General features: G+C 51.2%; 1 protein-coding gene across 1 annotated transcript; it reads left to right on the forward strand.

Annotated features, from left to right (window-relative positions):
• The first annotated feature begins 21,266 nt into the window (after nt 1-21,266).
• On the forward strand, nt 21,267-60,564 carry LOC140397025 (uncharacterized). Its single transcript, XM_072486069.1, has 9 exons — nt 21,267-21,404; nt 32,797-32,869; nt 34,871-34,937; nt 38,064-39,613; nt 41,101-41,308; nt 45,320-45,478; nt 47,599-47,671; nt 55,379-55,511; nt 60,149-60,564. Exons 1-9 carry the CDS (start codon nt 21,281-21,283, stop codon nt 60,366-60,368), a joined length of 2,607 nt encoding a protein of 868 aa, XP_072342170.1. The 5' UTR covers nt 21,267-21,280; the 3' UTR covers nt 60,369-60,564.
• Nucleotides 60,565-71,656: the final 11,092 nt, after the last annotated feature.

Genomic DNA, 71,656 nt, shown 5'->3' on the forward strand with positions numbered 1-71,656 from the left:
GTGCAGAAGAGATTTACCAGAATGTTGCCTGGTATGGAGGGCATTAGCTATGAGGAGAGGTTGAATAAACTCGGTTTGTTCTCACTGGAATGACGGAGGTGGAGGGGGGACCTGATAGGGGTCTACACAATTATGAGGGGCATAGACAGAGTGGATAGTCAGAGGCTTTTCCCCGGGGTAGAGGGGTCAATTACTAGGGGGCATAGGTTTAAGGTGCGAAGGGCAAGGTTTCGAGGAGATGTACGAGGCAAGTGTTTTACACTGAGGGTAGTGGGTGCCTGGAACTCGCTGCCGGAGGAGGTGGTGGAAGCAGGGACGATAGTGACATTTAAGGGGCATCTTGACAAATACATGAATAGGGTGGGAATAGAGGGATACGGACCCAGGAAGTGTAGAAGATTGTAGTTTAGTCGGGCAGTATGGTCGTCACGCGCTTGGAGGGCCGAAGGGCCTGTTCCTGTGCTGTACTTTTCTTTGTCCTTTGTTTGTTAGCGGTATTCAAAATCATGAAAAGGTTTCGAGAGATTAAAGAAGGAGCAACTGTTTCCAGTCGTTGATTTGGTTGACTCCGAGTCCAATCAGTGAGTGAGCTGTCACAATTTGGAATGCACGTGTGAAAAGGGTGCTGGAGGCAAATCAAATACTGTCCCTCAAAAGGAAGTCGGACAACTATTTGAGGAGGGCAAATTAAAAGGGGTCCGGAGAATGATTGGGGGCGAATCGGGTAGTTCGTTCATGGGGCTGGCACCATGATGATGGGCTGAATGGCCTCCTTTTTAAAAATTATTTGGCCGTCCGTTGACTTCGCTGGTTGGCCCAGAATTTTTATTACCTACCCCTAATGTGGCAGCACGGTAGCCTTGTGGGTAGCACAATTGCTTCACAGCTCCAGGGTCCCAGGTTCGATTCCGGCTTGGGTCACTGTCTGTGCGGAGTCTGCACGTCCTCCCCGTGTGTGCGTGGGTTTCCTCCGGGTGCTCCGGTTTCCTCCCACAGTCCAAAGATGAGCAGGTTAGGTGGACTGGCCGTGTTAAATTGCCCTTAGTGTCCAAAATTGCCCTTAGTGCTGGGTGGGGTTACTGGGTTATGGGGATAGGGTGGAGGTGTGAACCTTGGGTAGGGTGCTCTTTCCAAGAGCCGGTGCAGACTCGATGGGCCGAATGGCCTCCTTCTGCACTGTAAATTCTATGACTATAAACCTCTAAGCCGCGCCTCAGAGCTCCCACACACTGCCAGCTATTCAACCATGACAGCCACATCACCCAACCCGTTCCTGACCAGGATAGCATGGAGACACGATGGGCATATCGTGGGCCACAGGGCAAAAGAGGCTGCAGCCAGGGCAGGGAGTAAGGATGGTGCAGGTGCCAGCTCAACGCAGGCCAAACATACGCAACGTTTGATGCATTGGAAAGCCTGCCAGAAAGGAGGGGGGGTGAAACTCAAGACGCATGGAGGAAGCTGGCACCAAAATGGCATTGGGCTTTGGGCAGGGCGGAAATCAGTCCGGCGCGGGCCTAGCCCCTCAAGGTGAGGGCTCGGCCCCTCAAGGTGCGGAGAATTCCGCACCTTTGGGGCGGCGCGATGCCGGACTGACTCGCGCCGTTTTTGGCGCCGGTCGGCGGACATCGCGCCGATTGCGGAGAATCCCGCCCCAGATTTTCATTTTGAAAAGGTGACTGTTCTCATGCTCCAGTTTGAGTCTTTGGGAGGGCGCAGTGCAGTCACGGGCATGAGTGGGTGGCACGGTAGCAATGTCGCTTCACAGCTCCAGGGTCCCAGGTTCGATTCCCCGCTGGGTCACTGTCCGTGCGGAGTCTGCACATCCTCCCCGTGTCTGCGTGGGTTTCCTCCGGGTGCTCCGGTTTCCTCCCACAGTCCAAAGACGTGCAGGTTAGGTGGATTGGCCGTGATCAATTGCCCTTAGTGTCCAAAGGGGTTAGGTGGGGTTGCTGGATTACGGGTGTGGGGCGGAGTGGGGTGCTCTTTCCGAGGGCTAGCACAGGCTCGATGGGCCAAATGGCCTCCTTCTGCACTGTAATTCTATGTGCTATGAGGGTTGATAGGACCGGCCGACGATCTTGCCGCGGACCCGGAGGTGCCGGGCAAGGTGGCCAATCCTCAATGGAGAAAATACCCAACAAGAAGCTGCGGCAGCTGTTCTGCTTCGTGGGCATCGCTGTCTGTTACTTTTATTCCTGGATTTTACAACCGATGATGTAAGTAATCGGTGGCCAAAAACAGAGAGCAGTGAAAATAGGCCATTCATTGATCATACGCAATATGTCCTTCCACCAAGGATTAATGATTCATTCAAGTGAAATCCCTCCTACCTCTGTTGTGTGTGGCCCTGGACAATTAATTTTCATAGATAGGAGGACATTAATCTCTGCTGAGCGCACCTCATCCTGTCCTCACTCAATTCTGGCATGAATTAGATGCACCAGGAGTTACAGCATCGTGGTTGCGGAGAGGAAAACTAGATGATTTTCATTCCCTCCCTTGCCTAGGGCAAGAAATCTTTAGTGTCCTAAAGACTGACTCAGGATAGAGTGGGAAAGCAAATGTGGCATGGGTCCCAAAGGTCGGACAGCGTGGGTCCCAAAGGTCGGAATGGGTGGGTCCCAGAGGTCGGCCGGCGTGGGTCCCAAAGGTCGGTCGGCGTGGGTCCCAGAGGTCGGCCAGCGTGGGTCCCAAAGGTCGGCCGGCGTGGGTCCCAAAGGTCGGCCGGCGTGGGTCCCAGAGGTCGGCCAGCGTGGGTCCCAAAGGTCGGCCTGGGTGGATCCCAAAGGTCGGACAGGGTAGGTCCCAAAGGTCGGTCAGCGTGGATCCCAGAGGTCGGCCAGGGTGGGTCCCAAATGTCGGACAGGGTGGGTCCCAAAGGTCGGGCAGCGTGGGTCCCGAAGGTCGGCCAGCGTGTGTCCCAAAGGTCGGCCAGCGTGGATCCCAAAGGTTGGACAGGGTGGGTCCCAAATGTCGGCCAGGGTGGGTCCCAAAGGTCGGGCAGCGTGGGTCCCGAAGGTCGGCCAGCGTGTGTCCCAAAGGTCGGCCAGCGTGGATCCCAAAGGTTGGACAGGGTGGGTCCCAAATGTCGGCCAGGGTGGGTCCCAAATGTCGGACAGGGTGCGTCTCGAAGGTCGGCCAGGGTGGGTCCCAAATGTCGGACAGGGTGGGTCCCAAAGGTCGGCCGGCGTGGATCCCAAAGGTCAGCCAGGGTGGGTCCCAAAGGTCGGCCAGGGTGAGTCCCAAAGGTCGGCCAGCGTGGATCCCAAAGGTCGGCCAGGGTGTGTCCCATAGGTTGGCCAGGGTGGGTCCCAAAGGTCGGCCAGGGTGGGTCCCAAAGGTCGGCCAGGGTGCGTCCCAAAGGTCGACCAGGGTGGGTCCCAGAGGTCAGCCGGCGTGGGTCCCAAAGGTCGGCCGGCGTGGGTCCCAAAGGTCGGCCAGCGTGGGTCCCATAGGTCGGCCAGAGTGGGTCCCAAAGGTCGGCCAGCGTGGGTCCCAAAGGTCGGCCAGGGTGGGTCCCATAGGTCGGCCAGCGTGGGTCCCAAAGGTCGGCCAGCGTGGGTCCCAAAGGTCGGCCAGGGTGGGTCCCAAAGGTCGGCCAGCGTGGGTCCCAAAGGTCGGCCAGCGTGGGTCCCAAAGGTCGGCCAGGGTGGGTCCCAAAGGTCGGCCAGCGTGGGTCCCAAAGGTCGGCCAGCGGGGGTTCCAAAGGTCGGACAGCGGGGTTCCCAAAGGTCGGCCATGTGTGGGTCCCAAAGGTCGGCCAACGTGGGTCCCAAAGGTCGGCCAGCGGGGGTTCCAAAGGTCGGACAGCGTGGGTCCCAAAGGTCAGCCAGGGTGGGTCCCAAAGGTCGGCCAGGGTGGATCCCAAAGGTCGGCCAGTGTGGGTCCCAAAGGTCAGCCAGGGTGGGTCCCAAAGGTCGGCCAGTGTGGTTCCCAAAGGTCGGCCAGGGTGGGTCCCAAAGGTCGGCCAACGTGGGTCCCAAAGGTCGGCCAACGTGGGTCCCAAAGGTCGGACAGGGTGATTCCCAAAGGTCGGCCAGGGTGGGTCCCAAAGGTCGCCCGGCGTGGGTCCCAAAGGTCGGCCAACGTGGGTCCCAAAGGTCGGACAGGGTGATTCCCAAAGGTCGGCCAGGGTGAGTCCCAAAGGTCGCCCGGCGTGGATCCCAAAGGTCGGCCAACGTGGGTCCCAAAGGTCGGCCGGCGTGGGTCCCAAAGGTCGGCCAACGTGGGTCCCAAAGGTCGGACAGGGTGATTCCCAAAGGTCGGCCAGGGTGAGTCCCAAAGGTCGCCCGGCGTGGATCCCAAATGTCGGCCAGGGTGGGTCCCAAAGGTCGGCCAGGGTGGGTCCCAAAGGTCGGACAGGGTGGGTCCCAAAGGTCGCCCGGCGTGGATCCCAAAGGTTGGACAGGGTGGGTCCCAAAGGTCGGCCAACGTGGGTCCCAAAGGTCGGCCAGCGTGGATCCCAGAGGTCGGCCAGGGTGGGTCCCAATGGTCGGCCAGCGTGGGTCCCAAAGGTCGGCCAGGGTGGGTCCCAAAGGTCGGACAGGGTGCGTCGCAAAGGTCGGCCAGGGTGGGTCCCAAGGGTCGGCCAGGGTGGGTCCCAAAGGTCGGCCAGGGTGACTCCCAAAGTTCGGCCAGCGTGGGTCCCAAAGGTCGGCCAGCGTGGGTCCCAAAGGTCGGCCAGCGGGGGTTCCAAAGGTCGGCCAGCGAGGGTCCCAAAGGTCGGCCTGCAAGCGTCCCAGAGGTCAGCCGGCGTGGGTCCCAAAGGTCGGCCAGAGTGGATCCCAAAGGTCGCCAGGGTGGGTCCCAAAGGTCGGACAGGGTGGGTCCCAAAGGTTGGCCAGGGTGGGTCCCAAAGGTCGGCCAGGGTGGGTCCCAAAGGTCGGCCAACGTGGGTCCCAAAGGTCGGCCAGGGTGGGTCCCAAAGGTCGGCCAGGGTGGGTCCCAAAGGTCGGCCAGCGGGGGTTCCAAAGGTCGGCCAGCGAGGGTCCCAAATGTCGGCCTGCAAGCGTCCCAGAGGTCAGCCGGCGTGGGTCCCAAAGGTCGGCCAGAGTGGATCCCAAAGGTCGGCCAGGGTGGGTCCCAAAGGTCGGACAGGGTGGGTCACAAAGGTCGGCCAGGGTGGGTCCCAAAGGTCGGCCAGGGTGGGTCCCAAAGGTCGGCCAACGTGGGTCCCAAAGGTCGGCCAGGGTGGGTCCCAAAGGTCGGCCAGGGTGGGTCCCAAAGGTCGGACAGCGTGGGTCCCAAAGGTCAGCCACGGTGGGTCCCAAAGGTTGGCCGGCGTGGTTCCCAAAGGTCGGCCAGGGTGAGTCCCAAAGGTCGACAAACGTGGGTCCCAAAGGTCGGCCAACGTGGGTCCCAAAGGTCGGACAGGGTGGGTCCCAAAGGTCGGCCAGCGTGGGTCCCAAAGGTCGGCCAGCGTGGGTCCCAAAGGTCGGCCAACGTGGGTCCCAAAGGTCGGCCAACGTGGGTCCCAAAGGTCGGCCAGCGTGGGTCCCAAAGGTCGGCCAACGTGGGTCCCAAAGGTCGGACAGCGTGGGTCCCAAAGGTCGGCCAGGGTGCGTCCAAAAGGTCGGCCAGTGTGGGTCCCAAAGGTCGGGAGCGTGGGTCCCAAAGGTCAGCCACGGTGGGTCCCAAAGGTCGGCCGGCGTGGTTCCCAAAGGTCGACAAACGTGGGTCCCAAAGGTCGGCCAGGGTGGGTCCCAAAGGTCGGCCATGGTGGGTCCCAAAGGTCGGCCGGCGTGGGTCCCAAAGGTCGACAAACGTGGGTCCCAAAGGTCGGCCAGCGTGGGTCCCAAAGGTCGGCCAACGTGGGTCCCAAATGTCGGCCAACGTGGGTCCCAAAGGTCGGCCAGCGTGGGTCCCAAAGGTCGGACAGCGTGGGTCCCAAAGGTCGGCCAGGGTGCGTCCAAAAGGTCGGCCAGTGTGGGTCCCAAAGGTCGGCCAGGGTGCGTCCCAAAGGTCGGCCAGCGTGGGTCCCAAAGGTCGGCCAGGGTGCGTCCCAAAGGTCGGCCAGTGTGGGTCCCAAAGGTCGGCCAGGGTGCGTCCCAAAGGTCGGCCGGCGTGGGTCCCATAGGTCGGCCAGCGTGGGTCCCAAAGGTCGGCCAATGTGGGTCCCAAAGGTCGGCCAGGGTGGGTCCCAAAGGTCGGCCAGGGTGCGTCCCAAAGGTCGGCCAGGGTGGGTCCCAAAGGTCGGCCAGGGTGGGTCCCAAAGGTCGGCCAGGGTGGGTCCCAAAGGTCAGCCACGGTGGGTCCCAAAGGTCGGCCAGGGTGCGTCCCAAAGGTCGGCCAGGGTGGGTCCCAAAGGTCGGCCAGGGTGCGTCCCAAAGGTCGGCCAGGGTGGGTCCCAAAGGTCGGCCAGGGTGGGTCCCAAAGGTCGACAAACGTGGATCCCAAAGGTCGGCCAGCGTGGGTCCCAAAGGTCGGCCGGCGTGGGTCCCAAAGGTCAGCCACGGTGGGTCCCAAAGGTCGGCCGGCGTGGTTCCCAAAGGTCGGCCAGGGTGAGTCCCAAAGGTCGACAAACGTGGGTCCCAAAGGTCGGCCAACGTGGGTCCCAAAGGTCGGACAGGGTGGGTCCCAAAGGTCGGCCAGCGTGGGTCCCAAAGGTCGGCCAGCGTGGGTCCCAAAGGTCGTCCAACGTGGGTCCCAAAGGTCGGCCAACGTGGGTGCCAAAGGTCGGCCAGGGTGGGTCCCAAAGGTCGGGAGCGTGGGTCCCAAAGGTCAGCCACGGTGGGTCCCAAAGGTCGGCCGGCGTGGTTCCCAAAGGTCGACAAACGTGGGTCCCAAAGGTCGGCCAGGGTGGGTCCCAAAGGTCGGCCAGGGTGGGTCCCAAAGGTCGGCCGGCGTGGGTCCCAAAGGTCGACAAACGTGGGTCCCAAAGGTCGGCCAGCGTGGGTCCCAAAGGTCGGCCAACGTGGGTCCCAAATGTCGGCCAACGTGGGTCCCAAAGGTCGGCCAGCGTGGGTCCCAAAGGTCGGCCAGCGTGGGTCCCAAAGTTCAGCCAGTGTGGGTCCCAAAGGTCGGCCGGCGTGGGTCCCAAAGGTCGGCCGGCGTGGGTCCCATAGGTCGGCCGGCGTGGGTCCCAAAGGTCGGCCAATGTGGGTCCCAAAGGTCGGCCAGGGTGGGTCCCAAAGGTCGGCCAGGGTGCGTCCCAAAGGTCGCCCAGGGTGGGTCCCAAAGGTCGGCCAGGGTGGGTCCCAAAGGTCGGCCAGGGTGGGTCCCAAAGGTCGGCCAGGGTGGGTCCCAAAGATCGGCCAGGGTGCGTCCCAAAGGTCGGCCAGGGTGGGTCCCAAAGGTCGGCCAGGGTGGGTCCCAAAGGTCGGCCAGGGTGCGTCCCAAAGGTCGGCCAGGGTGGGTCCCAAAGGTCGGCCAGGGTGCGTCCCAAAGGTCGGCCAGGGTGGGTCCCAAAGGTCGGCCAGGGTTGGTCCCAAAGGTCGGCCAGCGTGGGTCCCAAAGGTCGGCCGGCGTGGGTCCCAAAGGTCGGCCAGGGTGGGTCCCAAAGGTCGGGAGCGTGGGTCCCAAAGGTCGGCCAACGTGGGTCCCAAAGGTCGGGAGCGTGGGTCCCAAAGGTCGGGAGCGTGGGTCCCAAAGGTCGGCCAACGTGGGTCCCAAATGTCGGCCAACGTGGGTCCCAAAGGTCGGCCAGGGTGCGTCCCAAAGGTCGGCCAGTGTGGGTCCCAAAGGTCGGCCAGGGTGCGTCCCAAAGGTCGGCCAGCGTGGGTCCCAAAGTTCAGCCAGTGTGGGTCCCAAAGGTCGGCCAGCGTGGGTCCCAAAGTTCAGCCAGTGTGGGTCCCAAAGGTCGGCCGGCGTGGGTCCCAAAGGTCGGCCGGCATGGTTCCCAAAGGTCGGCCAGGGTGGGTCCCAAAGGTCGGCCGGCATGGTTCCCAAAGGTCGGCCAGGGTGGGTCCCAAAGGTCGGCCGGCATGGTTCCCAAAGGTCGGCCAGGGTGGGTCCCAAAGGTCGGCCGGCGTGGGTCCCAAAGGTCGGCCAGTGTGGGTCCCAAAGGTCGGCCAGGGTGAGTCCCAATGGTCGGCCAGGGTGGGTCCCAAAGGTCGGCCGGCGTGGATCCCAAAGGTCGGCCAAGGTGGGTCCCAAAGGTCGGACAGTGTGGGTCCCAAAGGTCGGCCAGCGTGGGTCCCAAAGGTCGGACAGGGTGGGTCCCAAAGGTCGGCCGGCGTGGGTCCCAAAGGTCGGCCGGCGTGGGTCCCAAAGTTCGGCCAACGTGGGTCCCAAAGGTCGCCCGGCGTGGATCCCAGAGGTCGGCCAGGGTGGGTCCCAAAGGTCGGACAGGGTGCGTCGCAAAGGTCGGCCAGGGAGGGTCCCAAAGGTCGGACAGGGTGGGTCCCAAAGGTCGACCAACGTGGGTCCCAAAGGTCGGACAGGGTGGGTCCCAAAGTTCGGCCAGCGTGGGTTCCAAAGGTCGGCCAGCGGGGGTTCCAAAGGTCGGCCAGCGAGGGTCCCAAAGGTCGGCCTGCAAACGTCCCAGAGGTCAGCCGGCGTTGGTCCCAAAGGTCGGCAAGGGTGCGTCCCAAAGGTCGGCCAGCGTGGGTCCCAAAGGTCGGCCAGCGGGGGTTCCAAAGGTCGGCCAGCGAGGGTCCCAAAGGTCGGCCTGCAAGCGTCCCAGAGGTCAGCCGGCGTGGGTCCCAAAGGTCGGCCAGGGTGGGTCCCAAAGGTCGGCCAGGGTGGGTCCCAAAGGTCGGCCAGGGTGCGTCCCAAAGGTCGGCCAGCGTGGGTCCCAAAGGTCAGCCACGGTGGTTCCCAAAGGTCGGCCGGCATGGTTCCCAAAGGTCGGCCAGGGTGGGTCCCAAAGGTCGGCCGGCGTGGGTCCCAAAGGTCGACAAACGTGGGTCCCAAAGGTCGGCCAGCGTGGGTCCCAAAGGTCGGCCAGCGGGGGTCCCAAAGGTCGGCCAACGTGGGTCCCAAAGGTCGGACAGGGTGGGTCCCAAAGGTCGGCCAGGGTGGGTCCCAAAGGTCGGGAGAGTGGGTCCCAAAGGTCGGCCAGGGTGCGTCCCAAAGGTCGGCCAGTGTGGGTCCCAAAGGTCGGCCAGGGTGCGTCCCAAAGGTCGGCCAGCGTGGGTCCCAAAGTTCAGCCAGTGTGGGTCCCAAAGGTCGGCCGGCGTGGTTCCCAAAGGTCGGCCAGTGTGGGTCCCAAAGGTCGGTCGGCGTGGGTCCCAAAGGTCGGCCAACGTGGGTCCCAAACGTCGGCCAACGTGGGTCCCAAAGGTCGGACAGGGTGGGTCCCAAAGGTCGGCCAGGGTGGGTCCCAAAGGTCGGCCGGCGTGGATCCCAAAGGTCGGCCAGCGTGGATCCCAGAGGTCGGCCAGGGTGGGTCCCAAAGGTCGGACAGGGTGGGTCCCAAAAGTCGGCCAACGTGGGTCCCAAAGGTCGGCCAGCGTGGATCCCAGAGGTCGGACAGGGTGCGTCCCAAATGTCGGCCAGGGTGGGTCCCAAAGGTCGGCCAGGGTGAGTCCCAAAGGTCGGCCAGCGTGGGTCCCAAAGGTCGGCCAGGGTGTGTCCCAAAGGTCGGCCAGGGTGGGTCCCAAAGGTCGGCCAGGGTGTGTCCCAAAAGTCGGCCAGGGTGGGTCCCAAAGGTCGGACAGGGTGGGTCCCAAAGGTCGGCCAGGGTGGGTCCCAAAGGTCGGCCAACGTGGGTCCCTGAGGTCGGCCAGCGTGGGACCCAGAGGTCAGCCAAAGTGGGTCCCAAAGGTCGGCCAGCGTGGGTCCCAAAAGTCGGCCAACGTGGGTCCCAAAGGTCGGCCAGCGTGGGTCCCAAAGGTCAGCCAGGGTGGGTCCCAGAGGTCAGCGGGCGTGGGTCCCACAGGTCGGCAAGCGTGGGTCCCATAGGTCGGCCAGCGTGGGTCCCAAAGGTCGGGCAGAGTGGGTCCCAAAGGTCGGCCAGCGTGGGTCCCAAAGGTCGGCCAGCGTGGGTCCCAAAGGTCAGCAAGGGTGGGTCCCAGAGGTCAGCCGGCGTGGGTCCCAAAGGTCAGCTAGGGTGGGTCCCAAAGGTCGGCCATGTGTGGGTCCCAAAGGTCGGCCAGCGTGGGTCCCAAAGGTCGGCCAGCGTGGGTCCCAAAGGTCGACAAACGTGGGTCCCAAAGGTCGGCCAGCGTGGGTCCCAAAGGTCGGCCAGCGTGGGACCCAAAGGTCGGCCAGCGGGGTCCCAAAGGTCGACCAACGTGGGGCCCAAAGGTCGGCCAGGGTGGGTCCCAAAGGTCGGCCAACGTGGGTCCCAAAGGTCGGCCAGCGTGGGTCCCATTGGTCGACCAACGTGGGCCCCAAAGGTCAGCCAGCATGGTTCCCAAAGGTCGACCAACGTGGGTCCCAAGGTTCGGCCAGGGTGGGTCCAAAAGGTCGGCCAACATGGGTCCCAAAGGTCGACCAACGTGGGTCCCAAGGGTCGGCCAGGGTGGGTCCCAAAGGTCGGCCAGCGTGGGTCCCAAAGGTCGGCCGGCGTGGGTCCCAAAGGTCGGCCAGGGATGGTCCAAAAGGTCAGCCAGCGTGGGTCCCAAAGGTCGGCCAGGGTGGGTCCCAAAGGTCGGCCAGCGTGGGTCCCAAAGGTCGGGCAGCGTGGGTCCCAAAGGTCGGCCAGGGTGGGTCCCAACGGTCGGCCAGGGTGGATCCCAAAGGTCGGCCAGTGTGGGTCCCAAAGGTCGGCCAGGGTGCGTCCCAAAGGTCGGCCAGCGTGGGTCCCATTGGTCGACCAACGTGGGTCCCAAAGGTCGGCCAGCATGGTTCCCAAAGGTCAGCCAGGGTGGGTCCCAAAGGTCGGCCAGCGTGGGTCCCAAAGTTCAGCCAGTGTGGGTCCCAAAGGTCGGCCGGCGTGGTTCCCAAAGGTCGGCCAGTGTGGGTCCCAAAGGTCGGTCGGCGTGGGTCCCAAAGGTCGGCCAACGTGGGTCCCAAACGTCGGCCAACGTGGGTCCCAAAGGTCGGACAGGGTGGGTCCCAAAGGTCGGCCAGGGTGGGTCCCAAAGGTCGGCCGGCGTGGATCCCAAAGGTCGGCCAGCGTGGATCCCAGAGGTCGGCCAGGGTGGGTCCCAAAGGTCGGACAGGATGGGTCCCAAAAGTCGGCCAACGTGGGTCCCAAAGGTCGGCCAGCGTGGATCCCAGAGGTCGGACAGGGTGCGTCCCAAATGTCGGCCAGGGTGGGTCCCAAAGGTCGGCCAGGGTGAGTCCCAAAGGTCGGCCGGCGTGGGTCCCAAAGGTCGGCCAGGGTGTGTCCCAAAGGTCGGCCAGGGTGTGTCCCAAAGGTCGGCCAGGGTGGGTCCCAAAGGTCGGTCAGGGTGTGTCCCAAAGGTCGGCCAGGGTGGGTCCCAAAGGTCGGCCAGGGTGTGTCCCAAAGGTCGGCCAGGGTGGGTCCCAAAGGTCGGACAGGGTGGGTCCCAAAGGTCGGCCAGGGTGGGTCCCAAAGGTCGGCCAACGTGGGTCCCAGAGGTCGGCCAGCGTGGGACCCAGAGGTCAGCCAAAGTGGGTCCCAAAGGTCGGCCAGCGTGGGTCCCAAAAGTCGGCCAACGTGGGTCCCAAAGGTCGGCCAGCGTGGGTCCCAAAGGTCAGCCAGGGTGGGTCCCAGAGGTCAGCGGGCGTGGGTCCCACAGGTCGGCAAGCGTGGGTCCCATAGGTCGGCCAGCGTGGGTCCCAAAGGTCGGGCAGAGTGGGTCCCAAAGGTCGGCCAGCGTGGGTCCCAAAGGTCGGCCAGCGTGGGTCCCAAAGGTCAGCAAGGGTGGGTCCCAGAGGTCAGCCGGCGTGGGTCCCAAAGGTCAGCTAGGGTGGGTCCCAAAGGTCGGCCATGTGTGGGTCCCAAAGGTCGGCCAGCGTGGGTCCCAAAGGTCGGCCAGCGTGGGTCCCAAAGGTCGGCCAGCGTGGGTCCCAAAGGTCGACAAACGTGGGTCCCAAAGGTCGGTCGGCGTGGGTCCCAAAGGTCGGCCAACGTGGGTCCCAAACGTCGGCCAACATGGGTCCCAAAGGTCGGACAGGGTGGGTCCCAAAGGTCGGCCAGGGTGGGTCCCAAAGGTCGGCCGGCGTGGATCCCAAAGGTCGGCCAGCGTGGATCCCAGAGGTCGGCCAGGGTGGGTCCCAAAGGTCGGACAGGGTGGGTCCCAAAAGTCGGCCAACGTGGGTCCCAAAGGTCGGCCAGCGTGGATCCCAGAGGTCGGACAGGGTGCGTCCCAAATGTCGGCCAGGGTGGGTCCCAAAGGTCGGCCAGGGTGAGTCCCAAAGGTCGGCCAGCGTGGGTCCCAAAGGTCGGCCAGGGTGTGTCCCAAAGGTCGGCCAGGGTGGGTCCCAAAGGTCGGCCAGGGTGTGTACCAAAGGTCGGCCAGGGTGGGTCCCAAAGGTCGGACAGGGTGGGTCCCAAAGGTCGGCCAGGGTGGGTCCCAAAGGTCGGCCAACGTGGGTCCCTGAGGTCGGCCAGCGTGGGACCCAGAGGTCAGCCAAAGTGGGTCCCAAAGGTCGGCCAGCGTGGGTCCCAAAAGTCGGCCAACGTGGGTCCCAAAGGTCGGCCAGCGTGGGTCCCAAAGGTCAGCCAGGGTGGGTCCCAGAGGTCAGCGGGCGTGGGTCCCACAGGTCGGCAAGCGTGGGTCCCATAGGTCGGCCAGCGTGGGTCCCAAAGGTCGGGCAGAGTGGGTCCCAAAGGTCGGCCAGCGTGGGTCCCAAAGGTCGGCCAGCGTGGGTCCCAAAGGTCAGCAAGGGTGGGTCCCAGAGGTCAGCCGGCGTGGGTCCCAAAGGTCAGCTAGGGTGGGTCCCAAAGGTCGGCCATGTGTGGGTCCCAAAGGTCGGCCAGCGTGGGTCCCAAAGGTCGGCCAGCGTGGGTCCCAAAGGTCGACAAACGTGGGTCCCAAAGGTCGGCCAGCGTGGGTCCCAAAGGTCGGCCAGCGTGGGACCCAAAGGTCGGCCAGCGGGGTCCCAAAGGTCGACCAACGTGGGGCCCAAAGGTCGGCCAGGGTGGGTCCCAAAGGTCGGCCAACGTGGGTCCCAAAGGTCGGCCAGCGTGGGTCCCATTGGTCGACCAACGTGGGCCCCAAAGGTCAGCCAGCATGGTTCCCAAAGGTCGACCAACGTGGGTCCCAAGGTTCGGCCAGGGTGGGTCCAAAAGGTCGGCCAACGTGGGTCCCAAAGGTCGACCAACGTGGGTCCCAAGGGTCGGCCAGGGTGGGTCCCAAAGGTCGGCCAGCGTGGGTCCCAAAGGTCGGCCGGCGTGGGTCCCAAAGGTCGGCCAGGGATGGTCCAAAAGGTCAGCCAGCGTGGGTCCCAAAGGTCGGCCAGGGTGGGTCCCAAAGGTCGGCCAGCGTGGGTCCCAAAGGTCGGGCAGCGTGGGTCCCAAAGGTCGGCCAGGGTGGGTCCCAACGGTCGGCCAGGGTGGATCCCAAAGGTCGGCCAGTGTGGGTCCCAAAGGTCGGCCAGGGTGCGTCCCAAAGGTCGGCCAGCGTGGGTCCCATTGGTCGACCAACGTGGGTCCCAAAGGTCGGCCAGCATGGTTCCCAAAGGTCAGCCAGGGTGGGTCCCAAAGGTCGGCCAGCGTGGGTCCCAAAGTTCAGCCAGTGTGGGTCCCAAAGGTCGGCCGGCGTGGTTCCCAAAGGTCGGCCAGTGTGGGTCCCAAAGGTCGGTCGGCGTGGGTCCCAAAGGTCGGCCAACGTGGGTCCCAAACGTCGGCCAACGTGGGTCCCAAAGGTCGGACAGGGTGGGTCCCAAAGGTCGGCCAGGGTGGGTCCCAAAGGTCGGCCGGCGTGGATCCCAAAGGTCGGCCAGCGTGGATCCCAGAGGTCGGCCAGGGTGGGTCCCAAAGGTCGGACAGGGTGGGTCCCAAAAGTCGGCCAACGTGGGTCCCAAAGGTCGGCCAGCGTGGATCCCAGAGGTCGGACAGGGTGCGTCCCAAATGTCGGCCAGGGTGGGTCCCAAAGGTCGGCCAGGGTGAGTTCCAAAGGTCGGCCGGCGTGGGTCCCAAAGGTCGGCCAGGGTGTGTCCCAAAGGTCGGCCAGGGTGTGTCCCAAAGGTCGGCCAGGGTGGGTCCCAAAGGTCGGTCAGGGTGTGTCCCAAAGGTCGGCCAGGGTGGGTCCCAAAGGTCGGCCAGGGTGTGTCCCAAAGGTCGGCCAGGGTGGGTCCCAAAGGTCGGACAGGGTGGGTCCCAAAGGTCGGCCAGGGTGGGTCCCAAAGGTCGGCCAACGTGGGTCCCAGAGGTTGGCCAGCGTGGGACCCAGAGGTCAGCCAAAGTGGGTCCCAAAGGTCGGCCAGCGTGGGTCCCAAAAGTCGGCCAACGTGGGTCCCAAAGGTCGGCCAGCGTGGGTCCCAAAGGTCAGCCAGGGTGGGTCCCAGAGGTCAGCGGGCGTGGGTCCCACAGGTCGGCAAGCGTGGGTCCCATAGGTCGGCCAGCGTGGGTCCCAAAGGTCGGGCAGAGTGGGTCCCAAAGGTCGGCCAGCGTGGGTCCCAAAGGTCGGCCAGCGTGGGTCCCAAAGGTCAGCAAGGGTGGGTCCCAGAGGTCAGCCGGCGTGGGTCCCAAAGGTCAGCTAGGGTGGGTCCCAAAGGTCGGCCATGTGTGGGTCCCAAAGGTCGGCCAGCGTGGGTCCCAAAGGTCGGCCAGCGTGGGTCCCAAAGGTCGACAAACGTGGGTCCCAAAGGTCGGCCAGCGTGGGTCCCAAAGGTCGGCCAGCGTGGGACCCAAAGGTCGGCCAGCGGGGTCCCAAAGGTCGACCAACGTGGGGCCCAAAGGTCGGCCAGGGTGGGTCCCAAAGGTCGGCCAACGTGGGTCCCAAAGGTCGGCCAGCGTGGGTCCCATTGGTCGACCAACGTGGGTCCCAAAGGTCAGCCAGCATGGTTCCCAAAGGTCGACCAACGTGGGTCCCAAGGTTCGGCCAGGGTGGGTCCAAAAGGTCGGCCAACGTGGGTCCCAAAGGTCGACCAACGTGGGTCCCAAGGGTCGGCCAGGGTGGGTCCCAAAGGTCGGCCAGCGTGGGTCCCAAAGGTCGGCCGGCGTGGGTCCCAAAGGTCGGCCAGGGATGGTCCAAAAGGTCAGCCAGCGTGGGTCCCAAAGGTCGGCCAGGGTGGGTCCCAAAGGTCGGCCAGCGTGGGTCCCAAAGGTCGGGCAGCGTGGGTCCCAAAGGTCGGCCAGGGTGGGTCCCAAAGGTCGGCCAGGGTGGATCCCAAAGGTCGGCCAGTGTGGGTCCCAAAGGTCGGCCAGGGTGCGTCCCAAAGGTCGGCCAGCGTGGGTCCCATTGGTCGACCAACGTGGGTCCCAAAGGTCGGCCAGCATGGTTCCCAAAGGTCAGCCAGGGTGGGTCCCAAAGGTCAGCCAGGTTGGGTCCCAAAGGTCGGCCGGCGTGGGTCCCAAAGGTCGGCCAGGGTGGGTCCCAAAGGCCGGCCAGGGTGGGTCCCAAAGGTCAGCCAGGGTGGGTCCCAAAGGTCGGCCAGGGTGGGTCCCAAAGGTCAGCCAGGGTGGGTCCCAAAGGTCGACCAACGTGGGTCCCAAAGGTCGGCCAGGGTGGGTCCCAAAGGTCGGCCAGGGTGGGTCCCAAAGGTCGGCCAACGTGGGTCCCAAAGGTCGGCCGGCGTGGGTCCCAAAGGTCGGCCAGCGTGGGTCCCAAAGGTCGGGCAGCGTGGGTCCAAAGGTCGGCCAGCGTGGGTCCCAAAGGTCGGCCAGGTGGGTCCCAAAGGTCGGCCAACGTTGGTCCCAAAGGTATGCCAGCGTGGGTCCCAAAGGTCGGCCAGCGTGGGTCCCAAAGGTCTGCCAGCGTGGGTCCCTAAGGTCGGCCAGCGTGTGTCCCAAAGGTCGGCCAACATTGGTCCCAAAGGTCGACCAACGTGGGTCCCAAAGGTCAACTAACGTTGGTCCCAAAGGTCGGCCAACGTGGGTCCCAAAGGTCGACCAGCGTGGGTCCCAAAGGTCGGCCAGGGTGGGTCCCAAAGGTCGGCCAGCGTGGTTCCCAAAGGTCGGCCAGGGTGGGTCCCAAAGGTTGGCCAGGGTGGGTCCCAAAGGTCGGCCAGCGTGGGTCCCAAAGGTCGGCCAGGGTGGGTCCCAAAGGTCGGCCAATGTGGGTCCCAAAGGTCGGCCAGCGTGGGTCCCAAAGGTCAGCCAGCGTGGGTCCCAAAGGTCAGCCAGGGTGGGTCCCAAAGGTCGGCCAGCGTGGGTCCCAGAGGTCGGCCAGCGTGGGTCCCAAAGGTCGGCCAGCGTGGGTCCCAAAGGTCGGCCAGCGGGGTTCCCAAAGGTCGACCAACGTTGGTCCCAAAGGTTGGCCAGCGTGGGTCCCAAAGGTCGGCCAGCGTGCGTCCCAAAGGTCGGCAAGCGGGGTTCCCAGAGGTCGACCAACGTGGGTCCCATAGGTCGGCCAGGGTGGGTCCCAAAGGTCGGCCAATGTGGGTCCCAAAGGTCGGCCAGCGTGGGTCCCAAAGGTCGGTCAGCATGGGTCCCAAAGGTTGGCCAGGGTGGGTCCCAAAGGTCGGTCAGCGTGGTTCCCAAAGGTCGGCCAGCGGGGGTCCCAAATGTCGACCAACGTGGGTCCCAAAGGTCGGCAAGCGTGTGTCCCAAAGGTCGGCCAGGGTGGGTCCCAAAGGTCGGCCAGGGTGGGTCCCAAAGGTCGGCCGGAGGGGGTCCCAAAGGTCGACCAACGTGGGTCCCAAAGGTCAACTTACGTTGGTTTCTAAATGTCAGCCAGGGTGGGTCCCAAAGGTCGGCCGGCGTGGGTCCCAAAGGTCGGCCAGGGTGGGTCCCAAAGGTCGGCCAGTGTGGGTCCCAAAGGTCGGCCAGGGTGGGTCCCAAAGGTCGGCCAGGGTGGGTCCCAAAGGTCGGCCAACGTGGGTCCCAAAGGTCGGCCGGCGTGGGTCCCAAAGGTCGGCCAACGTGGGTCCCAAAGGCCGGGCAGCGTGGGTCCCAAAGGCCTTCCAGCGTGGGTCCCAAAGGTCGGCCAGGTGGGTCCCAAAGTTCGGCCAACGTTGGTCCCATAGGTCGGCCAGCGTGGGTCCCAAAGGTCGGCCAGCGTGGGTCCCAAAGGTCAGCCAGCGTGTGTCCCTAAGGTCGGCCAGCGTGTGTCCCAAAGGTCGGCCAACGTTGGTCCCAAAGGTCGACCAACGTGGGTCCCAAAGGTCAACTAACGTTGGTCCCAAAGGTCGGCCAACGTGGGTCCCAAAGGTCGGCCAGCGTGGGTCCCAAAGGTCGGCCAGGGTGGGTCCCAAAGGTCGGCCAGCGTGGTTCCCAAAGGTCGGCCAGGGTGGGTCCCAAAGGTTGGCCAGGGTGGGTCCCAAAGGTCGGCCAGCGTGGGTCCCAGAGGTCGGCCTGCGTGGGTCCCAAAGGTCGGCCAGCGTGGGTCCCAAAGGTCGGCCAGCGGGGTTCCCAAAGGTCGACCAACGTTGGTCCCAAAGGTCGGCCAGCGTGGGTCCCAAAGGTCGGCCAGCGTGCGTCCCAAAGGTCGGCAAGCGGGGTTCCCAGAGGTCGACCAACGTGGGTCCCATAGATCGGCCAGGGTGGGTCCCAAAGGTCGGCCAATGTGGGTCCCAAAGGTCGGCCAGCGTGGGTCCCAAAGGTCGGTCAGCGTGGGTCCCAAAGGTTGGCCAGGGTGGGTCCCAAAGGTCGGTCAGCGTGGGTCCCAAAGGTCGGCCAGCGGGGGTCCCAAATGTCGACCAACGTGGGTCCCAAAGGTCAGCAAGCGTGTGTCCCAAAGGTCGGCCAGGGTGGGTCCCAAAGGTCGGCCAGGGTGGGTCCCAAAGGTCGGCCAGCGGGGGTCCCAAAGGCCGACAAACGTGGGTCCCAAAGGTCGGCCAGCGTGGGTCCCAAAGGACGGCCAGCATGGGACCCAAAGGTCGGCCAGCGGGGGTCCCAAAGGTCGACCAACGTGAGTCCCAAAGGTCGGCCAGGGTGGGTCCCAAAGGCCGGCCAGCGGGGGTCCCAAATGTCGACAAACGTGGGTCCCAAAGGTCGGCCGGCGTGGGTCCCAAAGGTCGGCCAGCGTGGGTCCCAAAGGTCGGCCAATGTGGGTCCCAAAGGTCGGCCAGCGTGGGTCCCAAAGGTCGGTCAGCGTGGGTCCCAAAGGTTGGCCAGGGTGGGTCCCAAAGGTCGGTCAGCGTGGGTCACAAAGGTCGGCCATTGTGGGTCCCAAAGGTCGGCCAGCGGGGGTCCCAAATGTCGACAAACGTGGGTCCCAAAGGTCGGCCGGCGTGGGTCCCAAAGGTCGGCCAGCGTGGGTCCCAAAGGTCGGCCAATGTGGGTCCCAAAGGTCGGCCAGCGTGGGTCCCAAAGGTCGGTCAGCGTGGGTCCCAAAGGTTGGCCAGGGTGGGTCCCAAAGGTCGGTCAGCGTGGGTCACAAAGGTCGGCCATTGTGGGTCCCAAAGGTCGGCCAGGTTGGGTCCCAAAGGTCGGCCGGCGTGGTTCCCAAAGGTCGGCCAGCTTGGGTCCCAAAGGTCGGCCAACGTTGGTCCCAAAGGTCGGCCAGCGTGGGTCCCAAAGGTCGGCCAGTGTGGGTCCCAAAGGTCGGTCAGCGTGGGTCCCAAATGTCGGGCAGCGTGTGTCCCAAAGGTCGGCCAGGTGGGTCCCAAAGGTCGGCCAGGTGGGTCCCAAAGGTCGGCCGGCGTGGGTCCCAAAGGTCGGCCAGGTGGGTCCCAAAGGTCGGCCAGCGTGGGTCCCAAAGGTCGGCCAGCGGGGGTCCCAAAGGTCGGCCAGCGTCGGTCCCAAAGGTCGGGCAGCGTGGGTCCCAAAGGTCGGCCAGGGAGAGTCCCAAAGGTCGGGCAGCGTGGGTCCCAAAGGTCGGCCAGGGTGGGTCCCAAAGGTCAGGCAGCGTGGGTCCCAAAGGTCGGCCAGGGTGGGTCCCAAAGGTCGGCCAGCGTGGGTCCCAAAGGTCGGCCGGCGTGGGTCGCAAAGGTCGGCCAGCGGGGGTTCCAAAGGTCGGACAGCGTGGGTCCCAAAGGTCGGCCAGCGGGGGTTCCAAAGGTCGGCCAGCGTGGGTCCCAAAGGTCGGCCAGGGTGGGTCCCAAAGGTCGGCCAGGTGGGTCCCAAGGTTCGGCCGGCGTGGGTCCCAAAGGTCGGCCAGAGTGTGTCCCAAAGGTCGGCCAGCGTGGGTCCCAAAGGTCGGCCAGCGTGGTTCCCAAAGGTCGGCCAGCGTGGGTCCCAAAGGTCGGCCAGGGTGGGTCCCAATGGTCGGCCAGCGTGGGTCCCAAAGGTCGGCCAGGGTGTGTCCCAAAGGTCGGCCAGCGTGGGTCCCAAAGGTCGGCCAGGGTGTGTCCCAAAGGTCGGCCAGCGTGGGTCCCAAAGGTCGGCCAGCATGTGTCCCAAAGGTCGGCCAACGTTGGTCCCAAAGCTCGGCCAGCGTGGGTCCCTAAGGTCGGCCAGCGTGTGTCCCAAAGGTCGGCCAACGTTGGTCCCAAAGGTCGACCAACGTGGGTCCCAAAGGTCAACTAACGTTGGTCCCAAAGGTCGGCCAACGTGGGTCCCAAAGGTCGGCCAGCGGGGGTCCCAAAGGTCAACTAACGTTGGTCCCAAAGGTCGGCCAGGGTGGGTCCCAAAGGTCGGACAGCGTTGTTCCCAAAGGTCGGCCAGCGTGGGTCCCAAAGGTCGGCCAGGGTGGCTCCCAAAGGTCGGCCAATGTGGGTCCCAAAGGTCGGCCAGCGTGGGTCCCAAAGGTCAGCCAGCGTGGGTCCCAAAGGTCAGCCAGGGTGGGTCCCAAAGGTCGGCCAGCGGGGTTCCCAAAGGTCGACCAACATGGGTCCCAAAGGTCGGCCAGCGTGGGTCCCAAAGGTCGGCCAGCGTGCGTCCCAAAGGTCGGCAAGCGGGGTTCCCAAAGGTCGACCAACGTGGTCCCATAGGTCGGCCAGCGTGGGTCCCAAAGGTCGGCCAGTGTGGGTCCCAAAGGTCGGCCAATGTGGGTCCCAAAGGTCGGCCAATGTGGGTCCCATAGGTCGGCCAGCGTGGGTCCCAAAGGTCGGCCAGCGTGGGTCCCATAGGTCGGCCAGCGTGGGTCCCAAAGGTCGGCCAGCGGAGTTACAGAGGGACATGGATAAGCTGCAGCGCTGGGCTGAGAGGAGGCAAATGGAGTTTAATGCAGAAAAGTGTGAGGTGATTCATTTTGGAAGGAATAACAGGAAGACAGGGTACTGGGCTAATGGTAAGATTCTTGGCAGTGTGGATGAGCAGAGAGATCTCGGTGTCCATGTACATAGATACCTGAAAGTTGCCACTCAGGTTGAGAAGGTTGTTAAGAAGGCGTACGGTGTGTTAGCTTTTATTGGTAGAAACTATTGGTAGTTTCGGAGCCATGAGGTCATGTTGCAGCTGTACAAAACTCTGGTGCGGCCGCATTTGGAGTATTGCTTGCAATTCTGGTCGCCGCATTATAGGAAGGATGTGGAAGCATTGGAAAGGGTGGAGTGGAGATTTACCAGAATGTTGCCTGGTATGGAGGGAAGATCTTATGAGGAAAGGCTGAGGGACTTGAGGCTGTTTTCGTTAGAGAGAAGAAGGTTAAGAGGTGACTTAATTGAGGCATACAAGATGATCAGAGGATTGGACAGGGTGGACAGTGAGAGCCTTTTTCCTCGGATGGTGATGTCTAGCACGAGGGGACATAGCTTTAAATTGAGGGGAGATAGATATAGGACAGATGTCAGGGGTAGGTTCTTTACTCAGAGAGTAGTAAGGGTGTGGAATGCCCTGCCTGCAACAGTAGTGGACTCGCCAACACTAAGTGCATTCAAATGGTCATTGGATAGACATATGGACGATAAGGGAATAGTGTAGATGGACTTTAGAGTGGTTTCACAGGTTGGCGCAACATCGAGGGCCGAAGGGCCTGTACTGCGCTGTAATGTTCTATGTTCGATGGGAGCCACTGGACTGCACGGTGGCACAGTGGTTAGCACTGCTGCTTCACAGCTCCAGGGACCGAGGTCCGATTCCCGGCTTGGGAGCCTGTCTGTGCTCCGGGTGCTCCGGTTTCCTCCCACAGTCCAAAGATGTGCAGGTTGGGTGGATTGGCCGTGATCAATTGGCCCTTAGTGGATGTGCGGCTGGGGTTATGAGGTGTGGGCTGGGTGGGTAAACCTAGGCAGGGGGCTCTTTCAGAGGGTCGGTGCAGACTCAATGGGCCGGATGGCCTCCTTCGGCCCTGGAGGGATGATGTCATTCTGACTCAATGAGCAGGCAGCTGGAGGCCTGGGAAGGGGCGGGGCCAGGGGAGAGGCGGGGCCCGGGTAGTGGGCGGGGCCAGGAGAGGGGGCGTGATCTGGGAACGGAGCGGGGCCAGGAGAGGGGCGGGGCCGGAGGCGGGGGCGGGGCCCGGCCGCCGCCGCCGCTGGGATTGGCGCACTTCGAATGGCGTCGGGCGGGCGGCGGCCAATGGGGGCGCGGAGGCGGTTGGGTTTGAAGGTGGCGGTTGGGAGCGGGCGGCAAATGGCGGCGAGTCGGCGGAGCAGCCGCGTCCGGCTGCAGGAGTCAGGTAGGCGAGCCGGCCTGGCCGAGGCGGGGGAGGAAGCGGCTATCTCTGCTCCCCACGGCCTGGGCTTCAGTGGCGGCCACATCCCGGATTCGGCAGTGTGAACAGTAACCGTGTCACACCCTATATACTCACCTACATCAATATATATATCTCAGTGTGAACAGTAACCGTGTCACACCCTATATACTCACCTACATCAATATATATATATCTCAGTGTGAACAGTAACCGTGTCACACCCTATATACTCATCTACATCAATATATATATATCTCAGTGTGAACAGTAACCGTGTCACACTCTATATACTCACCTACATCAATATATATATCTCAGTGTGAACAGTAACCGTGTCACACCCTATATACTGTCACCTACATCAATATATATATCTCAGTGTGAACAGTAACCGTGTCACACCCTATATACTGTCACCTACATCAATATATATATCTCAGTGTGAACAGTAACCGTGTCACACCCTATATACTGTCACCTACATCAATATATATATCTCAGTGTGAACAGTAACCGTGTCACACCCTATATACTCACCTACATCAATATATATATCTCAGTGTGAACAGTAACCGTGTCTCACCCTATATACTCACCTACATCAATATATATATCTCAGTGTGAACAGTAACCGTGTCACACCCTATATACTCACCTACATCAATATATATATCTCAGTGTGAACAGTAACCGTGTCTCACCCTATATACTCACCTACATCAATATATATTTCTCAGTGTGAACAGTAACCGTGTCACACTCTATATACTGTCACCTACATCAATATATATATCTCAGTGTGAACAGTAACCGTGTCACACCCTATATACTGTCACCTACATCAATATATATATCTCAGTGTGAACAGTAACCGTGTCTCACCCTATATACTCACCTACATCAATATATATATCTCAGTGTGAACAGTAACCGTGTCACACCCTATATACTCACCTACATCAATATATATATCTCAGTGTGAACAGTAACCGTGTCACACCCTATATACTGTCACCTACATCAATATATATATCTCAGTGTGAACAGTAACCGTGTCTCACCCTATATACTCACCTACATCAATATATATATCTCAGTGTGAACAGTAACCGTGTCTCACCCTATATACTCACCTACATCAATATATATATCTCAGTGTGAACAGTAACCGTGTCACACCCTATATACTCACCTACATCAATATATATATCTCAGTGTGAACAGTAACCGTGTCTCACCCTATATACTGTCACCTACATCAATATATATATCTCAGTGTGAACAGTAACCGTGTCACACCCTATATACTCACCTACATCAATATATATATCTCAGTGTGAACAGTAACCGTGTCACACTCTATATACTCACCTACATCAATATATATATCTCAGTGTGAACAGTAACCGTGTCACACCCTATATACTCACCTACATCAATATATATATCTCAGTGTGAACAGTAACCGTGTCACACCCTATATACTGTCACCTACATCAATATATATATCTCAGTGTGAACAGTAACCGTGTCACACCCTATATACTGTCACCTACATCAATATATATATCTCAGTGTGAACAGTAACCGTGTCACACCCTATATACTGTCACCTACATCAATATATATATCTCAGTGTGAACAGTAACCGTGTCACACTCTATATACTCACCTACATCAATATATATATCTCAGTGTGAACAGTAACCGTGTCACACTCTATATACTCACCTACATCAATATATATATCTCAGTGTGAACAGTAACCGTGTCACACCCTATATACTGTCACCTACATCAATATATATATCTCAGTGTGAACAGTAACCGTGTCACACCCTATATACTGTCACCTACATCAATATATATATCTCAGTGTGAACAGTAACCGTGTCACACTCTATATACTCACCTACATCAATATATATATCTCAGTGTGAACAGTAACCGTGTCACACCCTATATACTGTCACCTACATCAATATATATATCTCAGTGTGAACAGTAACCGTGTCACACCCTATATACTCACCTACATCAATATATATATCTCAGTGTGAACAGTAACCGTGTCACACCCTATATACTCACCTACATCAATATATATATCTCAGTGTGAACAGTAACCGTGTCTCACCCTATATACTCACCTACATCAATATATATATCTCAGTGTGAACAGTAACCGTGTCACACCCTATATACTCACCTACATCAATATATATATCTCAGTGTGAACAGTAACCGTGTCACACCCTATACACTGTCACCTACATCAATATATATATCTCAGTGTGAACAGTAACCGTGTCACAACCTATATACTGTCACCTACATCAATATATATATCTCAGTGTGAACAGTAACCGTGTCACACCCTATATACTCACCTACATCAATATATATATCTCAGTGTGAACAGTAACCGTGTCACACTCTATATACTCACCTACATCAATATATATATCTGTGTGAACAGTAACTGTGTCACACTCTATATACTCACCTACATCAATATATATATCTCAGTGTGAACAGTAACCGTGTCACGCCCTATATACTCATCTACATCAATATATATATCTCAGTGTGAACAGTAACCGTGTCACACCCTATATACTGTCACCTACATCAATATATATATCTCAGTGTGAACAGTAACCGTGTCACACCCTATATACTGTCACCTACATCAATATATATATCTCAGTGTGAACAGTAACCGTGTCACACTCTATATACTCACCTACATCAATATATATATCTCAGTGTGAACAGTAACCGTGTCACACCCTATATACTCACCTACATCAATATATATATCTCAGTGTGAACAGTAACCGTGTCACACCCTATATACTCACCTACATCAATATATATATCTCAGTGTGAACAGTAACCGTGTCACACCCTATATACTCACCTACATCAATATATATATCTCAGTGTGAACAGTAACCGTGTCACACTCTATATACTCACCTACATCAATATATATATCTCAGTGTGAACAGTAACCGTGTCACACCCTATATACTCACCTACATCAATATATATATCTCAGTGTGAACAGTAACCGTGTCACACTCTATATACTCACCTACATCAATATATATATCTCAGTGTGAACAGTAACCGTGTCACACTCTATATACTCACCTACATCAATATATATATCTCAGTGTGAACAGTAACCGTGTCACACTCTATATACTCACCTACATCAATATATATATCTCAGTGTGAACAGTAACCGTGTCACACTCTATATACTCACCTACATCAATATATATATCTCAGTGTGAACAGTAACCGTGTCACACTCTATATACTCACCTACATCAATATATATATCTCAGTGTGAACAGTAACCGTGTCACACTCTATATACTCACCTACATCAATATATATATCTCAGTGTGAACAGTAACCGTGTCACACTCTATATACTCACCTACATCAATATATATATCTCAGTGTGAACAGTAACCGTGTCACACCCTATATACTGTCACCTACATCAATATATATATCTCAGTGTGAACAGTAACCGTGTCACACCCTATATACTCACCTACATCAATATATATATCTCAGTGTGAACAGTAACCGTGTCACACCCTATATACTCACCTACATCAATATATATATCTCAGTGTGAACAGTAACCGTGTCACACCCTATATACTGTCACCTACATCAATATATATATCTCAGTGTGAACAGTAACCGTGTCACACCCTATATACTCACCTACATCAATATATATATCTCAGTGTGAACAGTAACCGTGTCACACCCTATATACTCACCTACATCAATATATATATCTCAGTGTGAACAGTAACCGTGTCACACCCTATATACTGTCACCTACATCAATATATATATCTCAGTGTGAACAGTAACCGTGTCACACCCTATATACTCACCTACATCAATATATATATCTCAGTGTGAACAGTAACCGTGTCACACCCTATATACTGTCACCTACATCAATATATATATCTCAGTGTGAACAGTAACCGTGTCACACCCTATATACTCACCTACATCAATATATATATCTCAGTGTGAACAGTAACCGTGTCACACTCTATATACTCACCTACATCAATATATATATCTCAGTGTGAACAGTAACCGTGTCACACCCTATACACTGTCCCCTACATCAATATATATATCTCAGTGTGAACAGTAACCGTGTCACACCCTATATACTCACCTACATCAATATATATATCTCAGTGTGAACAGTAACCGTGTCACACCCTATATACTCACCTACATCAATATATATATCTCAGTGTGAACAGTAACCGTGTCACACCCTATATACTGTCACCTACATCAATATATATATCTCAGTGTGAACAGTAACCGTGTCTCACCCTATATACTCACCTACATCAATATATATATCTCAGTGTGAACAGTAACCGTGTCACACCCTATATACTCACCTACATCAATATATATATCTCAGTGTGAACAGTAACCGTGTCACACCCTATATACTCACCTACATCAATATATATATCTCAGTGTGAACAGTAACCGTGTCACACTCTATATACTCACCTACATCAATATATATATCTCAGTGTGAACAGTAACTGTGTCACACCCTATATACTCACCTACATCAATATATATATCTCAGTGTGAACAGTAACCGTGTCACACCCTATATACTCACCTACATCAATATATATATCTCAGTGTGAACAGTAACCGTGTCACACCCTATATACTCACCTACATCAATATATATATCTCAGTGTGAACAGTAACCGTGTCACACTCTATATACTCACCTACATCAATATATATATCTCAGTGTGAACAGTAACCGTGTCACACCCTATATACTCACCTACATCAATATATATATCTCAGTGTGAACAGTAACCGTGTCACACCCTATATACTGTCACCTACATCAATATATATATCTCAGTGTGAACAGTAACTGTGTCACACCCTATATACTCACCTACATCAATATATATATCTCAGTGTGAACAGTAACCGTGTCACACTCTATATACTCACCTACATCAATATATATATCTCAGTGTGAACAGTAACCGTGTCACACCCTATATACTGTCACCTACATCAATATATATATCTCAGTGTGAACAGTAACTGTGTCACACCCTATATACTCACCTACATCAATATATATATCTCAGTGTGAACAGTAACCGTGTCACACCCTATATACTGTCACCTACATCAATATATATATCTCAGTGTGAACAGTAACTGTGTCACACCCTATATACTCACCTACATCAATATATATATCTCAGTGTGAACAGTAACCGTGTCTCACCCTATATACTCACCTACATCAATATATATATCTCAGTGTGAACAGTAACCGTGTCTCACCCTATATACTGTCACCTACATCAATATATATATCTCAGTGTGAACAGTAACCGTGTCACACCCTATATACTCACCTACATCAATATATATATCTCAGTGTGAACAGTAACCGTGTCACACCCTATATACTCACCTACATCAATATATATATCTCAGTGTGAACAGTAACCGTGTCACACTCTATATACTCACCTACATCAATATATATATCTCAGTGTGAACAGTAACCGTGTCACACTCTATATACTCACCTACATCAATATATATATCTCAGTGTGAACAGTAACCGTGTCACACCCTATATACTGTCACCTACATCAATATATATATCTCAGTGTGAACAGTAACTGTGTCACACCCTATATACTCACCTACATCAATATATATATCTCAGTGTGAACAGTAACCGTGTCACACCCTATATACTCACCTACATCAATATATATATCTCAGTGTGAACAGTAACCGTGTCACACTCTATATACTCACCTACATCAATATATATATCTCAGTGTGAACAGTAACCGTGTCACACCCTATATACTCACCTACATCAATATATATATCTCAGTGTGAACAGTAACTGTGTCACACCCTATATACTGTCACCTACATCAATATATATATCTGTGTGAACAGTAACCGTGTCACACCCTATATACTGTCACCTACATCAATATATATATCTCAGTGTGAACAGTAACCGTGTCTCACCCTATATACTGTCACCTACATCAATATATATATCTGTGTGAACAGTAACCGTGTCACACCCTATATACTGTCACCTACATCAATATATATATCTCAGTGTGAACAGTAACCGTGTCTCACCCTATATACTCACCTACATCAATATATATATCTCAGTGTGAACAGTAACCGTGTCACACTCTATATACTCACCTACATCAATATATATATCTCAGTGTGAACAGTAACCGTGTCACACCCTATATACTCACCTACATCAATATATATATCTCAGTGTGAACAGTAACCGTGTCTCACCCTATATACTGTCACCTACATCAATATATATATCTCAGTGTGAACAGTAACCGTGTCACACTCTATATACTCACCTACATCAATATATATATCTCAGTGTGAACAGTAACCGTGTCACACCCTATATACTCACCTACATCAATATATATATCTGTGTGAACAGTAACCGTGTCACACCCTATATACTGTCACCTACATCAATATATATATCTGTGTGAACAGTAACCGTGTCACACCCTATATACTGTCACCTACATCAATATATATATCTCAGTGTGAACAGTAACCGTGTCTCACCCTATATACTCACCTACATCAATATATATATCTCAGTGTGAACAGTAACCGTGTCACACTCTATATACTCACCTACATCAATATATATATCTCAGTGTGAACAGTAACCGTGTCTCACCCTATATACTGTCACCTACATCAATATATATATCTCAGTGTGAACAGTAACCGTGTCTCACCCTATATACTCACCTACATCAATATATATATCTCAGTGTGAACAGTAACCGTGTCACACCCTATATACTCACCTACATCAATATATATATCTCAGTGTGAACAGTAACCGTGTCACACCCTATATACTCACCTACATCAATATATATATCTCAGTGTGAACAGTAACCGTGTCTCACCCTATATACTGTCACCTCCATCAATATATATATCTCAGTGTGAACAGTAACCGTGTCACACCCTATATACTCACCTACATCAATATATATATCTCAGTGTGAACAGTAACCGTGTCTCACCCTATATACTGTCACCTCCATCAATATATATATCTCAGTGTGAACAGTAACCGTGTCACACCCTATATACTCACCTACATCAATATATATATCTCAGTGTGAACAGTAACCGTGTCACACCCTATATACTCACCTACATCAATATATATATCTCAGTGTGAACAGTAACCGTGTCTCACCCTATATACTGTCACCTACATCAATATATATATCTCAGTGTGAACAGTAACCGTGTCACACCCTATATACTGTCACCTACATCAATATATATATCTCAGTGTGAACAGTAACCGTGTCACACCCTATATACTGTCACCTACATCAATATATATATCTCAGTGTGAACAGTAACCGTGTCACACCCTATATACTCACCTACATCAATATATATATCTCAGTGTGAACAGTAACCGTGTCACACCCTATATACTCACCTACATCAATATATATATCTCAGTGTGAACAGTAACCGTGTCACACCCTATATACTCACCTCCATCAATATATATATCTCAGTGTGAACAGTAACCGTGTCACACCCTATATACTGTCACCTACATCAATATATATATCTCAGTGTGAACAGTAACCGTGTCACACCCTATATACTGTCACCTACATCAATATATATATCTCAGTGTAAACAGTAACCGTGTCACACCCTATATACTCACCTACATCAATATATATATCTCAGTGTGAACAGTAACCGTGTCACACCCTATATACTGTCACCTACATCAATATATATATCTCAGTGTGAACAGTAACCGTGTCACACCCTATATACTGTCACCTACATCAATATATATATCTCAGTGTGAACAGTAACCATGTCACACTCTATATACTCACCTACATCAATATATATATCTCAGTGTGAACAGTAACCGTGTCTCACCCTATATACTGTCACCTACATCAATATATATATCTCAGTGTGAACAGTAACCGTGTCACACCCTATATACTCACCTACATCAATATATATATCTCAGTGTGAACAGTAACCGTGTCTCACCCTATATACTGTCACCTACATCAATATATATATCTCAGTGTGAACAGTAACCGTGTCACACCCTATATACTCACCTACATCAATATATATATCTCAGTGTGAACAGTAACCGTGTCACACCCTATATATTCACCTACATCAATATATATATCTCAGTGAACAGTAACCGTGTCTCACCCTATATACTGTCACCTACATCAACATATATATCTCAGTGTGAACAGTAACCGTGTCACACCCTATATACTCACCTACATCAATATATATATCTCAGTGTGAACTGTAACCGTGTCACACCCTATATACTCACCTACATCAATATATATATCTCAGTGTGAACAGTAACCGTGTCACACCCTATACTCACCTACATCAATATATATATCTCAGTGTGAACAGTAACCGTGTCACACCCTATATACTGTCACCTACATCAATATATATATCTCAGTGTGAACAGTAACCGTGTCACACCCTATATCCTGTCACCTACATCAATATATATATCTCAGTGTGAACAGTAACCGTGTCACACCCTATATACTCACCTACATCAATATATATATCTCAGTGTGAACAGAAACCGTGTCACACCCTATATACTCACCTACAATATATATATATCTCAGTGTGAACAGTAACCGTGTCACACCCTATATACTCACCTACATCAATATATATATCTCAGTGTGAACAGTAACCGTGTCACACCCTATATACTCACCTACATCAATATATATATCTCAGTGTGAACAGTAACCGTGTCACACTCTATATACTCACCTACATCAATATATATATCTCAGTGTGAACAGTAACCGTGTCACACCCTATATACTGTCACCTACATCAATATATATACCTCAGTGTGAACCGTAACCGTGTCACACCCTATATACTGTCACCTACATCAATATATATATCTCAGTGTGAACAGTAACCGTGTCACACTCTATATACTCACCTACATCAATATATATATCTCAGTGTGAACAGTAACCGTGTCACACCCTATATACTGTCACCTACATCAATATATATATCTCAGTGTGAACAGTAACCGTGTCACAGCCTATATACTCACCTACATCAATATATATATCTCAGTGTGAACAGTAACCGTGTCACACCCTATATACTCACCTACATCAATATATATATCTCAGTGTGAACAGTAACCGTGTCACACCCTATATACTCACCTACATCAATATATATATCTCAGTGTGAACAGTAACCGTGTCACACCCTATACACTGTCCCCTACATCAATATTTAGAATATATATATATATACATATATATATCCGTGTAAACAGTAACCGTGTCACACACTTTACACTGTCACCAACATCGATTTATAGAATATATATATATCCGTGTTAACCGTGTCACACCCTATATACTGTCACCAACATCAATATATATATCTCAGTGTGAACAGTAACCGTGTCACACCCTATATACTCATCTACATCAATATACAATCTCAGTGTGAACAGTAACCGTGTCACACCCTATATACTGTCACCTACATCAATACGTATATCTCAGTGTGAACGGTAACCGTGTCACACCCTATACACTCACCTACATCAATATATAGTATATATATGTGTGTGAACAGTAACCGTGTCACACCATATACACTCACCTACATCAATATATAGTATATATATATGTGTGTGAACGGTAACCGTGTCACACCCTATACACTCACCTACATCAATATATAGTATATATATGTGTGTGAACAGTAACCGTGTCATACCCTATACACTCACCAACATCACTATATAGAATATATATATATATCAGTGTAAACAGTAATCCCTGTCACACCCTTCACACTGTCACCTACATCTATATGTAGAATATATATCAGTGTAAACAGTAGTCCCTGTCACACCCTTTACACAGTTACCCTGACAGACATCTGTAAATCCCTCACTGAAACTGTCACCTACATCAATATATAAAATCTGTGTTTGTGTGTGGACGTGAACTTAAAGTGTACATAATGTATTTATATGTTAGAAGCTTACGTTATGTGTGTATAATATTTTATATGTCAAACTGTTTATATATGCTGCAAGTATTGTATATTTGTATAGTATTGTATAGGGGCTGGTTTAGCACAGTGGGCTAAACTGCTGTCTTGTAATGCAGAACAATGCCAGCAGCGTGGGTTCAATTCCCGTACCAGCCTCCCCGAACAGGTGCCGGAATGTGTCGACTAGGGACTTTTCACACTTACTTCATTAATGCCTACTTGTGACAATAAGCGCTTATTATTATTATTATTTGTATATAACTATATGTTTATAGTGTGTGTATTTAATTATATAGAGATATCTATGAAGAAAGGTTGAGGAAGCTAGGGCTTTTCTCACTGGAGCGAAGAAGGCAGAGAGGTGACTTGATAGAGGTGTACAAGGTGATGAGCGGCATGGATAGAGCGAATAGCCAGAGACTTTTCCCCAGGGCGGAAATGGCTGTCACGGGGGGACATAATTTGAAGGTGATTGGAGGAAGGTATAGGGGAGATGTCAGAGGTCGGTTCTTTACACAGAGAGTGGTGGGTGTGTGGAATGCACTGCCAGCAGAGGTGGTGGAGTCTGAGTCATTGGGGACATTTAAGCGACTCTTAGACAGGCACATGGACAGCAGTAAATTGAAGGTTTGTAGGTTAGGTTGATCTTAGATTAGGATAAATGGTCGGCACAACATCGTGGGCCTAAGGGCCTGTACTGTCCTGCACTGTTCTATGTTATATTGGCCTTCCCTTAGCTGTGTGGGAAATTATGGTTGTGACTTTATCCTGGGAGTACTGCCACCCCTCTTGAATGTGACGTGACACGAGAGAAAATGCTTTCCTCTAACTAAGGCAGTACGGTGAACTGCCATTCAATTTCTGCTGAAGTTTCCGAGCGATTGGAATGTTTTGAAACGTTGCCCACCTCCACATTGAGGAGAGTAGAGAGAATCTCCAACTCGGGTGCAGCCAAAACGTTGCTGCCTTAGATGATTTGCAATTTTGTTTTCTGTGAACTAGTCTGTCACTTTAACAGTGTCTCCAACTTGTCAAGTAACCGTCTGTTGAACATGAGTTTGGTGCATTTTTCAGATTAATTCCAATGCTTTGTCATTTGTCTCTGAAACAGAATTCCGAAGGCAGCAGCTTGAAGCCTATCTCTCCAGAAAGGGAAAATTGAAGGTTCCAGGCCCCAATGCCAGGTGTGTGTCACATTAGTTATAACAACAGGCTTGTTACAATTTCAATGATGGACTCTCTGTGGCCACATCTCTCTTTGAATGAATGCTTGGAGTACAAGAAACGATTGAAGTTACCGCTATTATGGCAGTAATCTGCTTGTCTACACCTTCAGTCTGTGCTCATTACTGCATTAAATTGTGTACTGCAATCTGTGGAAGGAATTGATCATTAGGATGATCACTTATTGGTTAGAGTATTCTTAAATTTGCAGGGTACAATACAGAAGCAGGAAACTTGGCCCATCGTGATCACACCAGCCCAGCCTAGTCCCACTTTCAAGCATTTGCTCAACAGTTTGCGGCCCGTGAGGTGCACATCCAGGCACCTTCTAACCGAGTCGAATGTCTTTGTCTCCATTCCCTGTCGGGCAGTGACTTCCAGACCCCATCACCCTCTGGGTGGACGAATTATTGCACATCTCCCCTCCACCATTACAGCACTGGAACAGACCTTTTGGCCCACCAAGCCAGCGGCGATTCAGATTCCTTATGTAGACCTACTTATTGCCCAAACGGTCTGTATCTGTCCATTCCTTGCCCGTTCATGTGTCTATCAAGAAACATCTTAAACGTTGCTATCATGCCTGCCTCTACTACCTCCACTGGCAACGCGATCCAGGCACCCACCACCCTCTGTGTGAAAAACTCTTCCCCTGCACCACGCTCTTATCTTGAACCTGTGCCCCCATGTAATTGTGTCTTCCACCCTGGTAAAAAGCTTCTGACTATCCATCCCGTCTGTACCTCTTGTAATTTTGTAGACCTCAATCAAGTCTCCCCTCAGCCTCCGTCTTTCTAAAATTTCCTAGTTTATTCAGCCTCTCCTAATAGCTAGCACCCTCCAGACCAGGCAATATACTGGTAAACCTTTGCACTCTCTCCAAACATCCACATCCTTCTGGTAGTGTGGCGATCCAGTAACGGTGTGCCTATATTTCCAAACTTGTCACTGGGTTTATTTTGTATATTTATACTATATTATAACAAATAGCTTGCATTGAATCCCAGGTTTATTTTGGCATACTCTGAATTCACTTTAAACTGCCTCTATGTTTGCGTTCCCCCCTCTTGCACTGTGCTAACTGGTCACTCCAAATCTATGGAGTCTGCCTGGACAGGTTACGGCTGAACACACCTCGTAATCCCTTCTCTGTGTAGAGATCAAGGAATTGAACCTGTATCTCTGCACGTGGGAACAGAAAAAATTAATTGCATTGATCAATTGCTGTCTGTCTTTGGGCAGCTTTCTCGATTCTGTACCACATCCATCGATGTAGAAATCCTCTTTATAATCCTCTGGCATATCCTCGATTTTGAAGCATTTGTCGACTCCGGGACTGAATACTAATCCAGCTCGTGGTGTTTCTTTTTGTGAAACAGATTTGTGGAAAGGGATCTACAATTACCAGGCATTGTTTAAAAGCCCCGCTTGACATAGGTATCAATAACCTTCGAAAATATCCTTAAACATAGCTTAGCCCAATTTAGGATAACACTTCTGATCATAAGTAAGATTGACATTCCCGAATTGGCTTTCTTTCCTCATTTTATAATAATTTTTATTATTGTCACAAGTCAGCTTACATTAACACTGCAGTGAAGTTACTGTGAATAGCCCTCGTCGCCTCACTCCGGCGCCTGTTCGGGGACACAGAGGGAGAATTCAGAATGCCCAAATCACCTAACAAGCCCATCTTTCGGGACTTATGGGAGGAAACCGGAGCATCCGGAGGAAATCCACTCAGACACGGGGAGAACGTGCAAACTCCGCACAAACAGTGACCCAGCGGGGAATCAAACCCGGGTTGGCGCTGTGAAGCAACAGTGCTATCCACTGAGCTGCCGCGCCGCCCATTGTGTGTGTGTGTGTGTGTGTGATTGAAGTTGAGTTAAATAATTTCTAAACCTGGTGCCCTTTATTTTGAATCCGTTTGTGAGTGAAAAAATATTCTCTCTCTTCAGGTACTATTTAGGGGACAAGACTAATCGAAAAACACAGCCACCAACCGCTCCGTTCAAAGTTGGCGTGGTAAGTCTTCGGAATGTTATCCTCCACATCAAACTTAAGTCACGAGATAAAAGATTGCCTTTGCATCAAGGTAGTAGCCCCCCTTCTGTGTAAGGAACGATACCGGACGATGGGACTATTCCGTGATTAGCGGTGGGTAAATATGCATTCTCTTCATTGTGAAAAAGATCTGTTTTCTGACCGTTGGCTCTGAATTTCTGTGCCAGATATGAATTGAGATCTCAACACATGGTTTTGTTCTGTGGCTTTGCCTTCTCCGCCCATTGCAGGAGCTACCAAACTGTCAGGACGGTAAGAAGTCTTGTAACACCAGGCTAAAGTCCAACAGGTTTGTTTGGAATGACTACCCCCCCCCCCCCCCCCCCCCCCCCCAGAAAGTCCATCTGAACAAGTCCTTGACATCAACAAACCTACGGATTGAGATAGCGGCCTTGGCGGTACTTGGCTAACTTAAAGCGGACAGGATTGGGTTAGTGTATTGAGATGGATAGAAAACTGGCTGGCAGACAGAAAACAAAGAGTGGAATAAATGTTTTATTTTCCAAATGGCAGGCAGTGACGAGCTAGATACGGCAGGGATCTGTGCCGGGGATCCCAGCTATTCAAGATATATATCAATGATTTAGATGAGGGAACTAAATGTAATATCTCCAAATTTGAAATGAAATGAAAAATGAAAATCGCTTATTGTCACAAGTAGGCTTCAAATGAAGTTACTGTGAAAAGCCCCTAGTCGCCACATTCCGGCGCCTGTTCGGGGCGGCTGGTACGGGAATTGAACCATGCTGCTGGCCTGCCTTGGTCTGGTTTAAAAGCCAGCTATTTAGCCCTGTGCTAAACCAGTCAAATTTGCAGGTGTCAAAGCTGTGAGGTGGATGCAGAGATGCTTCAGTGCGATTTGGACAAGTTGAGTGAATGGGCAAATGCAATATAATGTGGATAAATGTGAGATTATCCACTTTGGTAGCAAAAACAGGAAGGCAGATTATTATCTGAATGGCTATTGATTTATAGAGGGGAATGTCCTGGGTGTCCTTGTACACCAGTCGCTGAAGGTAAGCATGCAGGTGCGGCAGGTGGTAGAGAAGGCAAATGGTATGTTGGCCTTCATTGCGAGAGGATTTGAGTACAGGAGTAGGGATCTCTTGCTGCATTTGTACAGGGCCTTGGTGAGGCCACACCTGGAATGTTGTGTGCAGTTTTTGTCTCCTTATCTGAGGAAGGATGTTCTTGCTCTCGAGGGAGTGCAGCAAAGGTTTACCAGACTGATTCCAGGGTTGGCGGGACTGGCGTACCAGGAGAGATTGACTAGGTTGGGATTGTTCCCGCTGGAGTTCAGAAGAATGAGGGGGTATCTCATAGAGACTTATAAAATTCTAACAGGACTGGCCCAGAGGTAGAAATGCATCTGCCCTTGACCCAATTCCAACTTCCGTGAAATTCCTCGCCCAATCCCTGTAAACCCCAGTCAACCTTTGAACACTTATGGGCAATTTATCATGGCCAATCCCCCTAACCTACACATCTTTGGACTGGGAGGAAACCGGAGCACCCGGAGGAAACTCACTCAGACACGGGGAGAACGTGCAGACTCCACACAGACAGTGACCCAGTGGGGAATCGAACCTGGGACCATGAGTGCTAACCACTATGCTACCGTGCTGTCTCTTTGTTTCTCTGTTAGTTTTCTCTTTTTTGTGTCTTTTCTCTCGCCACGGCCACTTCAGTGTTTTTGTCCAACTGCTCGAATACAATTCAGTGGCTCATGTCAATTCAGTTTTATAATATTCCAATGAGGTACCTTGGGATGCTATTGCATTGAAAATGCTGCATCAATGCAGCAATGTTGTTCATGTTTTTTTAAAAAGGACCGACATGAGGAAAACTGTTATTGACCTCAGAATGGAGGGGTGATGGATGGATTTTGAGAAGTGATTCCGTTTTTTGAATAAAAAGTTTAAGCGCAGAATTTGAGCGCAGAACCTGTTATGGGCCAGGGTTAGAGAACCCCAAAGTGTATCATGGAGTTCACCCGACCCACAACATCCAGAAGACAGAAGAAACACCTTTTAACTGAAGCACATCAGGTTTACATTCACTACTGAAAACATTTATCATTCTGAATTCACCAAATGATCAAGAGATAGTCTTTTGATGGCAGAGAGAGCAGCAGTACACCTGCTCGGTCTGGCTTCAGCTCCAACATGGAAAATGAATCTGAAACCCACCCTGCAGCAAATAGCCTAAAACGAAAGTAAAAAGCTGACAGACAGCCCAGCTCCACCCACTCTCTGACATCACTGCAGCTGTAAACACCCATTTCTTAAAGGTACTCTCACTGCAGATATTTATATGCACACCCATTTATAAACACCCATTTCTTCAAGGTACTCTCACTACAGCTATTTATATAAACACCCATTTCTTCAAGGTACTCTCGCATGACAAATCTTTTAAGGGTGGTGGGGGGGAGGAATCGAGTTACTGCTGGGGCAGGTGGATTGGTGCTTGTCCGTGAAAGGATTTGCCAGTTCTCGTTTTAAATTGAATCTTGTTGCTCAAGCGATCTAGCAAGGACCAAGGTGAGGGAGAGCTGAGCTTACTGTGGGGAATGTACTGCAGATTGTCAAAATTTTGCTCACCAGAGTGGGTGGCGTGAGGAGAGAAAACGGGGTTGGAGCGATGAAGACTAAAGGTGACAGAGAGGCGTTCGAGCCGACCTTAGGAAAGAGAGCAGGAGGGCCGGAGAAAGGTTTTGGATCTGCGCGGATGTGATCTTGAGTGAATGTAGATAGTGTCTGAAAGCACAGGAGGATGGCCCAATGTTGTGTCAGAATAGTATCAAGGTGACGTGGAGGCATGTCTACGGAGAGATGCTTGGGCATTCTGTACGTGATAAGGAGGGAAAGGGGCTGAACAATCTCGAGGGATTAAAACATCTGTGGAAGATGGGCATTGGAAAAGGTGCAAATGTCCCCCGTTCTCCCCCCCCCCCCCCTTTTTCTATTAATTAATCAGAGCAATGAATGTTAACCAAGTCCAATTCAAGGACAAGCTTTGGGCAATGAAATGTCGACTTTACTCACTGAATCAACTTGCTTTGAGCTTTTTATAATTGTCTTTCAGGGAGGAGCGCTGAAAAGTGGTGGTCCCACAAAGACGACAAAACTCCCATACACCAGCCACTCCAGATCTGCGAACCATGTCAAATCACTAGCTGTCAAATCACTGGCTGCCACCTCCAACACTCAGCCCAACACGGAAACCTCCAAAGCCAAGGAAACGCGCTCCAAAACTGCTCCCGCGTTTCCCCAAGCAAAGGTCGCGGCCCACACAAAAGCACCCACCCTATTCCCTGCGGATTTGACTGCAGGAGAAAATGAACCTACTGCTTGGGCAGCTCATTCAGACCAAAATGAAGAAAATTTAAACCCTGCCACGTTAACATGTGCTGCAAATCTCCGTAAATCAGTCTATCCAGAGCCGAGCAAGTACGTGGTGGATATGGCTCCAAATACCGGACACTATGTCAGTACATCTTTAATCAAACCGTTTACAAATCAGGCAATTCAAACGCAAGTTGGCAGATCAAAGGACATTGTTCCAGATAATCGGTTAAGGGCTATTGGTATAGGCAGAACAGCCAAAGTGGGCCCTGGCACAGCTAAATTGGCAGGAATGGCAAAGACAACTGTCAGTGTAGCTAAACCTGCCGGCACTGCCAAGGCAGCACACGGAACTGATAAACCTGTCGGCACTACCAAGGTGGCACACGGAACTGATAAACCTGTCGGCACTACCAAGGTGGCACACGGAACTAATAAACCTGTCGGCACTACAAAGGTGGCACACGGAACTGATAAACCTGTCGGCACTACCAAGGTGGCACACGGAACTAATAAACCTGTCGGCACTACCAAGGTGGCACACGGAACTGATAAACCTGTCGGCACTACCAAGGTGGCACACGGTGCTGGTAAACCTGTTGGCTCCGCCAAGGCGTCTCACGGTGCTGGTAAATGTGTTGGTACTGCTAAGGTGACACACGGTGCTGGTAAACCCGTCGGCAGTGCCAAGACGGCACACGGTGCTGGTAAACCCGTCGGCAGTGCCAAGGTGACACACGGTGCTGGTAAACCCGTCGGCAGTGCCAAGGCGGCACACGGTGCTGGTAAACCTGTCGGCAGTGCCAAGGCGGCACACGGTGCTGGTAAACCCGTCGGCAGTGCCAAGGCGGCACACGGTGCTGGTAAACCCGTCGGCAGTGCCAAGGCGGCACACGGTGCTGGTAAACCCGTCGGCAGTGCCAAGGCGGCACACGGTGCTGGTAAACCCGTTGGAGTAAACCCAAAACAGTCCACAAACGATGACATGGATCAGAACGATGGAGACAAGAGATTGGGCTACTCGATCCAACAGCTGGCAAGTGACAAAACCAAGCCTGGTACTGGCTTACGGCCTCCGATTGCAATCCAGTCCACTGGAAAGAAGCCAGTGACAATCTGGCAACCATTCACAAGATCGACTCAAAGAATACATGAAGCTTGGTGGTCTGTTTCTCTGGGTACAAAGGGAAGTAAAGGAGGGGTACCGACCCCAACGGCATTCGGCCCTGCCAAATGTCAGCGAGGCGAAAGCACCGTGCGCCCGACAGGAAAAGGACAAGGTGAAAGGAGGTAAGAGCTTTTGACTGCCGAAAAAGGCTTAGATTTTATTTCAACCCGCAGCTTTGCTGCTTGCACTCAAACGGTCTCTCTCGCTCTCTCGAAAATATGTTTCCAAAAGGAGGTTTCTGTCCACCAGACATGCAGAGGGGGGGGGGGGGGAGCGAGATCTGTGCTTGAATTTGTACCCCCTGCTTTGTCCGTGTCTCAATTTGAAAGAAATTGTGTTCTCTATCACTTTGGCTGTGGCACAGACGATTAGGGCATTCCTGGGCTGGGTGGCGAGTCTTGTCCTCTGTGTCTTTGTACCCTTTTTGAATGTCAGACAGGGCAATTAGCCAAGCTCCTAGAAGACGTGGCTTTATATTCCTATTCGTGTGCACATCAATGTAGAATGAAAATCTCAGGCTCCTAGTTATGTTTTTAAATTGTTAGTTATTTTATTAATCATTCGAGGGATGTGGGTTCCGCTGGCTAGTCCAGCATTTGTTTTTGCCTAATTGCCCCTTGCGAAGGTGGTGGGTGAGCCGCCTTCTTGAGCCGCTGCAGTCTGTGCGGTGTAGGTACACCCACTGTGCTGTTAGGGAGGGAGTTCCAGGATTTTGACCCAGTGACAGTGAAGGAACGGCCGATATATTTCCAAGTCGAGGTGGTGAGTGACTTGGAGGGGAGCCTCCAGGTGGCCTTGCCCTTGTAAATCGTAATGGTTGTGGGTCTGAAGGTGCTACTTAAGGAATCTTGGTGAGTTGCTGCAGTGCATCTTGTAGATGGTACACACGGCTGCCACTGTGCGTCAGTGGTGGAGGGAGTGAATGTTTGTGGATGGGGTGCTGATCAAGCGAGACTGCTTTGTCCCGGATGCTGTCGAGCTTCGAGTGTTGGAGCTGCACTTATCCAGGCAAGTGAGGGGTGTTCTATCGCACTTATGACTTGTGCCTTGTAGATGGTGGACAGGCTTTGGGGAGTCAGGAGGTGAGTTACTCTCCGCAGGATTCCCAGCCTCTGACCTGCGCTGGTAGCCACAGTATTTATGTGGCTGGGTCCAGTTCAGCTTCTGGTCAATGGTAACCCCCAGGTTGTTGAGAGATGGTCATGCCGTTGAATGTTAGGGGGCGATGGTTAGATGTTGGAGATGGTTGTTACCTGGCACTTGTCTGGCATGAATATTACTTGTCAGCCCAAGCCTGGATATTGTCCCGGTCTTGCTGCGTTTGGACATGGACTGCTTCATTATCTGGGGAGTCGCGAATGGTGCTGAACATTGTGCAGTCATCAGCGAACATCCCCACTTCTGACCTTGGGATGGAGGGAGGATCACTGAAGCAGCTGATTAGGGGGAAGAAGAGAAGTAGGAGGAAAAGGGGAAAAAGTTGAAAAGACCCTCCCTTAGCCTCAAAAGGATAAATAATGCAATCGGCAGCAATCGTAGGACAGATATGGTTTTTTTTTGGCATGCACAATCACTGATTTATAATTGTGCTATTCCTACTCTGCTTCAGGAAATGCCTTGACGAATGGTTGGCTTCCAAGGGCAAGGCCTACAAGCGACCTCCCATGCCCACCCCTCTGCAGAGATCGGTGCAGTCCGTTAAAAAGAACTTGGAGCATTCTTTCTGGGAGGCGATCGAGGAGGAGGAGGAGGCGGGGAAGAGCCTGACCAGCCGGGTGAACCACATGCTGGACGACTGCCTGAGACTCGTGGAGAAGGTACGGCAGAGTCGCTGAGAAAGTCTGTAATCATTCTGTCACTACTGCATGCCCGCAGATCTCTGACACTCTCTGTAGTGGCAGAAGCATACCGTATTACAGGCTCACAACCATTTTGCTTCTGAGGCTCCACGCCCACAGTTGCTACGTTGTTACAAAATCCACAGACCCCTTGTAGCAATTAATATTGGTGCAGGTCAGGGCCTGGGCTAAGGGCAGGGGCAGAGGGGAGACTGAGGCTCGGGCAGGCGGTATATAAGGGAGGTAGATTGAGGTGCAGGGGAAATTCGCGGTCCGTCTGACATGTTAAATCTGCGAGCCAACCTGTGTCTCTACCTGAGAGGTGAAGCTCCATTAGAGTAAGGTCTCATTTAACGTTGTCCCTTTAAGGTTAATGGGGCCTGTAATCCCGCTGAGCATTGCGCGAATAATTCTAATGTCAATTTCTACAAGATCTGATTGGTGCCACTTTGGAATGGCCTCTTCTACCTCTACCCCCGCCAAATCTGAGTTTTAAACCAGGTTGAGAGGGTTGTTAAGAAGGCGTACGGTGTGTTAGCTTTTATTGGTAGAGGGATTGATTTTCGGAGCCATGAGGTCATGTTGCAGCTGTACAAAACTCTGGTGCGCCCGCATTTGGAGTATTGCATGCAATTCTGGTCGCTGCATTATAGGAAGGATGTGGAAGCATTGGAAAGGGTGCAGAGGAGATTTACCAGAATGTTGCCTGGTATGGAGGGAAGATCTTATGAGGAAAGGCTGAGGGACTTGAGGCTGTTTTCGTTAGAGTGAAGAAGGTTAAGAGGTGACTTAATTGAGGCATACAAGATGAGCAGAGGATTGGATAGGGTGGACAGTGAGAGCCTTTTTCCTCAGATGGTGATGTCTAGCACGAGGGGACATAGCTTTAAATTGAGGGGAGATAGATATAGGACAGATGTCAGAGGTAGGTTCTTTACTCAGAGAGTAGTAAGGGCGTGGAATGCCCTGCCTGCAACAGTAGGGGACTCGCCAACACTAAGGACATTCAAATGGTCATTGGATAGACATATGGACGATAAGGGAATAGTGTAGATGGGCTTTAGAGTGGTTTCACAGGTCGGCGCAACATCGAGGGCCGAAGGGCCTGTACTGCGCTGTAATGTTCTAAAACATATATTCCCGTGCCGGCCTCCCCGAACAGGCGCCGGAATGTGGCGACTAGGGGCTTTTGACAGTAACTTCATTTGAAGCCTACTTGTGACAAGTGATTTTCATTTCATGTATTCTTGATGTGGGTGTCGCTGGCCGGGCCCAGCATTTATTGCCATCCCTAATTGCCCCTTGAGAAGGTGGTGGTGTGCTGTCTCCTTGAACTGCTGCAGTTGGTGTGGTGTAGATACCCCCACTGTGCATTTAAGGAGCGGGTTCCAGGATTTTGACCCAGCGAGAGTGACCTATATTGCCATTCGTTCAGAGTCTGGACGGCGTGGGGTTTGGAGGGGAACTTGCAGGTGGTGATCCCATGCATCTGCTGCCCTTGTCCCTTCAGATAGTAGTAGCCGTGGGTTTGGAAGGTGCTGTCTAATATCATCAAACTCTTGTGCAGCCTTATACATTGAGGCCTCAAACCTTCGCAGTTGTTAACATTCCATTTTGTAATGTTTGAACAGTGCTGGCTAAGGAGCCTGGGTGAGTTCCTGCAGTGCATCTTGTAGAGGGTGCACACGGCTGCCACTGTGCGTCGGTGGGGGGAGTGGATATGCTGAAGGTGGTTTGGCGGGTGCTGATCAGGGCGGTTGCTTTTTGCGAAATGGCGGAGTGTTTTTGGAGCTGCACTCATCCAGGCAAGTGCGGAGTTTTCGTTCATGGGGCGTGGGCATCGCTGGCTGTGCCAGCATTTGTTGCCCATCTGAGGGGATTGAAGAGTCAACCACATTGCTGTGGGTCTGGAGTCGCATGTAGGCCCCCCGTGACCCACACATTACCCTGGACCTCTGGATTACTCGTCCAGTGACAATACCGCTGCCTCATCACAATCCTGACTTGTAGATGGTGGAAAGGCTCTGGGGAGTCGGGGGTGCCGGACTGCAGAGATTACAGCTGATTCGTTGGTTGTGGAACTGCTTAGCTCTGTCTGTTATTTGCTGCTTATGTTGTAGCTTCACCAGGTGGGCACCTCCTTTTTACATGAGCCTGGTGCTGCTCTTGGCACACCCTCCTGCCCTCTTCATTGAACCAGACCCAGTCTAACAGCCTCTAGGACTCGGTCAGCTCAGTCTGTGCTGGGACTGGTCAGATTGGTGATGGATGTTGAAGTCCGCCACCCAGAGTACATCCAGTGTCCTTGCCACCCTCAGTGCTTCCTCCAAATGATGTTCGACTTGTACTGATTCATCAGTGGAGGGGGGTCTGGTAGCTTTAACCAGCAGGAGATTTCCTTGTCCAGTCTGACCTTCTTTCATGGCTCCGGAGTCAATGCTGAGGACTCCCGGGGTTCCTCCTGTCTGTATACCACTGCGCCCGCCCCCTCTGCTGGGGCCGTTCTGCAGTGGGACATGGCGTGTCTGCTGACGGTGTTGTCTGAAACATTATTTCTAGAGTATAGTTCTGTCAGTATGGGTGCCAGGCTAGTCTGCCTGACCTCTCTTCCAATTTTGGCACAAGTCCCCAGATGCTCAGAAGGAGGACTTGGTGGTGCTGACGGGGCTGGGCGCGGAGTGCTGACGGGGCTGGGCGCGGAGTGCCGACGGGGCTGGGCGCGGGGTGCCGACGGGGCTGGGCGCGGAGTGCCGACGGGCTGGGCGCGGAGTGCCGAAGGGGCTGGGCGCGGGGTGCCGACGGGGCCGGGCGCGGGATGCCGACGGGGCCGGGCGCGGGATGCCGACGGGGCCGGGCGCGGGGCGCCGACGGGGCCGGGCGCGGAGTGCTGACGGGGCCGGGCGCGGGTTTGGAAGGTGCTGCCTAAGTTGCTGCAGTGCATCTTGTAGATGGTACACACGGCTGCCACTGTGCGTCGGTGGTGGAGGGAGTGAATGTTTGTGGATGGGGTGCCGATCAAGCGGGGCTGCTTTGTCCTGGATGGTGTGGAGCTTCTTGAGTGTTGTTGGGAGCCGCACTCATCCAGGCAAGTGGGGAGTATTCCATCACACTCCTGACTTGTGCCTTGTAGGTGTTGGACAGGCTTTGCGGGGGGGTGGGGGTTAGGAGGTGAGTTACTCGCCGTAGGAGTAGTGGTTGAATACAACTGAGCAGCTTGCGAGGCCATTTCAGAGGGCACTTAAGAGTCAACCACATTGCTGTGGGTTCTGGAGTCACATGTAGGCCAGACCGGGTAAGGACAGCAGATTTCCTTCCCTAACGGACATTAGTGAACCAGATGGGTTTTTACAATAACCGACAATGGTTTCATGGTCACCTTGAGACTTTTAATTCCAGATATTTTCATTGAGTTTAAATTCCACCACCTGCCCTGGCGGGATTCGATCCCAGGTCCCCAGATCATTATCCTGGGTCTCTGGATGACTAGTCCAGCGACAATACAACTACGTCATTGCCTCCCCCACTTGTGCATGTGAACTGTTGCTTTGTACCCTCAATGAGGTAGGAGCTGTTGCTGAGTTAAGACACACCAGCAAACTGTGACCATTAACTTGCCGGGGAGTGCTGGAAACACTCAGCAAGTCAGCTAGCGTCTGTGAAGTGGGAAACCATTAGCCAGATCAATGAGCTTTCGTCGCTACCATTCGTGCCAGACCTGCTGAGTATTTCCAGCATTTTCTGATGTAATTTCCACCATTTGTCGCGTTTTGCTTTTGTCCTTTGCCGATTAAACCCAGTGCTCTCCCTGTGTTTAAACGTGGTTATATTCAGCAGCTGTAAATTGCCTGGAATTCCTCCAGGAGGAATGATGTTCAGCGGGCCGCCTACTGCTTGTCCTCCACTGATGGCGGGTCTGTCCGTTTGCTGTCGTCCTTCCCTCGCATTGTGTTAAGCTGCAAAAGTTGCATCCTTCGCTTTGTGTCCCCTCAGGGCTCCCCTCCTGAGCAGCTGGCTGCGGCACTGCAGAATATTCCGGAAGGTGAGAAGTTTGCCAAGTACTGGATCATCCGAGCTCGCCTGCTGGAGTTAACTGGCCCTATGGAGGCTGTCGTTGCTCTGTTTGAGCAGGCTGTTCACAGTGGAGCAGAGGTAAGTTACAAAGAAAATTCGGAGCTCTTTAAATTTAGTCTTACCCATCCACCTGAACACCTAGAAATGCGTGTGGCCTCCATCTTTAAACAATTCGAACGGGTACGGACTAAAATGCAGTTAGCGGTCTGGTATTTTCAGCACTTTAGCGTCATTAGCCTTCCAACTCCAACCCATAACCTCTGGGTTTTGTGTGCGTGTGCTGGAAGGGGTCCCTGCCCCAATTTGTTAAGACTGTAGAAACACTAACGGTAAACCTTGAAATGTTTTTGGCCGCAATCTTGAGTAATAATCACTGGTGAACAACTGATCTAGTCTGAAAAAAAGACATTTGTATTTGTGGAATGTTGTTAAATATTTCCATTATGTTTCGTTACTAGATTATTTTGACTAGTTAAATTATATGTTCATTTTCTTTTTATTTAGAGTACCCGTTGCTTTTTTTTTTTCCAATTAAGGGCAATTTAGCGCGGTCAATCCACCTACCCTGCACATCTTTGGGTTGTAGGGATGGAACCCACGCAGACACAGGGAGAATGTGCAAACTCCACACGGACAGGAACCCAGAGTCGGGATCGAACCCGGGTCCTCGGCACCGTGCGGCAGCAGTGCTAACCACTGTGCCACCGTGCTGCCCATATAGTTAGTTCATGATATTTTAGCTTCTATCTTAGCCCTATGTGAGACCTCATCTGTAAAAAAAACAAAAGTTTTAAAAGTGATTTGCACTTTCCTTTTCCTGGTTTGCGTGTCGTGAGAATGCTTTAATGCAATTGGCTGCTTGGTCAGCTTGACGACATCACCACAGCGCAAGGCTTTGGAATCCCCATTAAAACTATGGTACAGTGGAGAGGATTCGAGATCTTACCACAGCAATCACAAAGCCTCTCAGCATTTGTCCCTGCTTGGCTTCTGACTGCAAAGAGTGGCCCAATATATTGTGAGCACTGTTCACATGCAGTTTAATGTTCCTCAAGAAGAACAATACAGCACAGGAACAGGCCCTCCAAGCCTGCTTGGTTGGGAAATGCAAAGTGCCACCCTGTTCTTTCACAAATGGAGCAGGCAGGTTTTCACTTGAAGCAGCAAGTGCCATTTTAATAACTTTCGACTGCAAACCATTTTCTGCAGCCCCACAAACATACCTGGTCAGATCCGGTCTGATCCACTCAACACCCCAACGCCATCAATCAAGATTATATATTTTTGGCCAATTAACCGATCCGAGTGCATAAACCAAAGTCTAATATGCCAATGTGATCAAACCTAAATATGGTGATGTGCGCACCACTCTACTGCACAGATTTGAAGATCTCCGGTTTAATTCAGCCTGTAAACCGGCCAGTCTCAGTTGAGATGATGGTATGGGTTCAAAAGTTGTCCTCAGTACCCTAATGGAACGTGAGCCGGGGCTCTTGATTCTCTAACGGCTGTGTGAGGACCGGCTCTTGTCGGAGAGAATTTTGGTAACCGTGCTAAAGGAAATGAATCTCAGAAAGAGGTATCCCCTTCGGGCAGGGTGGCAGTGAAAAATAACTTAGTTTGCCTAAATATCTCTGTGGAATCCCTACAGTGCAGAAGGGGGGCTGCACCGTCCCTCCCAAAGAGAACCTATCCCCCTAACCTGCGCACCTTTAGACTGTGGGAGGAAACCGGAGCACCCGGAGGAAACCCACGCAGACACTGGGAGAACGTGCAGACTCCGCACTGTCACTCCAGGTCGGAATCGAGCCCCAGCATTGCGAAGCAGCAGAGCTAACCACTGTGTCGGTCTGCTCTCGATCTCAATCTGTGCAGTGGAGGTTTTAAATTGGGGAACAGAAAGAGAATTGAGATGAATATACATATAAACTATGTGCTTTCAATGGTATTGTTACACACGGATGCCTCTTTGGCCACTTAATTTCTTGTGTTGCGTTGTGCCGCGTGACGATATTACGAGGCAGATTTTCAAAGTCTAGGCCTGTGGCGGCGATGCAGAAAATCTGCTCCTGCATTTGTGTAGAAAATGCTGAATCTCTTCAGAGGTGGCCCCCAATGCCAATTCTTGTGTTATTGTCAAAATGCACAAGCCCTCGTGTCCTGTGGATGCAATAACAAACTCTGGCTACCTTTTTCAGCCCGTCGAAGAGCTGCGATCTGCACTTGTAGAAGCCATCATGAGGAATACGAGCTCTCAAACCACCTCCGCAGGTAAATTCACAGATGAACCAGAGCTTTGTTCAGCTGAGCTCCTTAGAGGTGAAAGAATTGATCTGCGCCCTTCAGAGAAAACTACTTTAGAAATTGTGTGCTTTAAAATTTTTAATTGCTGCAGTGTCACACTACAGAGGCATGTTGGGGGGCCGGATTGCTGACTACTTTTGTGTGGAATACTGCTCTAGCCAGTATTAATTTCTGATATGAGTGCCCGTGATGGAGATGGCTCCTCTGAGGAGGAGGGAGGCTAGAGCCATTGCCACAGCTGGCTCAATGCGAAGGGGAGAGAGATCAGGAAAGCAATCGTGATGGGAGGAGTTATACAGTCGGGGGAACAGTCCGGTGTTTCAGTGGCCACAGATGACCCATTGCCTCCCTGGCGTCAGGGCCCAGGACGCCACTGAGCGCTTACAAAGCATTGAGGGAGGGGACTGCTGGTGAACAAGATCGTGATCCATACTTGTGCCAATAACATCCCAAAAATGTTTGTACATGCAGGTCTTGGAGACCTCCGAAAGAAATAGGAGGATCATGCAGATGGTGGCACAGCGGTTAGCACGGCTGCCTCACAGCGCCAGGGACTCGGGTCCAATTCTGGCCTTGGGTGACTGTGTGGAGTCTGCACGTTCTCCCCGTGTCTGCGTTTCCTCCGGATTCCTCCCACAGTCCAAAGATGTGCAGGTTAGGCAAGGTTACAGGGATAAGGTGGGGGAATGGGCCTACGTAGGGTGCTCTTTTCGAGGGTTGATGCAGACAAGAATGGCACTGTAGAGATTGTATGGCTCATTCTATGGTACATGTAGCTGGAGCTCTGATGCAGGATGGCCGGGGCTTGGGGCCTGCTAGAATTGAACAGCAGTGAAAATGAGGGCAACAATATAGATAACAAAGTTCAGTAATTAATGGTATATATACTTCAAAGCAAGGAGCTGAGGACGCAGGGAGAGAGAGAGATGCTTGGAAGTATGAAATCATAGCCATTACTAAAACATGGCTTAAGGGCGGGATCAATATTACTGCTTACATGGCTTTGAAGCAGGATAGAGTGGGGGATAAAAAGGGACGGAGGCAGCAATATTGGTCAAAGAATATCTCTCAGCTGTGAGGAATGACGAAACGCAAAGCAGATCATCAAACAAAGCAATAGAGGTGAACTGCGCAATGAAAATGTGGCACGCACACTGCTGGGACAAACTCTGAATATGGGAAGGTGGAGTAAATATGTAGTCAAATTGTTGGGAATTACAGAAACACCAAGGCAGTAATAGGAGGGGATTTCAACCACTCCAATAACTGGGATAAAAATCAGAATCAAGGAATAAGGATGTACAATTCTTAACCAGTATTGAGGACAACTGTTTTGAACCAGTAGAAAGACCAGTCCAACAACTGAAGGGGCGGTTTTAGGCAATGAAGTTGGGCAGTGGAAAAGGGGAGCATTTTGGTGATGGTGATCATAATTCAATTTGATTTGGGGCCACTGTGGAAAATATGGTCCATAAGTTTCAAATTGGGATAAACCTAGTTTTACTGAGCTGATGTGATTTGGAAAAAGTGGGTTTGAAACAACTACTTTGACCAAAAATCAGGGTGGGGGCAGGAGGATATATTACAGGGATTCAGAACAAATATATTCCTAGAAAGAATAACGGTGGGACTCTGACATCCACGCGGAGCTAGATTGAAAGAGCCTAACTGGTCGGATAAGGCAAATGGAAACGTGTCTTGACTTTGAAGTATAGTGGCCATTTCTCTGCTGTTGCTGGCTCAAACTTTGCAAATCGCATTCTAACAGCACTGTGGGTGTGCTTACACCAACGGTTCAAGAAAGCGGCTCAGCGCCACCTTCTGATGGGGCAATTAGGGATGGGCATTGAATGCCAATGACAACATCCCTGGAATGACATTTTTTTTTTTAAAGATGGCTACAGAAAGGCGAGGAGTCGGAATCCCAGAAAGTGCTGGATGATTCAAAAGGCAAATTGGGGAAATAAAGAGAGGGGCTGATTGGAGACAGAATAGTCAGTTGAGTTTGGAGGTGGATGACATGGGAGTGGTTCTTGATGAGTACATCCGTTTTCCGAAAGGAGGGTGAAGATGTAGACATTGTAATTATGGAGGGGGTACACATAGTGGGAGGGGAAATATTAAGGCGTTAGCATCATTTGGAAGTTGAGAGGTCACCGGGCTCCAGATGAAATCTACCCCAGAGTGTTGAGCGAGGCAGTGGGAGTAAATGGTAAGAGCTCGAATCATCCTTTCCCAATTCCCTCCGAGAGGATTTGTAACACTGCACCATTGTCGAAAAAGGGATATAGTTTTTACAGGTCACCCTAACCTCCAGAGGTGGAAAACTAAACAAATTGGACAAGTATTCATCGTCATTTGTTCATCAAGGACAGTCCGTAGGGATTTGTACAGCAAGGTCACGTCCCAATGATCAGTTTGTGTTGTCAGGGTAGTTTAGTTAATATTATCTACATGCTTTTGAGCAAGGCTTTTGACGGAGGTCCAACATGATGAGACTGGCTGGTCTCTACACTGAGAAGTATAGAGTCATACATATCTGCAGATCCATGAAGATAGCCAGAGAGGTAGAGAGATAACGTGGTTAAGAAGGCATTGGGGTACTCTTCATTAACCAAGGCACAGAATTTCAACGCAAGGAAGTGATGCTAGAACTGTACAAAACACGAGGCCACAAATCAGCATTGCAGGGAGGGATTTAGTCACATACGAGAGGAGATTGGAGAGATTTCTTTTGTGTGTGGAAAGATTGGATAGGTGGGGGTTGTCTTGGGACAGATGAGGCTGAGGGGAGATTTGGTTGAGAGAGGAGAGAGAGTGGACATGGAGGCCCTATTTCCATTATAGAGGTCAATAACCAGGAACCACACTAATTGATAGAATTGGAGGGACGCTTTTTCAAAGAGTGTCTTTATTCAAAAGGTTTTTCAATTGTAACAAATGGTCAACAAGTGTACGCAATTTTAAAAGTATCTCCCCCCAAACACACTTGTTGGCGACAGCCAGCCCCTGAAAGAAGGTCATCAACGGCTCCACCTTGACTAAAACCCCTCCTCCGATCCCCTTACGGCGTACTTTATCTTTTCCAAAATGCAGGAATTCTGACAAATCCCCCAACCATGCTGAAGCCTGAGGGAGCGCCGATGCTCTTCCATCTGAGCAAGACTCTCCTCCGGGCTATTAGAGAGGCGTAGGCCAAGACATCCGCCTTCTCGCTCTCCTGCAGCCCCGGCACGTCCGACACTCCGAAGATCACCACCATTGGACACGACTTCACTCTAACTCCCCAAATCTCCAACGTTGTTTTGAAGTAAACCGAGAACTTAACCAACTTAGGGCAGGACAAAATCATGTGAGTGGTTCGCTGGTCCCCTCGAGCAACACTCACATCTGTCTTCTACAACTGGGAAGTATCCATCCTTACTGATATCCTCCCTAACCCTATCTCATCAACAGACAGCACCCAATCCATACGTGAAGGTGTTGGTAACTGAGGAAACAAACAGAATTCCTTTCGTCCAAGTTCCATACCTGCAAATACCTAAAAACCTTCCCTCCTGGGAGTTGGAACTTCTTCACCAACTCCTCCAGTCCCGCAAACCGACCCTCCACGAAGAAGTCCCTAAACGTCTTGGACCCCCTCCCTTTTCCAGATCCAAACATCAAATCCATCCCAACCGGTATGAACCTATTTTTCCCACAGGTGGCGCCAGTTGCGAAATAAACCCTAATTTAAAGTGCTGTCTGAATTGATTCCATATTCTCAGAGAGAGTATTACCATTGGGCTTGAGGCGAATCTGGCCAGAGAGAACGAAAGAGGAGCAGTAACAAGTGCCCTCAAACTCTAACTTATACAAGAAGCCTCCTCCATCCAAGCCTGGCTCCTTAACCCACCCCCGCACTTTCTCAATGTTTGCCACTGTAATACTACATCAAATTAGGTAATGTCAAACCGCCTCCCCCCCCCCGACTGTCTAACCCTCTGCAAGAAAGCCTTTTGAATCCAAGGAATCTTACCCGCCCAAACAAAAGTCAAAATTAACGTGTTGACCCTACTAAAACAAGATTTTTGGAGAAAAAGGCTGGGAGACATTGAAACACAAAGAAGAATGTTTATCTTCACCATCTGAACTCTTCCCACCAAAGACAACCGAGGGTATTGCACCTCTTCCAGACCGCCTTCACCACCTCTACCAGCCTGGCCAGGTTCAACTTATCCAGCGAAGGCCAGTCATGAGCCGCCCGCATTCTCAGGTACCTAACACTAGTCCTGGCCAGACGAAAACGGTAGCTTCTCCAGATCATCTCCCTACCACGGAGGGTTCACCAGGAAAACCTCACTCTTGACAATGTTCAATCTATATCCTGAGATATCTTTCCCACGTTAGAAAGAGGATCCGCGATATACAGCAATAAATGGTCTGCATGCAGGGACACCCTATGCTCCCTCTCTATACCCTTCCACCCGGCTGACGACCCAAGTGCAATGGGAACAGCTCAATTGTCAAAGCAAACAGTAGAGGGAAAAGTGGACATCCCTGCCCTTATACCCCTATATAACCGAAAGTACCCTGAACTTGGTACGAACTCTCGCAGTGGGGCCCTGTTCAAAAGCTTAACACACAAAATGAATTTATGCCCACATCTAAACTGCCCCAACCTCAAAAAGGTACAAAGAACAAAGAAATGTACAGCACAGGAACAGGCCCTTCGGCCCTCCAAGCCCGTGCCGACCATGCTGCCCAACTAAACTACAATCTTCTACACTTCCTGGGTCTGTATCCCTCTATTCCCATCCTAGTCATGTATTTGTCAAGATGCCCCAGAAATGTCACTATCGTCCCTGCTTCCACTACCTCCTCCGGTAGCGAGTTCCAGGCACCCACTACCCTCTGCGTGAAAAAATTGCCTCGTACATCTACTCTAAACCTTGCCCCTCTCACCTTAAACCTATGCCCCCTAGTAATTGACCCCTCTACCCCGGGGAAAAGCCTCTGACTATCCACTCTGTCTATGCCCCTCATAATTTTGTAGACCTCTATCAGGTCTCCCCTCAACCTCCTTCGTTCCAGTGAGAACAAACCGAGTTTATTCAACCGCTCCTCATAGCTAATGCCCTCCATACCAGGCAACATTCTGGTAAATCTCTTCTGCACCCTCTCTGAAGCCTCCACATCCTTCTGGTAGTGTGGCGACCAGAATTGAACACTATACTCCAAGTGTGGCCTAACTAAGGTTCTATACAGCTGCAACATGACTTGCCAATTCTTATACTCAATGCCCCGGCCAATGAAGGCAAGCATGCCGTATGCCTTATTGACTACCTTCTCCACCTGTGTTGCCCCTTTCAGTGACCTGTGGACCTGTACTCCTAGATCTTTTTGACTTTCAATACTCTTGAGGGTTCTACCATTCACTGTATATTCCCTACCTGCATTAGACCTTCCAAAATGCATTACCTCACATTTGTCCGGATTAAACTCCATCTGCCATCTCTCCGCCCAAGTCTCCAAACGATCTAAATCCTGCTGTATCCTCTGACAGTCCTCATTGCAATCCGCAATTCCACCAACCTTTGTGTCATCTGCAAACTTACTAATCAGACCAGTTACATTTTCTTCCAAATCGTTTATATATACTACAAACAGCAAAGGTCCCAGCACTGATCCCTGTGGAACACCACTGGTCACAGCCCTCCAATTAGAAAAGCATCCTTCCATTGCTACTCTCTGCCTTCTATGACCTAGCCAGTTCTGTATCCACCTTGCCAGCTCACCCCTGATCCCGTGTGACTTCACCTTTTGTACTAGTCTACCATGAGGGACCTTGTCAAAGGCCTTACTCTAGTCCATATAGACAACATCCACTGCCCTACCTGTACCTCCACTCCACCCGGCCGAATGCTTTTTCCGTGTCCATGGCGATGATTATCCCTGGATCGACCCCTGCCAAACGCAACAGCACCACACTCTGAAGTTTCCTAATGTTGGCTGTCCTTAACAAAACCCATCTGATCCTCCGAAACTACCCCCAGCAAGCACCCCTCCAAACAGGTTGCAGCACCTTAGCCAAGTCGCAACTGTTTCTAAAATTCCACAGGGGATCTGTCCGGGTCCAGTGCTTTCCCCGACTGCATTGAACCAATACACACAATTTCCTCAGCCCAAGTGGCACCTCCAGCTCCTGCCTCCTTTCCCTTTCCACATACAAAATACTGCAGGATATCTCAAATACAACCAAAACGCTGGAAATATTCAATTGTTTTTAATTTGTTCATGAGAAGCCAGTGTTTATTGTCCATCCCTAAATACCTGTCCGATGTTTCAGAGCCACAACCTTGGCTGGAACTGCAGCCTGACTATCTGAGTTAGTTGGCTGTGTGGCAGGGGAATTCCGAAGGGAAAGCACCTCCATTCGGGAGCTCGGCTCCGGTTCCTGATTGCTGCCTGTGTCCTTTGTTGAAAAGTGCATGTGTTGGGGTGAGGACTGCTTCAGGCTGGCTTTGCACACCTTCCTCGTGTGAAATAGCATGACCCTTATCGTGTCGTTGAAGTATGAATAATGGGCGTTAGTCCAACCGTTCTGGGAGGGAAGCTGACATTGCTTGTGAACTGATAAATGTGGACACTCCAGACAAAATACTACTGTTTCCCAAAGAGAATCATCACTTTTTTGGGGGTCAGCCATGTGTCTCCTGTTGTTGGAGTTGAATGTTTGACGGATACTGTACCTATGTGGAGGTTACAGTGAGGAAACTGCAAGTGGAATTCAGTGTCTTGCCCTGGACGTCGAACTCTGAGAAGCGGCACTGAAGCGGATTTAGAGAAGCATATTTTCTTCTATGTAAAGCTGTAAGGAAGGATCTGACGAAATTGAGCTATGCAGACGGTGTACAATATAATATTTACTGGCAGGGGGAAAGAGTCCTGCAGAAAAAGTTTCTTCCTCATGCCGCCTTTGCTTTTTGGAAAATCTGCTTCTTGCTCCTTCTGTCGACACTCCAGATCCTGCCCTATCTTGAACAGCTCTATCAAATCACTTCCCAGCTTTTTCTTTAAGGAGAACAATCCCAGCTTCTCCAATCAATCCATGTAACTGAAGTACTGCTGCCTCAGGGTCCCAGGTTCGATTCCCCGCTGGTCACTGTCTGTGTGGAGTCTGCACGTTCTCCCCGTGTCTACGTGGGTTTCCTCCGGGTGCTCCGGTTTCCTCCCACAGTCCAAAGCTGTGCAGATGAGGTGGATTGGCCATGCCAAATTGCCCTGGGATGGGGCGGGGGAATAGGTCTAGATTAGGGGGCTCTTTCGAAGGGTTGTTGCAGACCTGATGGGCCGAATGGCCTCCTTCTGCACTGTGGGGATTCTATAGTTCACCTGAATCTTTTCTGCACCCTCCCCGATGCCTTCACAACCTTTCCAGGGTGTGGTGCCCGGAATTGGACAAAATACTTACCATAGTTTCCTTTTGAAATCTATGATGAAGTATGAAGCTCAGTAATCCATTTGTTTTATTAACCGCTTTTTCAACCCAGCCTTCCCACTGTCGACCTTTAACACACATATCCATGCGCCCTCTTTCAAATTGTACCCTTCAGTTTACACTGCTCGCCTCACCCTTGCTGCCAAATTTTGATTGGCTTTTCCTCAACTTGAACCCCTCTTGTTCTCTGATAGAAACTGAAGATAACGAGACTGAAGATTGTGGCGAATTAGTCATTGCCACACCACATTCAACAGCAATGAAAACAGATGGGCATGATTCATCTGTCATCAAATACAGAGTTACCGCAACATCTCAAGTGCTCAGGTAAGGGATTGAATCCGTTTTGCTTTTAAATTGAGTGGGGGTGTCAAACAATAATTACATTTAAATCTGCTGGAGTTCCTCGCAAGAGGGTGACGCACAAAGATTCCTTTAATTGATGGAGGTTTCATCGTCTATTCTCTGATCGGAACAACCACCCATTATCCTGGCTTTTTAGAAGGCCAGGCAACAAGAGTCTAGACTGTGTCCTGCTGATGAGTTGGGAATCTCTAACTCTCCAGGGAATGAGACATGGATTGAGGAAGCGAGAGTGGACAGTATTGTGGATTGCTGGGTGGGAAGGCCTTGGGTGTACAGCTGCTGTGTTTTTCTGCCTATGACATTGAGTAAACCAAAGGATTTAATGCATGACAATCAGACTACTGTATCCAGCTGACACACTGCCTTCTGAAATGTACATGTTTCCTTCATGACAGTATTCAGGTTTTTGTTGTAATTCTGGACAGAGCTCCCATTTCCGCCGCAGCTCCTTGACATTGTGATGGCGCCACACGGCCAACAGCTAACCTGCAAAGCATGATGGGAAAAGTAGCCAATCTTACACCGCAATTGTTTCTGCAAGCAAGTGTGATAAGATGTACTCAACATGAAATCACTGCAGTTGATAAGAATACTAGGAGCGAGCAAGGCCAACAGATATGCTCTGTTTTTTGCAAGCCAGGTGGGGAATTACCTTATATGAGTCCCACCCAGGGACAAGGGCACCAATTGTTGCCCTCCAACTGACGTGGCGGACACAGAAACTCTTGCACAAGGTGTTTCCTCACCTGAATCCGTATTACTGTTTAAAACACTTGATAAACGTTGAACTGCTCTTTATTCTACTAGTCGAAGTACTGATTACGTGTTACAATGAACCACAAGACTCACGGCTTGGATTCCGACATTTCCCGTTGCAAGGTGAGGTTGCCAATCTCCCTGAAGTTGGACTGGTCTTCTGTCGTGGTCCTGGGGCCGTCTTCCTACTCTGCATGGTCCCACGGGTGTCTCTGCTGAGGTTGCTAACTTCTCCATTTGTAACCCGTCTCTTACAGAATGAAGAATGTTCTTTCGCCACGTACACTGCTGACCTGTTTCCCGTTTTCCTCCACATCTGCTGGCCTTGCTCTTTCTATCTTTATTTTAGCATTCTTAGCAACTGCAGTGATTTCATGTTGAGTACATCTTATCACCTTTGCAGAAGCAATGGGGTTGTGTAAGGTTGGCTACTTATCCCATCATGCTTTGTAGAAGGTTACCAGTTGGCCATATGGTGACGAGGTTTATATTGAAGAATGCACTGGAAATTCTCAAATCAGCAGCTATCAAAGAAACATTTCAGATGCTGATTGGCCAGTGTATTTGCGGCATTTGCTGCTGTCTCGACCCTTGCATTTAATTCTCTCCAACGTTCAGTCTGCTGCCTCCCTCCTCCAGAACATCCACTCAACTCCATCAGCTCTTCCACTGCTGGAACTCTCATCCGTGCCTTTGGTACTTCCCGACCTGTCTATTTCAGTGCGAACTGTCTATTTCAGTGCGACCTGTCTATTTCAGCGCGACCTGGCTATTTCAGCGCGACCTGGCTATTTCAGCGCGACCTGGCTATTTCAGCGCCACCTGTCTATTTCAGCGCCACCTGTCTATTTCAGCGCCACCTGTTCTATTTCAGCGCCACCTGTTCTATTTCAGCGCCACCTGTTCTATTTCAGCGCCACCTGTTCTATTTCAGCGCCACCTGTTCTATTTCAGCGCCACCTGTTCTATTTCAGCGCCACCTGTTCTATTTCAGCGCCACCTGTTCTATTTCAGCGCCACCTGTTCTATTTCAGCGCCACCTGTTCTATTTCAGCGCCACCTGTTCTATTTCAGCGCCACCTGTGCTATTTCAGCATGACCCGGCTATTTCAGCGCCACCCGGCTATTTCAGCGCCACCTGTTCTATGTCAGCGCCACCTGTTCTATGTCAGCGCCACCTGTGCTATTTCAGCGCCACCTGTCTATTTCAGCGCGACCTGTCTATTTCAGCGCGACCTGTCTATTTCAGCGCGACCTGTCTATTTCAGTACTCTCCTCCGTAAACGTAAGCTTATTAAACTCCACCTCCCCATTCCACCACTACAGATGATGCCCTCTACTGATGGGAGCAAGGCAGTGCGTTGCACTGTTTTCACCCTTCTCTGTTTTGCGTGCGTGCCATCCACCTAGAAGCCTGTTTGAGCTTGCACAATTCCTCTATCGGTCCAAGTGGTTGAGGGCTACGTCAAAGTGATGGGGATCTTAATTGTGATGCCTGTTGGGCTCCAGTCAGTTCAATGTCGTGACTGCCCTATAAGCCCAACAGTAGAAATCATTGAATTTTGTTTGAGAGAGTGAGATGTGTGCTGCCCTTTCTAATTTTCTCCCTTGCTGATATACGTTTATCAACAGACTCCTAACATCGTTGGGCCGGAGACTTTTTTAAAAATAAATTTAGAGTTTCCAATTCATTTTTTCCAATTAAGGGGCAATTTAGCGTGTTCAATCCACCTACCCTGCACATCTTTGGGTTGTGTGGGTGAGACCCACGCAGACACGGGGAGAATGTACAAACTCCACACGGACAGTGACCCGGAGCCGGGATCGAACCCGGGACCTCGGCGCCATGAGGCAGCAGTGCTAACCCACTGCGCCACCATTGGCCGGAGACTTGATTGGTCGTACGCATGGCGCGCTCCATATGCCAATTGGATAATCTATCATTGGAGCAGGAAAATATGTTTGGTGGATACGGAGTTGAGTTTCCACGCCCGTCATTCACATTTGCTCACTTTCAAGGAGACATGTTCGTAATCAGGATGGGACCGTTGGCTTTTTTTTATTCCCCCGCCCCTGCAACCATTGAGAGCTGAGGTTCCCCCGCCCCTGCAACCATTGAGAGCTGAGGTTCCCCCGCCCCTGCAACCATTGAGAGCTGAGGCTAACGGCTGTTCTAACAAATATTCTTGGAGCACAGACCAAGCACTCGAGTGCAAGTGTGCAGTTTTGTGTTTCACTAGCTGTTTGTCAGCTTTTGCCTTGATGTACATTTGTGATTGTATGGTGTCTCATGTTACTGACTGACCTTAATAGGAAGTTCTGTGTAAAGTATTGGCCATACTTCAAACTGATCGGACATGGCCCTTCAGGCAATTTTGATGCTGGTGTAGCCTTGACTTGTTGGTCGAATCTTTCCTGCGCCAGAGCAACGTGTGTTCACACACCATTCCAGACACTTCAGCATACAATCTATTACTGCCCTGTTTCAGCTCATCTGGCCCCTCGATTCAACAAAATGGTCTTTCACAATGAGCAGCCGGGGCTTTTTCCTGGTGTCAGAAGCAGAACATAAACAGGAGGAGGCCGTTTGGGCCATGGGAGCCTAATCCACAATTCAACAGGATCATGCCTGACCTGACTGTGGCTTTAACTCCACTTTGCTGCCTTTCCGCCGTAATCCTCGACTTCCTTGTCAATCAAAAACCTGTCTAACTGGGCCGCAATGACCCACCGCCTCCACTGCATGTTAGGGCTGACTAACTACCCTCTGAGAGAAGAAATTCCTCCTCACCTCCATCTTCAATGGAAGAATCCTTCAACTGTACCCCCTACTTCCAGATTGTCCCCACAAAGCGAATCTTGGCATCCACCCTGCCAAACCCCTTCAGAATCTGATATATTTCAATAAGATCGCCTCTCATTCGTCCAAATTCCAATCAATGTAGGCCCAACCAGCTCAATGTCTCATAAAGTAACCCCTTCACCTCAGGAATCAGCCTAGTAACTTCTCTGAACTGCTTCCAATGTAAATGTGTCCTCCCAGGAGTAAAGAGACCAAAACTGTACACCAGTGGTGAGCAGCCCGTGGGGGGGGGGATGTGCAGCCCAGGAGACATTTTGTTGACCGTTGCCCAAGTCCAGGTTCCACATTCCGCTGATCTCCGTCACCGTAGATTTTTTTCTTCCCATATGGCAAGTGAGGTGTGTGCTGATTGCTCACAACATTGACCGTGAGCTGTGCACTCCCTCTGCGTCCAATATGGAAATCTTGTTTTACCATTTGAAGTTGATAGTTCTATTGATATAGAAATAATTACGCTTTTTCTCTACAACTAGTTATGAAATATTTGGCGGGTATTAAATGTATTCTCTTAAGAGGTCACAAACAAGCCCAATTTCCATCTTGTAGCTCGCGGAGATGATGAAAGCCCACTGACTAATCTTAAGTTTCCTATCACTGCCGTACACTATTCCAGATGAGGTCTTGCCAATACCCTGTGCAGCTACAGCAAGACTTCCCTACTTTTATACTCTCTATCCCCCGTTGCAGTATTGAACCTGGCCAATATTTATCCCTCAACCAGCATGGCTAACAAAGATGATCCAATCATTTGCTTGTTGAATCTTGCTGTGCACATAATCCTGAGGTTGTGAAAGCCCCACGTTCTTGTATTCCTCCTCTGGATTGGGTGGAGTGCTTTCTATCAAGCTCCATTCTGAATGGATGACCTGTTGAGAGGTGTCTCTCGCTCCTGATCTACATGGATTCTTGGCTTTCCTGCCGCCCCGGATTTGAGAGGTTAAAATGGTGGACGTTTTCAAACTAATATCTTTCTTCACAGAGGCAAGGAAACTGTGGACAGAATGCGGTCGGTTGGGAAACGAGATGTGAAGTTCCTCACTCCGGTCCGCCGCTCCGTTCGCATTGAGCAGGTGTCTGCTTCGCACCCGGAGATCCTGAGGGAGCATGACTGCTGTGTGACCTCGCTGAATGAACTTCTAGCTGTGGAGGAAGCTGCAACTTTTGTGTACAGAGAAAACCGGGCTCTGCTGAGGGAATGAAAGTGGCTCTCGAAAGCACTTGTGTACCTATTTCAGGCATTGCCTGTGTTCTTTTGTAAATAGCCTTGTTATAATGAATGAAATGTATTACCAGTGTACATAAACCATTTTAGTCGCTTATAATGTTAAAAATGATCTAAATCTCTGGGCATAAACATGTCTCCTTGGGGAGGTCATATTCTGTTTTTCACCATCATTCCAGTAATGTTGGAAGGACTTTTATTTATTGTTGCAGCCTGCGCTTCCTCCCACCACTTGTACTCACATTTCCACAGTTCCAACAGCCGAATCCCTCCCTCCCAATGGAGTAAAGGAGCGCATTGGTCAATGGACACGGACTAAACCGCCTGGGCGAGTTGATTCAGGCAAACACACAGTTTGTGCAGGCATGCATATGCATTGTCTGGTTTTACTGATACAAGCAGTCAGACAACATAGAGGAAAGGCAGTGAAAGTCAAGAAAGGTGGCAAACGTGCAGATTTAGGTGCTATCAGTAAACTACAGGGGAGACGGGGCACAGTGATTAGCATTGCTGCCTCACAGCAGCCGGGGCCACGTTCTCCCGGTGTCTGCTTAGGTTTCTGCCGGGTGCTTCGCTCTCCTCTCACAGTCCAGAGATGAGCAGGTTAGGTGGATTGGCCATGATCAATTGTCTCGTAGTGTCCATAAGAGCAGGAGTAGGAAATCTGGCCCCTCGAGCCTGCTCCACCATTCAATGAGATCATGGCTGATCTTTTGTGGACTCTGCTCCACTTTCCGGCCCGAACACCATAACCCTTAATCCCTTTATTCTTCAAAAAACTATCTTTATCTTAAAAACATTGAATGAAGGAGCCTCAACTGCTTCACTAGGCAAGGAATTCCATAGATTCACAACCCTTTTGGTGAAGAAGTTCCTCCTAAACTCAGTCCTAAATCTACTTCCCCTTATTTTGAGGCTATGCCCCCTAGTTCTGCTTTCACCCGCCAGTGGAAACAATCTGCCCGCATCTATCCTATCTATTCCCTTCATAATCTTCTCTGTTTCTATAAGATCACCCCTCATCCTTCTAAATTCCAACGAGTACAGTCCCAGTCTACTCAACCTCTCCTCGTAATCCAACCCCTTCAGCTCTGGTATTAACCTCGTGAATCTCCTCTGCACACCCTCCAGTGCCAGTACGTCCTTTCTCAAGTAAGGAGACCAAAACTGAACACCATACTCCAGGTGTGGCCTCACTAACACCTTATACAACTGCAGCATAACCTCCCTAGTCTTAAACTCCATCCCTCTAGCAATGAAGGACAAAACTCCATTTGCCTTCTTAACCACCTGTTGCACCTGTAAATCAACTTTTTGCGACTCATGCACTAGCACACCCAGGTCTCTCTGCACAGCAGCATGTTTTAATATTTTATCATTTAAATAATCCCTTTTGCTGTTATTCCTACCAAAACGGATAACCTCACATTTGTCAACATTGTATTCTATCTGCCAGACCCTTGCCCATTCACTTAGCCTATCCAAATCCCTCTGCAGACTTCCGGTATCCTCTGCACTTTTTGCTTTACCACTTATCTTAGTGTCGTCTGCAAACTTGGACACATTGCCCTTGGTCCCCAATTCCAAATCATCTCTGTAAATTGTGGGCCCAACACTGATCCCTGAGGGACACCACTAGCTACTGATTGCCAACCAGAGAAACACCCATTAATCCCCACTAACAGAACTATACAGGGGTTGGGTGGGGATAGGGTGGGGGGGGGGGGGGGAGTGAGCCGAGGTAGGGTGCTTTTTCACAGGGTCGGTGCAGACCCGCTGGGCCAAATGGCACGATAGGAACTCTATGGTTCTAAGACAAGAGAACTGGCACCACAAATTCAGGTGTTCAGGAGCAAGAATGGAAGGTCTTTGCTAAAGATGATCTAGTTGGCTCCAGTCTGGGAAGTGTGAGCACAGTCTCACTGGGATAGAGGAAGAGGAAGGTGTGAGCTTGTCACAAAGCACATTGAGTGTGAGGAGCTTCAGTTCGTGGTGGGGGGGGGGGGGGGGGGGGGGGGTGTAGTTTTGTTTTGGTATGAGGAGACCGAGAATAAATAGTCCTGCCTTTGTGTAATAATTATTGAAGGCTATTTATTAAAATAATGACAAATACACACCGGACCAATCTACTCGCACAATTAAGATGTATGAATTGTTTAACAGTTTCTACAGAACATCCTCCTTGTTACACAATATATCTACAATACTGAATACTGTAAGACTTCCCCTGTTCCCCAAACAGCATCCAAATTGAATAACCAACTATAGGTACCACAATACAGGGATGATACTCAAATCTGGGAACAGTCTCTTTCCTGGTCCAGCAAAGATATTTTAAAACTGCTGTTATGAAGATTTTCTGCACAGCCTTGACTAAGACTTAGAAGCTTGTTTGCTGTAAACTTAGCCTCGAGTGGTGACTGGAAACTGGCCTGTCCACTTTCTGAGACTGCCTCTGGTTTTTCCTAGTCTCGGCAATTAAACCTTTGTTGTTCTATGATTATGCCTTCTGTGTATTCAGCTTTATGGATGGTACCTAACTTCCTTGAATGTACATTAACATTAACTTCCTTGAATACAAATGTGAGGTAATACATTTTGGTAGGTCTAGCATAGAGGGGAAATATATCATAAATGGGAAAACTCTACGAATATAGAAAGTCAGAGATCTGGGCATGCAGAAGGTGGCAACACAAGTGGACAAGGTAGTCAAGAAAGCACACGGAATGCTTGTCTTCATTGGACGGGGCATCGAGTATAAAAGCTGGTTGTGTAGAATCTTAGTACGGCTGCACTTGAGTGAGGTGGGGACCTCGGAGTGGAGTAGGGACAGGTTAAAGATGTCCGGAAACACCTCTGCCAGCTGGTACCACCCTTTGCCAAAACCCTCAGCACTTCCTTGTGCCGTATCCCTCTATAACCATCCTATCCATGTATTTGTCAAGATGCCTTTTGAACGCCGTAATTGTATCTGCTTCCACAACCTCCCCTGGCAACGCGTTCCAGGCATTAACCACAGTCTGCGTAAAAAACCTGCCTCACACATCTCTAAACTTTGCCCCACAGACCTTAAACCTATGCCCTCCGGTGTCTGACCCCTCCACCCTGGGAAAGAGTGCCTGCCCATCCACTCTATCCGTGCCCCTCATAATCTTGTAGACCTCTCAGATCGCCCCTCAACCTCCGTCTTTCTAATGAAAACAGTCCGAGTCTATTCAGCCTCTCCGCATTGCTAACACCCTCCAGACCAGGCAACATCCTGGTAAACCTCCTCTGCACCCTCTCCAAAGCCTCCACATCCTTCTGGTAGTGTGCAGACCAGAATTGTGCGCAATATTCTCAAGTGCGGCCCTACCAAGGTTCTATACAACAGACCTGACTTAATCATGGAATTGTGTGAAAGTTGGCCAATAGCTTTTAGAGGATGGGGATGGGGCAGTAGTTTGGAGACGAGGATGAGTTTTCAAGGAAGATAATGATGGTGACTCCATCCCAATACCTCCAGTGACCCAACAATCATCCTACATAAGGGTGTGAGTTGGCAGACGTGTTGGGTTGCTATAATTTCTTTGCTGTCCCTGAATCAGTTTAACTAGCAGCGCTCACAGCCCACAAAAATGGCCGATTGTACTTGGGGTTGTCCATGTCGGGAATCATGGAGTCGATGCCTATTGGAGGGCAATCAACCAAAAAGGGAATGAAGCAGACTGGAATATTACTGAAATTATGGTAAATGTTAATGCCCAATTTATTCAGTCCATCATCCGTAGCCACTCTTACTAACCTTTGGGAAGTGACTAATGTTGTCCTTCGTGATCTCAATCTTTCACGCAAATACTCCATCCATGATCTAATATGAATGATGTGCATCGCCAGAGCAGTGGCACCACGGCTGGCTCTGATGTTCAGCAGGGAGGGTCAAAGCGCAGAAGAGCAATAGTCATTGGGGACTCTAGATGGGGCACAGATAGGTGCTTCTGTGGATGTGTACGAGACTTCAGGATGATATGTTGCCTCCCTGGTGCCAGGGTCCAGGATGTCTCAGAACGGGTAGAGGGCAAACAGGCAGAGTACATATTGGTACAAACGACATAGACAGGAAAGGGGATGAGGTCCTGCAGCAGGAGTTCAGGGAGCTAGGCAGAAAGTTAAAAGACAGGACCTCTGGGGTTGTAATCTCGGGATTACGCCCTGTGCCATGTGCCAGTGAGGGTAGAAAGATAAAGCAGCGAAACATGTGGCTAAACAGCTGGTGTAGGAGGGAGGGTTTCAGTTATCTGGACCACTGGGAGCACTTCTGGGGCAGGTGTGACCTGTACAGACCGGACGATTTGCACCTGAACCAGAGGGGCACCAATATCCTGGGAGGGAAATTTGCTACGGCTCTTCCCGGCGGTTTAAACTAATTCGTCAGGGGGCTGGGAAAACGAGCTGTGTTCCAGTAGCCAGTGTCGAGAGTAGTGAGGTACTGAGGAGGATATCAAGGTGCAGGAGTGTACCGGCAGACAGAAAGGTGGGTTTAAGTGTGTCAACTTCAATGCAAGGAGCATCTGGAATAAGGTAGGTGAACTTGGCGAGGGATTGGAACTTGGGACTACGATGTTGTGGCCATTACGGAGACTTGGTTACAACAGGGACAGGAATGGTTGTTGGAAGTTCCGGGGTATAGATGTTTCAGTAAGAGTAGGGAAGGTGGTAAAAGAGGTGGAGTAGCATTGTTAATCGAGGATAGTTTAACGGCTGCAGAAAGGCAGTTCAAAGGGGATCTGCCTACTGAGGTAATATGGGCCGAAGTTAGAAATAGGAAAGGAGCGGTCACGTTGTTAGGAGTTTTCTATAAGCCCCCAAATAGTAATAGAGATGTGGAGGAAGAAATTGCAAAATAGATTATGGATAGGTGTGGAGGTCTCAGGGTAGTTGTCATGGGTGACTTTTACTTTCCAAATATTGATTGGAACCTCTTTAGATCGAATAGTTCGGATGGGGCAGTTTTTGCACAGTGTGTGCAGGAGGATTTCCTGATACATTATGGGGATAGGCCGACAAGAGGGGGGGGGGGGCACATTGGATTTGGTACTGGGTAATGAACTGGGCCAAGTGTTAGATGTGTTTGTGTGAGAGCACTTTGGAGATAGTACTACAATTCGGTGTCTTTCACTATTGCAATGGAGAGGGATAGAGCCATACGGCCGGGCAAGGTTTATAATTGGGGAAGGGGTAATTATGATGCGATTAGGCAAGAATTAGGGAGCATAAGATGGGAACAGAAACTGTCAAGGAAAGGCACAAATGAAAAGTGGAGCTTGTTCAAGGAACAAATACTGCGTGTCCTTGATAGGCATGTCCCTGTCAGGCAGGGAGGAAATGGCCGTGTGAGGGAACCATGGTTCACAAAAGAGGTTGAATGTCTTGTCAAGAGGAAAAAGGAAGAGTATGTAAGGATGAGAAAACAAGGTTCAGTAGAGTCGCTTGAGGGTTACAAGGTAGCAAGGAATGAGCTGAAAAAAGGGCTTAGGAGGGGGCATGAGAAGTCCTTGGCGGGCCGGATCAAGGAAAACCCCAAAACTTTTTACTCTTATGTGAGAAATAAAAGAATGACTTGGGTGAGGGTAGGGCCGGTCAAGGAATACTTTTCTTCAGTGTTCACAAAGGAGTGGGGCCATGTTTTTGAGGATGAGAGTGTGATTCAGGCGGGTAGGCTGGAGGAAGTAGATGTTCTGAGGAAGGATGTATTAGCAATTTTGAAAAGCCTCAGGGTCGACAAATCCCCTGGGCCAGATGGGATACACCCAAGGATTTTTTGGGAGGCAAGGGATGAGATTGCAGAGCCTTTGGGTCCTCGCTGTCCACGGGGATAGTGCCAGAGGACTGGAGAGTGGCGAATGTTGTTCCTCTGTTCAAGAAAGGGAATAGGAATGACCCTGGTAATTATAGGCCAGTTAGTCTTACTTCGGTGGTCAGGAAGATAATGGAAAAGGTCATGAAGGATAGGATTTATGACCATTTGGAAAGATGCAGCTTAATCCGGGATAGTCAACACGGATTCGTGAAGGGTAGGTCTTGCCTCACAAATTTGATTGAATTCTTTGAGGAGGTAACTACGTGTGTAGATGAAGGTAAAGCAGTTGATGTCGTATACATGGATTTTAGTAAGGCGTTTGATAAGGTCCCCATGGTCGGCTCATGAAGAAAGTAAGGAGGTGTGGGATAGAGGGAAATTTGGCCAATTGGATACGTAACTGGCTATCACATAGAAGGCAGAGGGTGGTGGTGGATGGAAAATTTTCAGACTGGAGACCAGTTACCAGCGGTGTACCACAGGGATCAGTGCTGGGTCCTCTGCTATTTGTGATTTTTATCAATGACTTGGAGAAGGGGGCTGAAGGGTGGGTCAGTAAATTTGCTGATGACACCAAGATTGGTGGATGAGGTGGAGGGCTGTTGTAGGCCGCAAAGAGACATTGATAGGATGCGGAGCTGGGCCGACAAATGGCAGATGGGGTTTAACCCTGATAAGTGCGTGGTGATTCATTTTGGTAGAATTTTTTTTAATGCTGATTACAGGGTCAACGGCAGAGTTCTGAGGAATGTGGAGGATCAGAGAGATCTTGGGGTTCATGTCCACAGATCTCTGAAGGTTGCCACTCAAGTGGATAGAGCCGTGAAGAAAGCTTATAGTGTGTTAGCGTTAATTAACAAGGAGTTTAAGAGCCGTGGGGTTATGCTGCAACTATACATGACCCTGGTGAGACCACATTTGGAGTATTGTGTGCAGTTCTGGTCACCTCATTATAGGAAGGATGTGGAAGTATTGGAAAGAGTGCAAAGGAGATTTACCAGGATGCTACCTGGTTTGCTGGATAGGTCTTATGAGGAAAGGTTGAGGGAGCTAGGGCTTTTCTCTATGGAGCGGAGGAGGATGAGAGGCGACTTAATAGAAGTTTATAAGATAATGAGGGGGATAGACAGAGTGGACGTTCAGAGACTATTTCCTCGGGTGGATGTAGCTGTTACAAGGGGGCATAACTATAAGATTCAGGGTGGGAGATATAGGAAGGATGTCCGAGGTAGGTTCTTTACGCAGAGAGTGGTTAGGGTGTGGAATGGACTGCCTGCTGTGATAGTGGAGTCGGACACTTTAGGAACTTTCAAGCGGTTATTGGATAGGCACATGGAGCACACCAGAATGACAGGGAGTGGGATAGCCTGATCTTGGTTTCGGACAATGCTCGGCACAACATCGAGGGCCGAAGGGCCTGTTCTGTGCTGTACTGTTCTCTGTTCTATGTATAAGAAGGACGGGTTGCATCTAAACTGGAGAGGCATAAATATCACACGGGAGGGTTTAAACTAGTATGGCAGGGGGGTGGGCACGGGAGCAATAGGTCAGAAGGTGAGAGCATTGAGGGAGAACTAGGGAATAGGGACAGTGGGGCTCTGAGGCAGAGCAGACAGGGAGAAGTTGCTGAACACAGCGGGTCTGGTGGCCTGAAGTGCATATGTTTTAATGCAAGAAGTATAACAGGTAAGGCAGATGAACTTAGAGCTTGGATTAGTACTTGAAACTATGATGTTGTTGCCATTACAGAGACCTGGTTGAAGGAAGGACAGAATTGGCAGCTAAACATTCCAGGATTTTGATGTTTCAGGCGGGATAAGGGGGATGTAAAAGGGGGATGTAAAAGGGGTGGCGGAGTTGCGCTACTGGTTAGGGAGAATATCACGGCTGTACTGCGGGAGGACACCTCAGAGGGCAGTGAGGCTATATGGGTAGAGATCAGGAATAAGAAGGGTGCAGTCACAATGTTGGGGGTTTACTACAGGCCTCCCAACAGCCAGTGGGAGATAGAGAAGCAGATAGGTAGACAGATTTTGGAAAGGAGTAAAAGCAACAGGGTTGTTGTGATGGGAGACTTCAACTTCCCCAATATTGACTGGGACTCACTTCGTGCTAGGGGCTTGGATGGGGCAGAGTTTGTAAGGAGCATCCAGGAGAGCTTCTTTAAACACTATGTAGATAGTCCAACGAGGGAAGGGGATGTACTGGACCTAGTATTGGGGAATGAGCCCGGCAAGGTGGTAGAAGTTTCAGTCGCGGAGCACTTCGAGAACAGTGACCATAATTCAGTAAGTTTTAAAGAGCTGGTGGACAAGGATAAGAGTGGTCCTAGGGTGAATGTGCTAAGTTGGGGGAAAGCTAATTATAACAATATTAGGCGGGCACTGAAGAACCTAGATTGAGGGCGGATGTTTGAGGGTAAATCAACATCTGACATGTGGGAGGCTTTCAAATGTCAGTTGAAAGGAATTCAGGACCGGCATGTTCCTGTGAGGAAGAAGGATAAATATGGCAAATTTCAGGAACCTTGGATAACGAGAGATATTGTAGGCCTCGTCAAAAAGAACAAGAAGGCATTTGTCGGGGCTAGAAGGCTGGGAACACTCGAAGCCTGCGTGGAATATAAGGAAAGTAGGAAGGAACTTAAGCAAGGACTCAGGAGGGCCAAAAGGGGTCACAAAAAGTCATTGGCAAATAGGTTTAAGGAAAATCCCAAGGCTTTTTACACGTACATAAAAAGCAAGAGGGTAGCCAGGGAAAGGGTTGGCCCACTGAAGGACGGGAGCGAATCTATGTGTGGAGCCAGCAGAAATGGGCGAGGTACTAAATGAATACTTTGCATCAGTATTCACCAAAGAGATGTTGAGTCGGGAGAAGGGTGTGTAGATAGCCTGGGCCACATTGAGACCCAAAAAGACGAGGTGTTGGGTGTGTTGAAAACTATTACGGTGGATAAGTCCCAGGGCCTGATGGGATCTACCCCAGAATACTGAAGGAAGCAAGAGAGGAAATTGCTGAGGCCTTGACATAAATCTTTGGATTCTCGCTGTCTTCGGGTGTTGTCCCGGAGGAGTTGAGAATAGCCAATGTTGTTCCTCTGTTTAAGAAGGGTAGCAAGGATAATCCAGGGAACTACAGGCCAGTGAGCCTTACGTCAGTGGTGGGGAAGTTATTGGAGAGAATTCTTCGAGACAGGATCTACTCCCATTTGGAAGCAAATGGACGTATTAGCGAGAGGCAGCACGGTTTTGTGAAGGGGAGGTCGTGTCTCACTAACTTGATAGACTTTTTCGAGGAGGTCACAAAGACGATTGATGCAGGTAGGGCAGTGGATGTTGTCTATATGGACTTCAGTAAGGCCTTTTACAAGGTCCCTCATGGCAGACTGGTACAAAAGGTGAAGTCACACGGATTCAGAGGTGAGCTGGGAAGATGGATACAGAACTGGCGAGGTCATAGAAGGCAGAGAGTAGCAATGGAAGGGTGCTTTTCTGATTGGAGGGCTGTGACCAGTGGTGTTCCACAGGGATCAGTGCTGGGACCTTTGCTGTTCGTAGTATATATAAATGATTTGGAGGAAATGTAACTGGTCTGATTAGTAAGTTGGCGGATGGCACAAAGGTTGGTGGAATTGCGGATAGCGATGAGGACTGTCAGAGGATACAGCAGGATTTAGATCGTTTGGAGACTTGGGCGGAGAGAAGGCAGATGGAGTTTAATCCGGACAAATGTGAGGTAATGCGTTTTGGAAGGTCTAATGCAATAGGGAATATACAGTGAATGGTAGAACCCTCAAGAATATTGACAGAGAGATCTAGGTGTGCAGGTCCACAGGTCACTGGAAGGGGCAACACAGGTGGAGAAGGTAGTCAAGAAGGCATACGGCATGCTTGCCTTCATTGGCCGGGGCATTGAGTATAAGAATTGGCAAGTCATGTTAGACCATAAGACCGTAAGACCACATAGGAGCGGAAGTAAGGCCATTCGGCCCATCGAGTCCACTCCGCCATTCAATCATGGCTGATTTCAACTCCATTTACCCGCTCTCTCTCCATAGCCCTTAATTCCTCGAGAAATCAAGAATTTATCAACTTCTGCCTTAAAGACACTCAACGTCCCGGCCTCCACCGCCCTCTGTGGCAATGAATTCCACAGACCCACCACTCTCTGGCTGAAGAAATTTCTCCTCATCTCTGTTCTAAAGTGACTCCCTTTTATTCTAAGGCTGTGCCCCCGGGTCCTAGTCTCCCCTGCTAATGGAAATAACTTCCCTACATCCACCCTATCTAAGCCATTCATTATCTTGTAAGTTTCTATTAGATCTCCCCTCAACCTCCTAAACTCCAATGAATATAATCCCAGGATCCTCAGACGTTCATCGTATGTTAGGCCCACCATTCCTGGGATCATCCGTGTGAATCTCCGCTGGACCCGCTCCAGTGCCAGTATGTCCTTCCTGAGGTGTGGGGCCCAAAATTGCTCACAGTATTCTAAATGGGGCCTAACTAATGCTTTATAAAGCTTCAGAAGTACATCCCTGCTTTTATATTCCAAGCCTCTTGAGATGAATGACAACATTGCATTTGCTTTCTTAATTACGGACTCAACCTGCAAGTTTACCTTTAGAGAATCCTGGACTAGGACTCCCAAGTACCTTTGCACATCAGCATTATGAATTTTGTCACCGTTAGGAAATAGTCCATGCCTCTATTATTTTTTCCAAAGTGCAAGACCTTGCACTTGCCCACGTTGAATTTCATCAGCCATTTCTTGGACCACTCTCCTAAACTGTCTAAATCTTTCTGCAGCCTCCCCACCTCCTCCATACTACCTGCCCCTCCACCTATCTTTGTATCATCGGCAAACTTAGCCAGAATGCCCCCAGTCCCGTCATCTAGATCGTTAATATATAAAGAGAACAGCTGTGGCCCCAACACTGAACCCTGCGGGACACCACTCGTCACCGGTTGCCATTCCAAAAAAGAACCTTTTATCCCAACTCTCTGCCTTCTGCCTGACAGCCAATCGTCAATCCATGTTAGTACCTTGCCTCGAATACCATGGGCCCTTATTTTACTCAGCAGTCTCAAAGAACAAAGAACAAAGAAATGTACAGCACAGGAACAGGCCCTTCGGCCCTCCAAGCCCGTGCCGACCATACTGCCCGACTAAACTACAATCTCCCGTGAGGCACCTTATCAAAGGCCTTTTGGAAGTCAAGATAGATAACATCCATTGGCTCTCCTTGGTCTAACCTATTTGTTATCTCTTCAAAGAATTCTAACAGGTTTGTCAGGCACGACCTCCCCTTACTAAATCCATGCTGACTTGTCCTAATCTGACCCTGCACTTCCAAGAATTTAGAAATCTCATCCTTAACAATGGATTCTAGAATCTTGCCAACAACCGAGGTTAGGCTAATTGGC

Source organism: Scyliorhinus torazame, chromosome 20, assembly GCF_047496885.1.
Source record: "Scyliorhinus torazame isolate Kashiwa2021f chromosome 20, sScyTor2.1, whole genome shotgun sequence".
NCBI lineage: Eukaryota > Metazoa > Chordata > Chondrichthyes > Carcharhiniformes > Scyliorhinidae > Scyliorhinus > Scyliorhinus torazame.

Bases quoted from the DNA above. Each gene is read 5' to 3' on its own strand.
- LOC140397025 (XM_072486069.1), top strand. From the start codon at position 21,281: ATGGCGTCGGGCGGGCGGCGGCCAATGGGGGCGCGGAGGCGGTTGGGT. The intron at 21,405-32,796 runs GTAGGCGAGCCG...TCTCTGAAACAG, and splicing joins CGTCCGGCTGCAGGAGTCAG to AATTCCGAAGGCAGCAGCTT. The intron at 47,672-55,378 runs GTAAATTCACAG...GTTCTCTGATAG, and splicing joins CTCTCAAACCACCTCCGCAG to AAACTGAAGATAACGAGACT.